General features: G+C 46.3%; 1 protein-coding gene across 1 annotated transcript; it reads left to right on the forward strand.

The window, feature by feature from the left end:
- Positions 1-7,822: 7,822 nt before the first annotated feature.
- LOC134350028 (zinc-binding protein A33-like) lies at positions 7,823-47,881 on the forward strand. The gene is made up of 6 exons (XM_063054934.1): positions 7,823-8,236; positions 26,158-26,253; positions 31,844-32,077; positions 37,715-37,737; positions 39,744-39,859; positions 47,320-47,881. Exons 1-6 carry the CDS (start codon positions 7,823-7,825, stop codon positions 47,865-47,867), a joined length of 1,431 nt encoding a protein of 476 aa, XP_062911004.1. The 3' UTR covers positions 47,868-47,881.
- The last annotated feature ends 24,208 nt before the right edge of the window (positions 47,882-72,089 follow it).

Raw genomic sequence — 72,089 nt, forward strand, 5'->3', positions numbered from 1 at the left:
CTCTTGAATGTCAGCACATCATTTCTTAAATAAGGGGCCCAAAACTGCTCACAATATTCCAGGTGAGGCCTCACCAATGCTTTATAAAGCTTCAGCATCACATCTTTGCTTTTATATTCTAGTCCTCTTGAAATGAATGCTAGCATTGAGTTTACCTTCCTCACCATCAACGCAACCTGCAAATTAACCTTTAGGAGATCCTGTACAAGGGCTCCTAATTCCCTTTGCACCTCGGATTTTTAAATTTTCTGCCCACTTAGAAAATAGTCTATGCTTGCTCCTTCTAACAAAGTGCATGACCATACACTTCCCAACACTGCATTCCATCTTGAATGGCAGCAATGCTTCACTACCAGATGAACTAAACACCTTCTATGCCTGCTTTGAAAGGGAAAACACAACTACAGCTGTGAAGATCCCTGCTGCACCTGATGACCCTGTGACCTCTGTCTCAGAGACTGATGTTAGGCTGTCTTTAAAGAGAGTGAACCCTCGCAAGGCAGAAGGTCCCCATGGAGTACCTGGTAAGGCTCCGAAAACCTGTGCCAGTCGACTAGCGGGAGTATTGAAGGACATTTTCAACCTCTCACTGCTAAGGGTGGAAGCTTCCACTTGCTTCAAAAAGGCAACAATTATACCAGTGCCTCAGAAGAATAATGTGGGCTGCCTTAATGACTATCGCCCAGTAGCATTCACATTGACAGTGATGAAATGCTTTGAGATCTTATTGAATGGCGGGCAGACTTGATAGGCCGGATGGCCTAGTCCTGCTCCTATTTCTTATGTTCTTATGTTGAGAGGTTGGTCATGACTAGACTGAACTCCTGCCTCAGCAAGGACCCATTGCAATTTGCCTATTGCCACAATAGGTCAATGGCAGAGGCAATCTCATTGGCTCTCCACACTGCTTTAGACCACCTGGACAACACAAACACCTACGTCAGGATGCTGCTCATTGACTATAGCTCAGCATTTAATACCATCATTCCCACAATCCTGATTAATAAGTTGCAGAACCTGGCCCTTTGTACCTCCCTCTGCAATTGGATCCTCGACTTCATAACCGGGAGACCGCAATCTATGCAGATTGGTGATAACATATCCTCCTCGCTGACGATCAACACTGGCGCACCTCAGGGGTGTGTGCTTAGTCCACTGCTCTACTCTCTATATACCCATGACTGTGTGGCTAGGCACAGCTCAAATACCATCTATAAATTTGCAGACAATACAACCATTATTGGTAGAATGTCAGGTGGTGATGAGAGGCCGTACAGGAGTGAGATATGCCAACTAGTGGAGTGGTGCTGCAGCAACAACCCGACACCCAACGTCAGTAAGATGAAAGAGCTGAGTGTGAACTTCAGGAAGGGTAAGACAAAGGAACACATACGAATCCTCATAGAGGGATCAGAAGTGGAGAGAGTGAGCAGTTTCAAGTTTCTGGGTGTCAAGATCTCTGAAGATCTAACCTGGCCCCAACATATCGATGTAGTTATAAAGAAGGCATGGCAATAGCTATCCTTCATTAGGAGTTTGAAGAGATTTGGCATGTCAACAAATACACTCAAAAACTTCTATAGTTGTACCATGGAGAACATTCTGACAGGCTGCATCACTGTCTGGTATGGAGGAGTAGGGGAGCTACCGTACGGGACCAAAAGAAGCTGCAGAGGGTTGTAAATCCAGTCAGCTCCATCTTGGGTACTAGCCTACAGAGTACCCAGGACATCTTCAGGGAGCGGTGTCTCACAAAGGAAGCGTCCATTATTAAGGACCTCCAACACCCAGGGCATGCCCTTTTCTCACTGTTACCATCAGGCAGGAGGTACAGAAGCCTGAAGGCACACACTCAGTGATTCAGGAACAGCTCCTTCGCTTCTGCTATCTGTTTCCCAATTGGACATTGAACCATTGGACACTACATCACTTTTTTTAATACACAGTATTTCTGTTTTTTTGCATGTTTTTTTAAAAATCTATTCAATATACATATACTGTAATTGATTTGTTTATTATTATTTTTTTCTCTTCTATATTATGTATTGCATCCAACTGCTGCCGCTAAGTTAACAAATTTCATGTCACATGCTGGTGATAATAAACCTGATTCTGATTCTTTATTGGCATTCTCCTAATCTGCCTGAACCCTTCTGCAACCTATCTGCTTCCTCAGCACTACCTGCTCCTCCTGCTCTGGACTAGTTCCTAAGGATTGGAGGGTGGCTAATGTAACCCCACTTTTTAAAAAAGAAGGGAGAGAGAAACCGGGGAATTATAGACCGGTTAGCCTAATGTCGGTGGTGGGGAAACTGCTGGAGTCAGTTATCAAAGATGTGATAGAGGATGTAACTAGTAGAGTGGATAGGGGAGAACCAGTGGATGTGGTATATTTGGATTTTCAAAAGGCTTTTGACAAGGTCTCACACAGGAGATTAGTGTGCAAACTTAAAGCACACGGTATTGGGGGTAAGTTATTGGTGTGGATGGAGAATTGGTTAGCAGACAGGAAGCAAAGAGTGGGAATAAACGGGACCTTTTCAGAATGGCAGGCGGTGACTAGTGGGGTACCGCAAGGCTCAGTGCTGGGACCCCAGTTGTTTACAATATATATTAATGACTTGGTTGAGGGAATTAAATGCAGCATCTCCAAGTTTGCGGATGACACGAAGCTGGGTGGCAGTGTTAGCTGTGAGGAGGATGCTAAGAGGATGCAGGGTGACTTGGATAGGTTGGGTGAGTGGGCAAATTCATGGCAGATACAATTTAATGTGGATAAATGTGAAGTTATCCACTTTGGTGGCAAAAATAGGAAAACAGATTATTATCTGAATGGTGGCCGATTAGGAAAAGGGGAGGTGCAACGAGACCTGGGTGTCATTATACACCAGTCATTGAAAGTGGGCATGCAGGTACAGCAGGCGGTGAAAAAGGCGAATGGTATGCTGGCATTTATAGCGAGAGGATTCGAGTACAGGAGCAGGGAGGTACTACTGCAGTTGTACAAGGCCTTGGTGAGACCACACCTGGAGTATTGTGTGCAGTTTTGGTCCCCTAATCTGAGGAAAGACATCCTTGCCATAGAGGGAGTACAAAGAAGGTTCACCAGATTGATTCCTGGGATGGCAGGACTTTCATATGAAGAAAGACTGGATGAACTGGGCTTGTACTCGTTGGAATTTAGAAGATTGAGGGGGGATCTGATTGAAACGTATAAGATCCTAAAGGGATTGGACAGGCTAGATGCAGGAAGATTGTTCCCGATGTTGGGGAAGTCCAGAATGAGGGGCCACAGTTTGAGGATAGAGGGGAAGCCTTTTAGGACCGAGATTAGGAAAAACTTCTTCACACAGAGAGTGGTGAATCTGTGGAATTCTCTGCCACAGGAAACAGTTGAGGCCAGTTCATTGGCTATATTTAAGAAGGAGTTAGATATGGCCCTTGTGGCTACGGGGGTCAGGGGGTATGGAGGGAAGGCTGGGGCGGGGTTCTGAGTTGGATGATCAGCCATGATCATAATAAATGGCGGTGCAGGCTCGAAGGGCTGAATGGCCTACTCCTGCACCTATTTTCTATGTTTCTATGTTTCTATATCATCGTATCATTTGCAAATTTGGCCAAAAATCCATCAATTCTGTCTTCCAAATCATTAACATACAACATAAAAAAAAGCAATCACAAAACCGACTCCTGCGGCCAATTAGAAATGGCTCCCTTTATTCCCACTCTTTGCCTCCTGTCAATCAGCCAATACTCCATCCATGCTAGTATCTTTCCTTTTATCTTGTTAAGCACCCTCATGTGAGGCATTTGGTCAAAGACCTCCTGAAAATCTAAGTACACAACATCCACTGGTTTTCATTTGTCTATCCTTCTTGTTATTTCCTCAAAGAATTCCAATTGATTAGTCAGTCAAGATTTCCCCTTAGAGAACTATGGACTATTTTATCATGTGCTTCCAAGTACCCCGAAACCATTTCCTTAACAATTGACTCCAACATCATCCCAACCACTGAGATCAGACTAACTGGTGTATAATTTCCTTTCTTCTGCCTCTCTCCCTTTTTAAAGAGTGGAGTGACATTTCCAATTTTCCATTCCTCCGGAATTATACCAGAATCTAATGATTCTTGAAAGATCATTACTAATGCCTCCACAATCTCTTCAGCCACCTCTTTCAGAACCCTGGGGTGTACACTGTCTGGTCCAGGTGACTTATCAACCTTCAGACCTTTTAGTTTCCCAAGGATCTTCTCCCTTGTAATGGTAACTTCACACACTTCTGACCCCTGACATTCGTGAACTCCCAGCATACTGCTAGTGTCTTCCACAGTGAGGACTTATGCAAAATACTTATTCATTTCGATTGCCATTTCCATGTCCCCCCACCCATTACTGCGTCTCCAGCATCACTTTCCAATGGTCTGATATCCACTGTCGCCTCTTTTTTACTCTTTATATATCTGAAAAAAATCTTCTGTTATCCTCCTTGACATCATTGGCTAGCTTACCTTCATATTTAATCTTAACAAATGCCGGTGATATTAAATCTGATTCTGATCATCTTTTCCCCCTATGGCTTTTTCTAGTTGTCTTCTGTTGGTTTTTAAAGGTTTTCCAATCGTCTTACTTCCCACTAATTTTTGCTCTATGATATGCCCTCTATTTTGCTTTTATGTTAGCTTTGACTTCCCTTATCAGCCACAGTTGCATCATCCTGCCTTCAGAGTACTTCTTTGTTATGTATCTATCCTGCGCCTTTTGAATTGCTTCCAGAAACTCCAGGCATTGCAGCTCTGCTGTCATCACTGTTAGTGTCCCCTTTCACTGAACTTTGGCCAGCTCCTCTTTCATGCCTCTGTAATTCCCTTTGCCCCAATGTAATACTGATACATTTGACTTTGGCTTCTGTCTCTCAAATTGCAGGGTGAACTCTAACATATTATGACCACTGCCTCCTAAGGGTTCCTTTACCTTAAACTTCTTAATTTAATCCAGTTTATGACACAACACCCAATCCAGAATAGTTGATTCCCTTAATGGGTTTGACCACAAGCTGCTCTAAAAAGCTATCTTTCAGTCATTCTATCATCCAGCACCAGCCTGATTTTCTTAACTCTGCCCACAAGGATTCTATATCTTTCTATCCTATGTCACCTCTTTCTGAGGATTCATTTCATTTTTTATCAACTGAGCAATGCTTGCCTGCCTGTTCTTTTGATACTATGTGTATCCTTGGATGTTAAACACTCAACTATAATCTTTCAGCCATGGCCCAGTTATGCCAAATGTTTAACTGCACTACAAGATGATCTACCTTATTCCATATTCCTCATGCATTCAAATATAACACCTTCAGTCCTGTGTCCATCACCCTTTTCATCCCCCCCCCCGTTACACCACTTCTTATCCCACTGACTGCAATTTTTCCTTTTTCATCTACCTGTCCTTTCTCACAGTCTCATTACACATGCCTCTGCTTGCAAACTGACAGTCCTATCCTCAACCCTATCACTCTGGTTCCCATCACCCTGCCAATTAGTTTAAACCATCCCCAACAGTTCTAGCAAACCTGCCTGCAAGGATATTGGTCCTCCTCAGGTGTAACCCATCCCTTCTCTACAGGTCATACCTTCCCCTGAAAGCATCCCAATGATCCAGATATCTGAACGCCTACCCCTGCACCAGTTCCTCAGCCACATATTCATCTGCAAAACCATCCTATTCTTACCCTCACTGGCACGTGGCACAGACAGCAATCCAGAGATTTCTATCGTGGCAGTCCTGCTTTTCAGCTTTCTACCGAACTCTCTAAAATCTCTCTTCAGTGACTCCTCACCTTTCCTCCTTATATCATTGTTGCCAATGTGTACCAAGACCTCTGGCTGTTCACCTTCTCAGTTTAGAATTTTGGGAACCTGATCCAAGATGTCCCTGATCCTGGCACCTGGGAGGCACCTAGATGTCTCCATCGCACCCACAGAATCTTGTGTCTACTCCTGTATCTATGGAATCCTCTATCACTGCTGCAGTCCTCTTCTCCCCATTTCCCTACTGAGCCACAGCACCAGACCCACTGCCAGAGATCCGGTCACTGCAGCTTCATCCCCTCCCCCCACCTGTATGTCGTTGCACTCAGCGGTATGAAAACTGTTACACTTATTATTGAGGGAATGGCCACAGGGGTGCCCAGCTCCCTTCCCTCTCCTGATAGTCACTCAGTAACATAGGGGTGACTACCTCCCTGTAGCTCACATCTATAACCTCCTGATTTTTCCATATGAGCCGAAGGTGATCGAACAGCGGCTCCAGTTCCTTAGCACGTTCTCTGACAAGCTGGAGCTCGATGCGCCTGGCGCAGATGTGGTTATCCCCGAGGTTGAAGGTCTCCCAGCACTCCAATATCTCACACAAAGATCACAACACAGCCCCTGCACTAACTATACACTTACAGATGAGAAAAGAAGAAACTTTCCTTGCCCAAACACATGGATCAAAGCACTGCCCTGCTGAAAAAAAGACCAAATCCTGTGAAAGCTCCTTTTCAAATCTCTGGCTCTTGGACCTGCACGATGCCTGCTGCGCCGTTTGACTATAACAGCACTGCCAAAAATGCTCCTTGAGCTTTTTTTATTTTTAAATTATTTTATTTAGAAATACAGCTTGGAACAGGCTGGTCCTTCCATCCCACCGAGCCACGCCACCCAGCAACCTACGTATTTAACTCTAGCCTAATCACAGGTCAATTTACAATGACAGATTAACCTAGCAGCCAGCGCGTCTTTGGACTGTGAGAGGAAAGCAAACTCCTGTCATCGTGGGGCAGGTTTGAAGGACTCTCGGGTTCCCATGAAACATGAGGGGAACGTAGCAGCACACTGCAGTCATTAAGGTTACAATCATCACTACAGTAACTGAATCCATTTCCTCCACTCTCCGTAAGGAGTTTGTACGTTTTCCTTGTGACTGCGTGGGTTTCCTCCCACATTCCAAAGATGCACAAGTTAGAGGCGCACACAGAGTGCATGACAATACACTTCCCAACACCATGCTCTATCTGTAAATAAAATGGAATCAGACACCAGCCAACACCCCTGGAGGTGTTGAAGCTCTTCGTCCAACTTCCAACTGAAGAAAACTGCATCGTAACTGTACTGTGGTGGAGAGGAAGGCTCTACAATGGGCAGTCAAAACTGCCAGTACACCACTGGCACCAGCCTACCTGCCATTAAGGGCATCTACACAGAAAGCTGGCGGAAAAGGGTCAGTGACATCAGGAAGGATCCCACCCTGCTCATGGACTGTTTGTCCCACTCCCATCCACACCAGGACCACCAGACTCAAAAACGATAACTTCTTCCCAGCAGTAAGGCTGATCAACACCTCCACCCACTCCTCGCACCACTCCAGTCACCCCATGTACAGACAGTCCTGTGCCTAGTGTCACTTCATGGACACACAATCAATCTATGTATATAAACTATCTTATATTGTGTTTTAAATTAGTATTGTGTTCTTTACCTTATTGTGATTTTTTGTGCTGCATAGATATGGAGTAAAACTTATTTCACTCTCCTTTACACGGGTGTACTGGAAGTGACATTAAACAATCTTCAGTCTTGAATAATATGAAGTCACAGAGGGAGTCCTTGCAGTTGTGGAAGAGGATAGGGGGCATTGTAGTACAGTACTGTACAGAATTGTCTGAACCTCCTGGAGGCGGTGCCAAGAAGACTGAGAAGTGAAACTGTGCTCAGATGTTTCTCTCTGTGCCGAGTCCTGTAAACAGGAAGCAGGGTCGTTCAGAGGAGCTTGGGGCAAAATGGAACAGGGACAACAGATATCTTGGCTGGAGGACGAACTTTCCTGTCCTATCTGTCAGGATATCTTCAAGAACCCCGTGTTTCCACCCTGTCAGCACAACTTCTGCGGCGCCTGCCTCATGGGCTACTGGAAACAGAAGGGAGGCGGCGAGTGCCCCATCTGCAGGGAGAACTACTCCAGCAGCGACTTGAAATGGAACCGGACGCTGGCCAACATCGTCGACTCTTTCCTGAAGGAGGTGAGCAAGGCCCGGGCGCAGAGCGAGTCCGGGCCGGTGTGTGAACAGCACCGGGAGCTGTTGAAGCTCTTCTGCCAGGAGGACGCCGAGGTGCTCTGCGTCGTGTGCCTGCACTCCAAGAAGCACCAGAACCACAAGTGCCTGCCTCTGGATGAGGCGGCGAAAGAGGGCAAGGTGAGGGTGACGGCCCTGGGGAGGGGAAGCAGGTGGCGGGGGCTGGGAGGGAGGCGAGGATGCCGTTCACTGTCTGTCTGTCTCTCACGCCCCCGCCCCGTCTATCGCGATCTGAGGGCTCCCCTCCCCCCACCGCGTGACCCCTCCCCCTCCCCCGCGCGCCCCTCCCCTTCCCTGCGCTCCCCTCCCCCTCCCCTGCGCTCCCCTCCCCCGCGCCCCCCTCCCCTGCGCTCCCCTCCCCCTCCCCCGTGCTCCCCTCCCCCTCCCCTGCGCTCCCCTCCCCGCGCGCCCCTCCACCTCCCCCGCGCGCCCCTCCCCCTCCCCTGCGTTCCCCTCCCCCTCCCCTGCGCTCCCCTCCCCCCTCCCCCGCGCGATTCTTCCTCCCCCCCACGATCCTCCCCTCCCCTCCGAATGTGGGGTTACTTTGCTTTGGCCTTACGGTCAGCACAGGCACGATGAGCCGACGGGCCTGTGGCTGTTCTGTGACTTCAGTAAAGGTTAAAAACCCATTGAGTTTGAGCAGCAGACTGGACGGGAAAGGGTGCTGGTTTTGCCATGGTGACAGCCCAGAGGAGGCTGTTCAGCCTGACCCATGGGAGGTGTTCATATCCTGGCAGACCAGATCGGCCTGGCTTTGCCTAGTCCATCAACATCCACCTGACAACTCCCTGAAATGAAACTTCAGCAACTATCGCCTTCCAGGTGAGGCCGCACTTCACCTGCGAATCTGTTGGAGTTGTCTATTGTATCTGGTTCTTGCAATGCACTCTCCTCTATATTAGACCATAAGACAGAAGAGCAGAATTAGGCTGCTTGGCCCATCGAGTCTGCTCTGCCATTCAATCATGGCTGATCCTTTTTTCCCCTCCTCAGCTGAGTCCTGACATAGATTGGGCGACCAATTTGTTGAGCACCTCCACTCCATCTGCCAAAAACAGATGGCCAAGCCTTTTAATTCTGATTCCCAATCCCATCCTGACATGTCAATCCATGGCCTCCTCTTCTGCCATGGTGAGGCCACACTCAGGTTGGAGGAGCAACACCTCATATTCTGACTGGATTGATTGCAACCTGATAGCAGGAACATTGATTTCTCCAACTTGCAGTAATTTTCCCTCCCTTCCCTATTCCTCAATTCCCCACTCTGGCCTCTTACTTCTTCCCCTCACCTGCCTCCTTCTTCTCTATCTCCCATGGTCCACTCTCCTCTCCTATCAGATTCCTTCTTCTTCAGCCCTTTACCTTTTTCACCTATCACTTCCCAGCTTCTTACTCCATCCTCCCCACCCACCTACTTTCTCCTATCACCTTGTAGCTTGATCTCATTCCCCTCCTCCGATCTTCTTATTCTGGCATCTGCCCCCCTTCGTTTACAGTCCTGATGAAGGGTCTTGGCCCAAAACATCAAATATTTATTTCCCTCCATAGATGTTGCCTGACCTGCTGAGTTCCTCCAGCATTTTGTGTGTGTTTTACTCCGGAATTGATTCGTAGTGTTAAGACACTCAGTAGGAGTGAAGTGGCTGACTTCCTAACTGGCTATGGGCCAGTGGCCAGCGGCAAGACTCATAAGCTCATTCAGCAGGGATAAAGGCTCTTTGGCCCAAATCCTCCATGCTGACTGTAGTGCCTAACTCAACCCATTTTGCCAAGTTTGGGCCATATCCCTCTAAACGTGTCTAGTGACATAACTTTCCAAATATCTATTAAACGTTGTCATTATACCCACTTCTACCACTTCTTCTGGCAGCTCATTCCACCATCTTCTGTGTAGAAAAATTTGCACCTCAGGTCTCCTTAAAACTGTCTCGGGGACAGCCAGCGTAATCAAAGATCCCACCCACCCCAGGCATTCACTCTTCTCCCCTCTCCCGTCGGGCAGAAGATACAAAAGCCTGAAAGCACGTTCCAGCAAGCTCAAGGTCAGCTTCTGCCTGTCTGTCGTGACAATTGAATGGTTCTATAATGGACTCTTGACCTTCTGATCTGCACCTTACTGCTTATCTGCACTCTCTCTGTAGCTGTTACACTTCATTCTGCTTTCTGGTATTGATTTCCCTGGTACTAACTCACTCTGTCTTGCCACTGGATCCAGATGGGAATTGGGAAGAGAGAGTGAGGCTGACGCTGCGCAACTCTCCCTCACTTAAATCCAAATCACGCGCTAGTCTGGACACCATCATAATGGTGTCTAGGTCCTCATCGACGAACAACTACCTCACTATAATGATTTGATGTGTGTGAGCAGTTTACAAGACAAGCTTTACACTGGATCTTGGTGGCTCGTAAGCCATTTCTAAAACACATGGACACCTGTGGGCCTCAGAAGTGACAGGGTGTCTGGGAGTCTGTGAACCTTTGAGCACCGAACAGTACAGCACAGAAACAGGCCCTTCAGCCCACAGTGTTGTGCCAAACCAATTACATTACCAATCAAATGGCTAACTAAACTAATCCCTCTACCTACACAATGTACAGCTCCTTCCATTTTCCCCACAATCATGTCCCTGTCTGAACGTCTGTTGAAAATCCCCTGTCTCTATCCCCACCCCAGGCAGTACACTCCAGGCACCCACCACTCTGTGTGTAAAAAAAAATGTCGCCCCTCACATCTCTTTTGAAATGACCTCCTCTCACCTTAAATGCATGGCCTCTGATATTAGACATTTCAACCATGCAAAATAGTGTCTATCTACTCTTAAACTCTTATAAACCCCTGTCAGATCTCTCCTCAGCCTCGGCCACGCCAGAGAAAACAACTCAAGTTTCTTCAACCTCTCAAGCCCTCTAATCCAGGCAGCATCCCGGTGAACCTCTTCTGCACCCTCTCCAAAGCCTTGACATCCTTTCTATAGGGTGGGCAACCAGAACTGTATGATATACTCCAGATCCAAAGATTCATAATACATTTCTTAAAGTATATGTAGTATTCAGCCCTGAGATTCGTCTTGTTTCATGGCTGCTGGAACAAAGAAACACTGTGGAACCCATTCAAAGGAAACATCAAACACCCAATGCGCAAGAGAAAGAACAAATAATGCAAGCATCAAAAAAACGAGTGAAAAACAGAATATAAAGTTATTGAAACAGTCCGGGGTTGTTCAGTTTAGTTCAGTTCAGTTTCATTTAGTGTGGTGTCATCCGTTGGCTGCAGATGTGGCCTAACTAGAGTCTTATAAAGTTGTGCCTGAACTGCCTGCCACAGGGCACCGCCCTGTGCCTCAGTGTAGCCCTGGAAAAACATGCATCATTTGGAGAATTCTCCAACACACTCTCTCTCCTCTCGATCAGGTCTGTGCTGGACATGGGTGGTCTCAGCCTTGTCCCTGACGCTACAGCCACCAACCAAGCCCATCTTAGAAAGAAAGAAAGATTCGCTTTGCTTGTCACTTTGAAACATTGAAACACACAGTGAATTGTGTTGTTTGCATCAACAACCAACACAGTCCGAGGATTGTGCTGAGGTCACCCCACAGGTATCGTCACGCTCCCAGCACCAACACAGCCCACAAGTTACGACTATAAATAATAGGTGCCAGGGTCATGTGGCAGTTAGTGTAATGTTACTGCAGTGCCAGTGAGCATGGTTCATGTCCTGCAGCTGTCCTTTAAGTAATTTGTACGTTCCCCCTGTGACTGCGTGGGTCTCCTCCAGGTGCTCTGGATTCCTCCCAAACTCCAAAGACATTGGTCACCTGTGTAATTGCGTGCCGCAGGTTTATTGGTCACGTGTGTAATTGCGTGCCACAGGTTTATTGGTCACATGTGTAATTGCGTGCCGCAGGTTTATTGGTCACGTGTGTAATTGCGTGCCACAGGTTTATTGGTCACATGTGTAATTGCGTGCCGCAGGTTTATTGGTCACGTGTGTAATTGCGTGCCACAGGTTTACTGGGCTGGAAGGGCCTGTTACCGTGCTGTATATCTTAAAAAAAATAATGCTGACTGGTGCATCTTGAGAACATGGGAGGAAACCAGAGCACCCAGAGAAAATCCACTGGTAACAGGGAGAATGTACAAACTCTTTGCAGATAGAGGTTGGAATTGAACCGCAGTCGCCAGCGCTGAAATCGTGACCCACTGGCCACTTTGCTAGTGTGCCGTGTTATCTTCTTCATGCTGGAAACACATGTCAGGTCAGACAGCATCCAAAATACAAAGTAAACTTATTATCAAGGTACATGTATGTCACCAGATACAACCCTGAGGTTTATTTTTTTGCGGGCATTTTCAGTAAACACAAAGAAACACAATCGAATCAGTGAGAAAACACATACAAGATGGACAAAGCCCCAATGTGCAAATTTAACAAAGGAAAACGAATAAGCAATAGATATCAAGAACATGAGGTGAAGAGTCCTTAAGAGTGAACCCATAGGTTATGGAAACAGTTTAGTGTTGGGGTGAGTGCAGTTGAGTGAAGTTATAAGATATCAGAGCAGAATCGAACCATTGGCCCTTCAAGTCTGCTCTGAAGTCATCACCTCTGGTGATAACACATCCAATTAGGGAAAAGCATAATGATTTGGGTTCAGGACGCATCAGAACTGCTGTCCTCAGTATTTTCTGATTCCTGGTTGCATTCGCAGCATCAGCAGGCTTTTTCTGGTTTGTATTACTTTCTGTTCCTGTCTGTGACTGGAGAAATGGGCCCAAAGCTCATTCAGTGTCCAAAATCATGTGTCTCTGGTCTATCATCTGACCTTCTATTTATCTCACCGTACTGAGTACCAACTGTCATTCAAACAGTTCCTCCCATCTCTGTCTGTGGAAGACTACAAGCAAGCAATGTCCTTGGAGAAAGTATAAACAACATGTGAGCAGTCTTCGTCTCTCTCTCTCTCTCTTTTAAACAAGGTGTTTGCGTTAAATAACTCTCTCGCTCTCTCTCAAAAACACATGTCGATGTTAAATAACTCTCTCTCTTTTCAAAAGCACAGTTCATAGGGGTAATTCAGGACCCCGTCACACTCAGGTTGGAGGAGCAACACCTTATATTCTGTCTCCAACCTGATGGTATGAACATTGATATCTCAAACTTCTGATAATGCCCCCTCTTCACCATTCCCCATTCCCCTTTCTCATTTCCCTCTCTCACCATATCTCCTTACCTGCCCATCACCGTCCTCTGGTGCCCTGCCCCATTTTCTTTCTTCCACGGCCTTCTGTCCTCTCTTGTCGGATTCCCACTTCTCCAGCCCTGTATCTCTTTCAACAATCAACATCCCAGCTCTTTATTTCACCCCTCCCTCCTCTCCTGGTTTCACTCATCACCTTGTGTTTCTTCCTCCTGTCCCTCCACCTTCTAACTTTGACTTCTCATCTTTTTTTTCTCCGGTCCTGTTGAAGGGTCTCAGCCTGAAGCATTGACTGTGCTACTTTCCACAGATGCTTCCTGGCCTGCTGAGTTCCTCCAGCATTTTGTGCGTGTTGCTCAGATGTCCAGCTTCTGCATTTGTTCTCTTGTTTTCTATATCCTTCCATTGTCAATCATGAACCAAAAACCAGAGGGCATGGTTTAAGGTGAGAGGAAAGAGATTTAATAGATACCTGAAGGGCAGGTAATAGATAACTGAAGGGCAACTTCCTCACCTGGAAGGTGCTCCATCTATACAGCAAGCTGCCAGAGGAAGTGGTTGAAGCAGGTATGTTAATATTTCAAAGGCACTTGGACAGATGCATTGATAGGAAAGGTTTGATGGATATGGACAAATGGGACTAAATTGAGTGGAAGATGTTGGTCAGCATGGACCAATTGGGCTGGTTCCCATGGATTTTTATGTATTTTCTTTAGAAATACAACCTGATAACTGGCTCTTTTGACCTAACAAGCCCATGCTGTCAAATTTCACCCACACGACCAACTAACCTAACTCTTCAAGCACATCTACAAGGAGTTCTGCCGCAAAAAAGTAGCATCCATCATCAAGGACCCCCACCAGCTAGGCCATGCTCTCTTCTTGTTGCTGCACACCACCAGGTACAGGAACCGTTACTACCCCTCAATCATCAGGTTCCTGAACCAAATCAATATTTATTTATTATTTTGTATGTGCACAAATTGTTTTCTTTTGCACAATGTTTACTTATCTGTCTTTACGTGTGTGTATTTTTTCATTGATTCTGATGTATTTGTTTGTTCTACTGTGAATGCCTGAAAGAAAATGAATCTCAGGGTAGTATATGGTAGCATACATAATTTGATAATAAATTTACTTTCAACTTGGAATGTGGGAGGAGAGAGGTGCACCCGGAGAAAACGCAACCAGTCACAGGGTCACAAAGTACAAACTCCTTACACAGTGGAATTGACCCCGAGCTGCTGGCATTGTAATGATGCTAGGCTGACCACTTCACGACTACGCCCTGACTTTAGGACCCCAGGACTCCTTTTCCGCACATTTTTAATTACTCTGTGTGCTGTCTGTTGTCCCTTTCTCATTCGACATCTTCGTTCGTTCTTTTGAAAAAGACAGGTCCTTCCCCTTAGAGATAAATAACTGCTTCTATCAGAGTCAGAGTCATCCAGTGCAGAAACAGGCCATTCTGCCCACCTAATCCATGCTGTCCATGATGCTCATCTACTCCAGTCCCTCTTGCCTATGTCTGGCCCACATTTTATTTTAGTTAGAGATATAGCATGGAATAGACCCCTAGGGCTTCAATGCCACCAGAAACCCACCTGACACTGGACAATTTACAATGACCAATTAGCCAACTAACTGATAAGTCTTCAGACTGTGGGAGGAAACCAGAGCACCCAGAGGAAATCCACGCATTTCATGTACAAACCCCTTACAGAGGACATCGGAATGGAACTCTGAAATGTGGAGCACCAAAGTTGTAATAGCCACCACACTACCATAGTGCCATAGAACATTTCTAACCATGGACCTGTCTTAATGTCATCGAAACGTTGTAACTGTAGTCATCTCCACTACTTGAAAAGAGGATGCTGTCTAAGTTGCATGCCATTTTGGTCAATGTCTCCCATCCACTACATAATGTACTGGGTGGGCACAGGAGTACATTCAGCCAGAGACTCATTCCACCGAGATGCAGCACAGAGCGTCATAGGAAGTCATTCCTGCCTGTGGCCATCAAACTTTACAACTCTTCCCTTGGAGGGTCAGACACCCTGAGCCAATAGGCTGGTCCTGGACTTATTTCATAATTTACTGGCATAATTTACATATTACTATTTAACTATTTATGGTTCTATTACTATTTATTATTTATGGAGCAACTGTAACGAAAACCAATTTCCCCCCAGGATTAATAAAGTATGACTATGACTATATAGCTGTGACTACTTCATCTGGCAGCCCATGATAAATTATTTTCTTAATTTCCCTCAGTAATCTCCTGTTGAAAACCTTTCCAGCTGTGAGCCAGTGCTGGGCACTTGATTGGCTCATTGGCCCAGTTCCCAGTCTGTCGGAGAAGGGTCAAAGTCCCTTGGTAGCCCTCCCTTCCCTTTTCATCAACCTCTGCTGGTGGCAACACCTCCCTCTCAAAGTCAATGTCAAAGTAAAATTTATTATCAAAGTGCATATATGTCACCATAAACTATCTTGAAATTCATTTTCTTGCAAGTATTTTGCTGGAGAATAAAGAAATCCAATAGAATTAGAACATAACATAGAACATAGAATAGCACAGCACAGTACAGGCCCTTCGGCCCACAATGTTGTGCCGACCCTCAAACCCTGCCTCCCATATAAGCCTCCACCTTAAATTCCTCCATATACCTGTCTAGTAGTCTCTTAAACTTCACTAGTGTGTCTGCCTCCACCACTGACTCAGGCAGTGCATTCCACGTACCAAACACTCTCTGAGTAAAAAGCCTTCCTCTAATATCCCCCTTGAACTTCCCACCCCTTACCTTAAAGCCATGTCCTCTTGTATTGAGCAGTGGTGCCCTGGGGAAGAGGCGCTGGCTATCCACTCTATCTGTTCCTCTTATTATCTTGTACACCTCTATCATGTCTCCTCTCATCCTCCTTCTCTCCAAAGAGTAAAGCCCTAGCTCCCTGGAATTTATGAAAAGTTATGCATAAGCAAGAATTAACAAACAATCATGTGCAAAAGAAGACAAATTGTGCAAATAAGAAGGGAAAAATACTGAGAACATGAGTTGTAAAGAGTCCTTGAAAGTGAGTCTGTGGGTCGTAGTGTCATTTTAGCGTAGTTATCCATGCTCGATTCAGTGTAGGGGTGTCTCCACTTCCTCAGGAAACTGAGGTGAGTTAGGCTTCCCCCCCCGCCCCCATTCTTACGGGAGCACCATTGACAGTGCCCTGACAGCTGCATCGCCATCTCATACAGGGATTGCAAAGCATCTGACTGCAAGGTCTGCTGAGAGGATCATTGGTGTCTCTCTTCCACTCATTAGACCTGTTTATCAGGAGAGCTGCATACGCAGGGCCCTCTGCATTGTTAGTGATCCCTCCTATCTGTCCAGCAATCTCTTTTCCCCCCCCCCACCATCAAGCAGGAGATGCCATAGCATTAGGACAAGGACTGTTCGGATGGGAAACAGCTTCTTCCCCCAGGCCGTGAGACTACTGAACTCCCTGCCACCACCCAGGTCTCATCACGAACGAAGTATCAGTAGCATTATACTGTTTGCATTTTAACTTATGTTGTAAATGTACCTTATCGTCTGTTAATTTATTTGTGGTTAAGTTGCTTTGTGTTATGTGTGTGGGTGTCAGGTACATGTACTGTGTTGTGCTCCTTGATCCAGAGGAACATTGTTTTATTTCGTGATGTACATGTGTACGGTTGAATGACAGTAACCTGAAGTTGAACTTGAACTTGAGTAACATTTCCTGAACCTGATGATATGGGTCCTGAGCTTCCTGTACCTCTCCCATTGGCTAGAAGATACAAAAGCCCATTAAGAACATATGCAGATTATTTTGTGTTTCAGGTGATAGGTGAAACTGGAAGGAGGGAGGGGTGAAATAAAGAGCTGGGAAGTCGATTGGTGAAAGAGATAAAGGACTGGAAAAGTGGGAATCTGATAGGATGGGACAAAGGCCATGGAAGAAAGAAAAGTGGGTAGGAGTGTCAGAGGTGGGTGATGGGCAGGGAAGGAGATAAAGTGAGAGAGGGAAATGGGAATGAGGAATGGTGAAAGGGGGGCATTACCAGAAGTTCGAGAAATTGATATTCATCCCATCAGGTTGGAGGAGCAACACCTTATATTCCATTTAATAGCATGAACATCGATTTCTTGGACTTCCAGTAATCCCCCTCCCTTCACCTCAGCAGGTCAGGCAAGTTAGATAGCAAGGAAGGTTCAGGCACAAAAGGGAGACACTGCCTGGCGGATCCGTCATCGACGGAGTGATCTGAGGCAGAGTGGTAGGGCTTCGGTGAGGTAAATGGGTGAGTGGACTTTTTTTTTCCTTTTTTTTAGAGGAATAAAGCACATGTCTGTAGGGTTAGTACTTTGCTCTGGGTGTCAGATGTGGGAATCCTGGGACTCTTCCAGTCTCCCAGATGGCCACATCTGTCCCAGGTGCACCGAGATGCAGCTCCTGAGAGACCGTGTAGGGATCTGGAGCTGTGGCTTGATGACCTACAGCTTATTAGGGAAAGTGAGCAGGAGACAGATAGGGGCAACAGGGAGTTAGTCACCCCGAGGCTGCAGGAGTTAGATAAGTGGGTGACAGTCAGGGAAGGGAAGGCCACCCCTGTGGCCATCCCCCTCAGTAATCGTTATCTCGTTTTGGATGCTGTTGAGGGGGGTGACCTGACAGAGGACGACCACAGCGATTAGGTCTCTGCACTGAGCCTCGTTCTGTGGTGCAGAAGGGAAAGAGGAAGATGAGGAATGTGGTAGTCATAGGGGATTCTATAGTGAGGGGAACTGTCAGCCTGATAGAGATACCCGCATGGTGTGTTCCCTCCCAGGTGCCAGAGTACAGGATGTCTCAGATCGGGTGCAGAGTATTCTGAAGGGAGAGGGTGAACAGCCAGAAGTCTCGGTACACGTTGGTACCAATGACATAGAAAGAAAAAGGGAGGAGGTCCTGAAGAAAGAATTCAGAGGCTTGGGTAGGAAGCTGAAAAGCAGGACCTCCAGGATAGTAATCTCGGGATTGCTGCTTGTACCACGTGCTAACAAGTGCAAGAATAGCACGATCAGGCATATTAATGTGTGGCTGAGAGACTGGTGTAGGGGACGGGGCTTCAGATTCCTGGATCATTGGGGCCTCTTCTGGGGGAGGTATGACCTGTACAAAAAGGACGGGTTACCCCTGAACCCAAAGATTTTCAAAATCCCAGCAGGCAGGTTTAATAGAACTGTTTGGGAGGGTTTAAACTAATTTGGCAAGAGGATGGGGACCGGAGTGATAGGGCTGAGAAAGGGGAAAACAAAAATAAATTAAAGATAGAGTGCAACAGAGATTATAGAAAGAACAGGCAGGAAATGAGGCATAATCACAGCCAGTGGCATGAGTTACAGGGCAATAGAGGTGTGGTGCAGTTAAAACAGAAAGCAACAAATACTGGACTGAAAATGTTACATTTGAATGCACACAGTATATGAAATAAAATGGACGATCTTGAAATTCAGCTACAGATTGCCAAATATGACGTTGTGGCCATCTCTGAAACTTGGCTAAAGGAAGGCTGCCATTGGGAGTTGAATGTCCAAGGATATTCGGTGTATCGGAAGGAAAGGTTAGTAGGCAGAAGGGGTGGTGTGGCCTTGTGGATTAGAAATAATATTAAATCATTAGAAAGGGATGACAGAGGATCGGAAGGTGTAGAGTCTATATGGGTTGACTGAAGAAATGTCAAGGGTAAAAGGACCCTAATGGCAGTTGTATACAGGCCTCCAATCAGCAGCCAGGATGTGGATTACAAATTACAGCAGGAGATAGAAAAGGCACATCAGAAGGGCAATGTCATGATAATCGTTGGGGATCCTAACATGAAAGTGGATTGGGAAAACCAGTTCAGTACTGAACCTCAGGAGAGAGAATTTGTAGAATGTCTAAGGGATGGCTATTTAATTGTTGACCCCACTAGTGGATCGGCTGTGCTGGATTGGGTGTTGTGCAATGATCCCGAGGTGATAAGAGAGCTTGAGGTTAAAGAACACTTAGGGAGCCATGATCACAATAAGATCGAGTTCACATTGACATTTGAGACAGAAACTAAATTCCAATGTGTTGCTATTTCAGTGGAATAAAGGAAATCACAGCGGCATGAGAGAGGAACTGGCCAAGGTTGACTGGAAAGGGACACTAGCAGGAAGGACAGCAGAGCCGCAATGGCTGGAGTTTCTGTGAAAAATGAGGGAAGTGTAAGACAGATATATTCCAAATAAGAAGAAATTTTCGAATGGAGGAAGGACACTACCATGGCTGACAAGTGAAGTCAGAGCCAAAGTAAAAGCAAAATAAAGGGCATTCAAAGAAGCCAAAGCTAGTGGGAAGATAGAGGATTGGGAAGCTTTTAAAAACTTGCAGAAGGAATCTAAGAAGGTCATTAGGAAGGAAAAGATGAATTATGAAAGAAAGCTGGCGACTAATATCAAAGAAGATAGTAAAGGCTTTTTTAAGTATATAAATGGTAAAAGAGAGTTGAGGGTAGATATAGGACCAATAGAAAATGACACTGGAGATAGTGTAATAAGAGGCACAGAGATAGCAGAGGAACTGAAAGCATATTTTGCATCAGTCTTCACAGTGGAAGACGTCTGCAGTAGACCGGACATTCAAGAGTGTCAGGGAAGTGAAGTATGTGCAGTGAAAATTACAACTGAGAAGGTGCTCAGGAAGCTTAATGGTCTGAGGGTGGATAAATCTCCTGGACCTGATGGAATGCACCCTCGGGTTCTGAAGGAAGTAGTTGGAGAGATTGCGGAGGCATTAACAATGATCTTTCAAGAATTGATAGATTCTGGCATTGTACCAGATGACCGGAAAATTGCAAATGTTATTCCGCTATTTACGAAGAGCAGGAGGCAGCAGAAAGGAAACTATAGACCTGTTAGCCTGACATCAGTGGTTGGGAAGTTGCTGGAATCGATTGTTAGGGATGAGATTACGGAGTACCTGGAGGCACATGACAAGATAGGCCAAAGCCAGCATGGTTTCCTGAAAGGAGAATCCTGCCTGGCTAACCTTCTGCAATTCTTTGAGGAAATTACAAGCAGGGTAGACAAAGGAGATGCAGTAGACGTGGTGTATTTGGATTTTCAGAAGGCCTTTGACAAGGTGCCGCACATGAGGCTACTTAGCAAGATAAGAGCCCATGGAATTACAGGGAGGTTACTAGCATGGGTGGAGCATTGGCTGGTCGGCAGAAAACAGAGAGTGGGAATAAAGGGATCCTATTCTGGCTGGCTGCCGGTTACCACTGGAGTTCCACAGGGGTCGGTGTTGGGACCGCTGCTTTTTATGATGTATGTCAATGATTTGGACTATGGGGTTAATGGGTTTGTGGCTAAATTTGCTGATGATACAAAGATAGATGGAGGAGCAGTTAGTGTTGAGGAAACAGAGAGCTTGCAGAGAGACTTAGATAGTTTCGAGGAATGGGCAAAGAAGTGGCAAATAAAATACAATGTTGGAAAGTGTATGGTCATGCACTTTGGTGGAAGAAATAAATGGGCAGACTATTATTTAGATGTGGAGAGAATTCAAATTGCAGAGATGAAAAGGGACTTGGGAGTCCTTGTGCGGATACCCTAAAGGTTAACCTCCAGGTTGAGTTGGTGGTGAAGAAGGCAAATGCAGACGTTGGCATTTATTTCTAGAGGTATAGAATATAAGAGCAGGGATGTGAAGTTGAATCTCTATAAGACACTTGTGAGACCACACTTGGAGTATTGTGTGCAGTTTTGGGCACCTTATTTTAGAAAGGATATACTGACATTGGAGAGGGTTCAGAGAAGGTTCACGAGAATGATTCCAGGAATGAAAGGGTTACCGTATGAGGAACGTCTGGCAGCTCTTGGGCTGTATTCCCGAGTTCAGGAGAATGAGGGAGGAATCTCAGAGAGACATTCCGAATTGTTAAAATGCCTGAACAAATTAGATATGGCAAAGTTATTTTCCATGGTAGGGGAGTCTAGGACAAGAGGGCACAACTTCAGAATTGAAGGACATCTATTTAGAACAGAGATGCAGTGAAATAATTTCAGTCACAGGGTGGTAAATCTATGGAATTTGATGCCATGAGCAGCTGTGGAGACCAAGTCACTGGGTGCATTTAAGGCAGAGGTAGATAGGGTCTTGATTAGCTGGGGCATCAAATGGTATGGGGTAAAGGCAGGGAAGTGGAGATTACTGGAAGAATTGAATCGGCCCATGATTGAATGGCAGAGCAGACTCGATGGGCCGAATGGCCTAATTCTGCTCCTCTATCTCATGCTGTTATGGTCTTATAAGAGTGTTAAGTGCTTGCACCACACTGCCAGGGGGTGGTGGTAGAGGAGGATACATTAGGGGCATTTAAGAAACTCTTAGTTAAGCACATGGATGATAGGAAAATGGAAGGCTGTGTGGGTGGGAAGGGTTAGATTAATCTCAGAGTAGGTTAAAAGGTCATACACTCAAAACTTCTATAGTTGTACCGTGGAGAGCATTCTGACAGGCTGCATCACTATCTGGTATGGAGGGGCTACTGCACAGGACCGAAAGACGTTAGATAGATAGATAGATAGACAGTTACACTTTATTGTTCCTGAGGGAAATTGGGTTTCGTTACAGCCGCACCAACTAAGAATAGAGCATAAATATAGCAATACAAAAACCACAAACAATCAAACAACAAAATGCAAACTATGCCAGATGAAAATAAGTCCAGGACCAGCCCATTGGCTCAGGGTGTCTGACCCTCCACGGGAGGAGCTGCAAAGTTCAATGGCCACAGGCTGGAACAACCTCCCGTGCTGCCCAGTGTTGTATCTCGGTGGAATATGGCCGGAGTCCAACAGCAACAAGTTCAATATCTGGTCTACAAACACGTTCCTCGATCGTAATATGACCCGGATTGCACCATCTGTTGTTAACCAGAACAGTAAGCTCCCAACTCCTTTACGCCTACCACTCTCAGTGCACTTCCGGTCAGCCCAAACGGTCTGGAAGCCGTCCATGGAGAAGTTTTGATCGGGTATGTCCTCGTGCAGTCCCGTTCCAGTGAAACACACAACACTGCACTCCCGAAATGTTCTCTGACACCTGGCTAGCGCCGTGAATGCGTCCATTTTATTACCCATCGAGCTCCTCTTCTCCATAAGTCTCTGTTGTCTCGACCCGGTCCTCTTTCCTCGACTTAGTGATCCTCCCCTGCGTCCGCGGTGTGTTTTCCTCCAGATTTCAGCAGGGGTGTCCGCTGCTCTGCTCGCTAAACCGGCCGGCATAAGCTCAATCAGCTGGTCCCTGGAATACACAATGCGACCATGCTTCTGCCCCGCTAATGAGACATGTCGGAATGTAACTATTTCCAGCGCTAAAAACCCAAATAAAACTCTCTCTACCAGAATGTTAGAGAGGGTGCAGCTTCGACGTGATACTGTGAAAAAAAATACAAAAATAACGTAAGTTAATAAAGTAAGAATACTCGTCGGAACGGCTGTAACAGGCTGCATGCACGACCGGCGCAATCACACATCGCAGAGGTTTGTAAATTTAGTTGGTTCCATCTTGGGTACTAGCCTACAAAGTACCCAGGACATCTTTAGGGAGCAGTGTCTCAGAAAGGCAGTGTCCATTATTAAGGACGTCCAGCACCCAGGGCATGCCCTTTTCTCACTGTTACCATCAGGTAGGAGGTACAGAAGCCTGAAGGCACAGACTCAGTGATTCAGGAACGGCTTCTTCCCCTCTGCCATCCAATTCCTAAATGGACTTTGAAGCTTTGGACACTACCTCACTTTTTAAAAAAAAATATGGTATTTCTGTTTTTGCACATTTTGTAAATCTATTCAATATATGTAATTGATTTACTTGTTTATTTATTATTATTATTTTTATTTATTATTGTTTTTTCTCTCTGCCAATTATATATTGCATTGAACTGCTGCTGCTAAGTTAACAAATTTCACATCACATGCTGATGATAATAAACCTGATTCTGATTCTGTACTGTGCTGCTGTGTTCAGTGTATCTCAATACACTGCAAAATGATTTGGTCGGTATAAAAAGTACTAAAGTCAAGCTTTTCATTTCATTTCAGTACATGTGACAAAAATAAACAAATTTCCCAATTATCAACATTCAGGCAGAGCCAGAGTGAGTTTATATTTCATGAAATGCTCTTCTTGGATGGTGGTAACGCTGTTCTTTTGAAAAAGTTTGTGCATTTTGAAATCACACACACCCCAACATAGAGTCACAGACAAGTACAGTAAGAAACAGGCCCTTTGGCCCATTTAGTCCATGCTGAACTATTAATCTGGCCATTCACAGCTACTTGCACACGAACCATAGCCCTCCATACTCCTCCCATCCATATACTTTTCCAAATTTCTCTTAAATGTCTTTTGCATTTTTTATTCTCCATAAGCACCTCATTTGTTCTTACCTAGCTATACCTGCTCTGCACCTCCTTCTCCTTCTTAACCAGAGCTTCAAGGTCTCTCAAAATTCAAAGTTCTCTAAACCTGTTATCCTTGTCTTTTATTCTGACAGGTGCATACAAGCTCTGTACGCTAAAAATGGCACTTGTGAAGGCCTCCCACTTACCAAGTACACCTTTGCCAGAAAACAGCCTGTCCCAATCCACACTTGCCAGATCCTTTCTGTATCCATCAAAATCGGCCTTTATCCAATTTAGAATCTCAACCTGTGGACCAGGCCAATCCTTCTCCACAATTATCTTCAAACTAATGGCATTCTGAACATATTAAGAGAACTGTTGTAGGTATTTGCAGAGATCAGGACAGAGTGTGGCATAGCAGCAGTGCTGTTCCAGAGATCCTGGTTCGATCCTGACCTCCAGCGCTGTCTGTATGGAGGTGCGTTTCCCCGAGTGCTCCTAGGGCACCAGCCGCTCTAAACCATCCCCTTCTGTGTCAGTGAGTCTGCAGGGAGACTCATAGTCCAAGGGTACGCTGGGGGAAGCCCACAAGGCTTACCACATAGTCCGGTGCCAGCGTAACATGCCAACGATGTTCAATAGAACATTCCAATAACAAAATCAACAATTTCAAAACAAAATCAAAAATAAAGCCCTTTTCTACTCTCCCCTCCCACCCACCTACTCACAAGCACTGACAGGCATCCAACTTCTAAACTCGCCAACTTCAGTCTGTGAGCTTTGACTTTCAGTATCAACTTCAGGGATGATACTGAATACCAGTCTCACTAATCCCATCTGCCTGCACATGGCATAAGTCTTTTAAATAACACTGCCCTGTAACTTCATCAAAGATTTCAAGTACAGTTATTATCAAAGTATGTATACAAAATTCAACTCAAAATACCATGGAAACAGTAAGAAAACATCAAACACCCAACGTGCAAAAAAAGAACAATTTGTTCAAATGGCTAAAAGCAAGCGAACAACACAGAATATAAAACATCAAACTAGGAGTCCAGTAGTAATCAGTTTAGTTCAGTTCAAAGCGATATGGCCCTGGCATTCACCCGATCCACCTGGAAGCACCCAGCACTCACAACTCCCATCTCCCCTAACCTTTCCGCGCTCTCACCTCAATCCTACATCCTCTAGTACAATATTTGACACTTTTGGAAAAGGAATCTTAACATCTGCTCCATCTGTGCCCCTTGAAATCTTATAAGGCGCAGTGAAATGCATCGATTGCATCAATGACCCATGCAGTCTGAAGATGTGCTGGGGGCTGCCTGCGAGTGTTGCCATGCTTCTCGTGCCAATGTAGCACGTCCACAACTCACCAACCCAAAGTACTCACTAACAAAGTATTGGAGCAACTCAGCAAACTCACTGACCCGAAGTACTCACTAATAAAGTACTGGAACAACTCACTGACCCGAAGTACTCACTAATAAAGTATTGGAACAACTCACCAACCCGAAGTACTCACTAACAAAGTATTGGAACAACTCACTAACAAAGTACTGGAACAACTCAGCAAACTCACTGACCCGAAGTACTCACTAATAAAGTACTGGAACAACTCACTGACCCGAAGTACTCACTAATAAAGTACTGGAACAACTCAGCAAACTCACTAACTCGAAGTACTCACTAACAAAGTACTGAAACTACTCACTAATAAAGTACTGGAACAACTCACTAACAAAGTACTGGAACAACTCAGCAAACTCACTGACCCGAAGTACTCACTAATAAAGTACTGAAACGACTTACTAACAAAGTACTGAAACTACTCACTAACAAAGTACTGAAACGATTCACTAACAAAGTACTGAATCGACTCACTAACAAAGTACTGAAACGACTCACTAACCAAGTACTGAAACGACTCACTAATAAAGTACTGAAACGACTCACTAACAAAGTACTGAAACGACTCACTAACGAAGTACTGAAACGACTCACTAACAAAGTACTGAAACGACTCAGCAGCTTGGGCAGCATCTATGCACAAGAGTAAACATGTCAGAATGGGAAGGGGAATCGGGATTGAAATGTTTGGCCACCGCTTGTCCTGCTTCTGGCGGATGGTGTGGATGTGCTGAGCGAAGTGGTTCTCCCAGTTTACGATAGGTTTCACCAATGTAGAGGACATTGGGAACACCAGACTCTAACCCAAACCTGTACTTCTCCTGAATGTGGGACAAAACCGAAGGACCCAGAGGAAACCCAGGCAGTTACAGGGAGAATGTACAAACTCCTTGCAGACAACAGCAGAAAGTGAATCCCGGTGCTGTAAAACATTGTGCTAACTACTACGCTACCCATTTATTTTTCAACTAATTTCTTCAAACTAATATTCTTTTAGGATGTACTGGGGATATCAATTGAAACTCTAAAAGCCAAGAAAGAGAAGTTCCTTGGGATCAAGAAAGAATATGACCTGACTTTAAACCACATTAAGGTGAGCTATTCAACATGGTCTCTGAAAGACTGAATGCACCACCAGGCTTTCTTTCTATAAAGCTGAAATCTGCTCTGCTTCATTTCGGTTCACACAACAGGGGAGGTCGAGTTCCGAACTCACAATAAAAATGCAATTCGTGTCACAGAGACACAGTACACTGCAGCATAGAATGAGGGTCTTCAGCCCATCTAGTCAATGCCAACCTGTTTTTCTGCCTAGTCCCTGTTAACTGCACCCTGACCATATCCCTCCATACCCCTCCCATCCATGTACACATCATGAACTCTCTGAGTACAGGGTCCAGAGAAACTGATGTTGCCGTCTCTAGTCACAGACTCTCTGAGTACAGGGTCCTTCTTGGTAAGTCGGGGTTACTGTTGGAGTGGGTTCAGTGCTCAGCAGGAAATAGAGGTTGTCCAGAGTGATCCTGGGGATGGAAAGGTATGAGGTGTGTTTGATGGCTCTCTGAGCCTGTACTTGCTGGAATTTTGAAGGATGAGGGGGGGATCTCATTGAAACCTATCAAATATTGAAAGACCTAGACAGAGTGGATGTGGAGAGGATGTTTCCAACTGTAGGGGAAGTCCAGGACCAGAAGGCATGGTCTCAGAATAGAAGGACACCCCTTTAGAACAGAGATGAGGAGAAATTTCTTTAGCCAGAGGGTGGTGAATCTGGGGTATTCATAGCCAGATGGCTGTAGAGGCCAAGAATTGAGTATATTTAAAGCAAGGGTTAATAGATTTTTGATTAATTGGCATCAAAGTTTATGGGTTGAAGACAGAAGAATGGGGTTGTGAGGTGTAACTAATCAGCCGTGATGTTGTGTAATAATTGTATTAGGGAGCTTAATGTAAAGGAACCCTTAGGAGGCAGTGATTATAATATGATTGAATTCATTCAGCAATTTGAGAGAGGGAAGCGTAAGTCAGATGTATGAGTCTTGCAATGGAATAAAGGGAATTACAGAGGCATGTGAGGAAAGCTTGACCAGGTGGATTGGAGGAGGATACTGGCGGGGATGACAGCAGAGCAGAGATGGCTAAAGTTTCTGGGAACCATTCACAAGGCAGAGGATAGATCTGTCCCACAGAGGAAGAAGTTCTCAGATGGCAGGGGTAAGCAACTGTGGCTGACGAGAAGTTAAGGACTGCATAAAAGCTAAGAAAAGGGTAGCAAAAGTGAGTGGGAAGTTTTATGACTAGGAAGCTTTTTAAAATCCAACAAAAAACAACTAAAAAAAGCTACAAGAAGGGAAAAGATAAAATCTGAGGGCAAACTAGCCAATAATAGAGAGCAGGATACCAAAAGTATTTTCAGTTTTATAAAGAGTAAAAGGGAGGTGAAAGTTGACATTGGACCATTGGAAAATGATGCTGGTGAGGTAGTAATGGAGGACAAAGAAATGTGTACTTTACATCAGTCTTCACTGTGGAAGACACTAGCTGCCAGAGGTCCGTGAGTGTCAGGGAGCAGGAGTGAGTGCCATTGCTATCACAAGGCAAAAAGTGCTAGTGCTAGGCATTCTCCGTAACCTTTGACACCCCGACTAATCAAGTAAATTATAAATCGTCTCTGTACTCTCTATGTAAAAAGCAGAGAGGGCTAGTCTGATACAGACACACATCTTGGGCACTGTGTACCAGGTACAGAGTGATCAACTGTAAAAGCATAAATAGATATTTGGATAATTGAGGACCAATTGGGTAAAGTGATAATGGATCAGAGATCTGAGCCTCTCACTGTGACAGTTTTGTGTAATTGTGCATTCAATCATATGTTGCTTGGTTCAAAGTTCAAATATACAGCCCCGAGATTCATTTTCTTGTGGGTATTCACAGTAAGTACAAAGAATCAATGAAAAGATGCACACAACAAGATGGACAAACAACCAATGTGCAAAGGACAACAAATGTGCAAAGACAAAGGGGGAAAAAAAGAACCAAATAATAACAAGAATAAATAAGCGATAAATATCTTCGCTGTGCGAGACACTAGCAGTGTACCAGATGTGGTAGAGTGTGAGGGAAGAGAAGTGGGTGCAGTTACTATTACAAGGGAGAAGGTGCTCAAAAAGCTGAAAGACCTAAAGGTACATAAGTCACCCAGACCAGATAAACTGCACCGTTGGGTTCTGAAAGAGGTAGCGGTTGAGAATGTGAAGGCTGCAGAAGGATTTAGACAGATTAGGAGAATGGGCAAGAAAATGGCAAATGAAATACGTTGTTGGAAAATGCATGGTCATGCACTTCAGTAGAAGAAATAAATGTGCAGACTATTTTCTAAGTGGGGAGAAAATGCAAAGGGACTTGAGAGTCCTTGTGCAGAAAACCCTAAAGTCTAACTTGCAGGCTGAGTCAATGGTGAGGAAAGCCAATGCAATGTTAGTATTCATTTCAAAAGGTCTAGAATACAAGACCAGGAATGTGATGCTGAGGCTTTATAAGGCACTGGTGAGGCCTCACCTTGAGCATTGTGATCAGTTTTGGGCTCCTCATCTTAGAAAAGATGTCCTGGCATTGGAGAGGGTCCAGAAGAGGTTCACAGTTTAAGAATAAGGGGTAGGCCATTTAGAACGGAGTTGAGGAAAAACTTTTTCACCCAGAGAGTGGTGGATATATGGAATGCTCTGCCCCAGAAGGCTGTGGAGGCCAAGTCTCTGGATGCTTTCAAGAAAGAGATGGATAGAGCTCTTGAAGATAGCGGAATCAAAGGTTATGGGGATAAGGCAGGAACTGGATACTGATTGTGGATGATTAGCCATGATCACAGTGAATGGCGGTGCTGGCTCGAAGGGCCGAATGGCCTGCTCCTGCACCTATTGTCTTTGTCTATTGTCACAACGTTGATTCTGGGAATGAAAGGGTTATCATCTGAGAAACATTTGATGGTTCTGGTCCTGAACTCACTGGAATTTAGAAGTTTGAAGGGGGATCTCATGAAACCTTTTGAATGTTGAAAGGCCTAGACAAAGTAGATGTGGAAAGGATGTTTCCCATGGTGGGGGAGTCGAGGACAAGAGGGCACAACCTCAGGGTAGAGGGGCATCTTTTTAAAATAGAGATGTGGAGTAATTTCTTTAGCCAGAGGGTGGTGAATTTGTAGAATTTATTACCACAGATAGCTGTGGAGGCCAGGTCATTGGGTGTATTTAAGACGGAGCCTGATAGGCTCCTGATTGGGCACGGTATCAAAACTGACAGGGGTAAGGCCTGGGAGTGGGCTGAAGAGGGGGAGAGCCATGAGTGAATGGCAGAACAAACTCGATGCACCAAATGGGCTAATTCTACTCCTATGTCTTATGGTCTAAGTGTCGAGAACATGAGACGAAGAGTCCTTGAAAGTGAATCCATAGGCTGTGAGAACAGTTCAGCGATGGAGTGAGTGAAGTCATTTCCTCTGGTTCAGGAGCCTGATGGTGAGGGGTAATAACTGTTCCTGAACCTGGTGGTGTGGGTCCTGAGGCTCCTGTACCTTCTTCCTGATGGCAGCAGTGAGAAGAGAGCATGTCCTGGTGGGTGGCAGTCTTTGATATTGATAATGTGGCAGTGGTTCATGTAGATGTACTCAATGGTGGGGAGTGTTTCACCCATAATGGACACTATCTTCTGTTGAAGGACACTGGTGTTTTCGCCCCAGGCTGAAGGTGCTGGGCTCTGTTAGGACTTTATTCCCTATCTGAATGCAGTGAGATTTAATGGAGCAACAATAGACAATAGGTGCAGGAGTAGGCCATTCAGCTCTTCGAGCCAGCACCGCCATTCACTGTGATCATGGCTGATCATCCACAATCAGTATCCAGTTCCTGCCTTATCCCCATAACCTTTGATTTCACTTTCTTTAAGAGCTCTATCCATCTCTTTCTTGAAAGCATCCAGAGACTTGGCCTCCACAGCCTTCTGGGGCAGAGCATTCCATAGATCCACCACTCTCTGGATGAAAAAGTTTTTCCTCAACTGCGTTCTAAATGGCCTACCCCTTATTCTTAAACTGTGGCCTCTGGTTCTGGACTCAGCCATCAGTGGGAACATGCTTCCTGCCTCCAGCGTGTCCAATCCCTTAATAATCTTATATGTTTCAATAAGATCCCCTCTCAGCCTTCTAAATTCCAGAGTATACAAGCGCAGTCGCTCCAACCTTTCGACATCTGACAGTCGATATACTCACTACTGTAACGCTGTGCAGCTGTAGAAGTCTGTGAACGTTTTAGATGGCATGCTGAATCAGCGCAAACTTCCAAGAAAGTAGAGGTGCTGCTGTTCCTTCTTTGTGAGGTCATTTACGTGCTGGGCCTAGGACGGATCGTCTGATATGGTGAAGCAAACTCACTAACCAACCCTGTACTTCCTCATCTAAGTCATTTCTGAAATTCTCAAGGAATCCCAGAAATGTCAATAATACAATTATCTAAGGGAGAATCTCTGACCTGAAATTTTTTCTCCATTTCTCTCCCAACAGATGCTACCTGACCCACTGAGTATTCGCAACAATTTGTGGTTTTGTTTCAGATTTCCAGCATCTACTGGATTTTTTTGATTTCCCGTCACAGTTAGCATAATGCTATTACAGCGCCAACTGTAAGATTGGGTTCAATTCCCACTGCTGTCTGTCAGGAGTTTATGTGTTCTTCTGACCACATGAATATCTTCCAGCTGCTCCAGTTTCCTCTCACATGTGGAAGACGTTAGGATTAGTGAGTTGTGGGAATGCTACGTTGACACTGGACGGGAAGCATGGGGACATTTGTGGGCTGCCCGGAGCAATTTTTCCTGCATTTGATTTGACGCATACAACATGTAGCACTGTATATTTTGATGTGCATGCATCACAAAAGGTTGGTGTGCAGGTGCAGCAGGCTATCAAGAAGGCAAATGGAGTGTTGGCCTTCATTTCTAGAGAGATTGAATTTAAGAACAGGGAGGTCATGCTGCAACTGTACAGGGCACAGGTGAGACTGCACCTGGAGTACTGTGTGGTGTTCTGGTCTTACTTGAGGAAGGATATATTGGCTTTGGAGGCAATGCAGAGGAGGTTCACCAGGTTGATTCCAGAGATCAGGGGATTAGACTATGAGGAGAAATTGAGTCGCCTGGGGCTGCACTTGCTGGAATTCAGAAGGATGAGAGGAGATCTTACAGAAATATAAAATTATGAAAGGGATAGACAAGATGGAGGCAGGAAAGTTGTTTCCACTGGTAGGTGAGACTAGAACCAGGGGACATAGCCTGAAGATTCAGGGGAGTAGATTTAGGATGGAGATGAGGAGGAACTGCTTTTCCCAGAGGGTGGTGAATCTGTGGAATTCTCTGCCCAATGAAGCAGTAGAAGCCAGCTCAGTAAATATATTTAAGACAAGGTTGGATAGATTTTTGAATAGTAAGAGAATTAAGGGTAATGGAGAAAAGACAGGTAGATGGAGCTGAGTTTACGGACAGATCAGCCATGATCTTATTGAATGGCAGGGCAGGCTCGACGGGCTGGATGGCCGACTCCTGCTCCTATTTCTTATGTTCTGATGTACATGTGACAAATAAAACTAATTCTTAAATCTTTAATCTTTAGACTCTGTTAACTACTGTTGTTCCAGAGCCAGGCCTCAAGAACGGAACGACAAATCAGACAGGAATTCCAGAAACTTCACTCTTTTCTCCACACGGAAGAAGCAATGCTGCTGGACAGCCTTCGGAATGAGGTGAAGAACCAGGTTCGATCAGTGCAGGAGAAGGTGAAGAGAATCGCTGAGGAGATTTCCATGCTGAAGGCTAATATCAAAACCATTGAGTGCCAACTCAGCCAGCGAGACTCTGCCCTCTTCTTGCAGGTGAGTGGGAGAAGCCCCAACAAACAAAGTTCAACTCTAGGAACAAGTACCAAAACGTCCAAAGTAAATTGTATAAGACATTGATGGGGCTTAATTTGGAGCAGTGTGTACAGTTTTGGTCAGAAAGATGTAAATGGGGTTGAAAGAATACAGAGAAAATTTACAACGATTTTGCCAGGTCTGGAGAACCTAATTTATACAGAAAGATTAAATATGTTAGGACTTTATTCCTTGGAACATAGAAGATTGAGAGGATATTTGATAGAAGAGTACGGAATTGTGAGGTGTATAGACAGGGTAAATGCGAGCGAGCTTTTTCCACCAAAGTTGGGTGGGACGACAACCAGAGTGTGAAATGAACTGCAAGCGCAAGTGGTGCATGTGAGCGTGATTTCAAGTTTTAGGAGAAGTTTGAGTAGGTACATGGATGGTAGGTATGTGGAGGGCTATGGTCCTGGTACAGGTCAATAGGAACAGGCAATTTAAATGTCTCGGCACAAACTAGATGGGCCAAAGAGCCTATTTCTGTGCCATACTTCTCTATGGTCATGACTCTAAATTTTGTTACAAAGTACATATTTCACCATATACAGCCCTGAGATTAATTTTCTTGTGGGCATTCACAGTAAATACAATGGAATACAATAGAATCAATCAAAAACCGCACACAAGTTGGGCAAAGAAACAATGTATAAAAGATAACAAGCTGTGCAAATATAAAAATAATAATAATAAATAAATAAATAAGGAATGAATATCGAGAACATGAGATGAGGAGTCCTTGCAAATGAGTCTATAGGTTGTGGGAACATTTCAGTGATGGGGTGAGTGAAGTTATCCCCTCTGGTTCAGGAGCCTGATAGCTGAGGGGTAATAACTGTTCCTTAACCTGGTGGTGTGAGTCCTGAGGCTCCTGTGCCTGCTTCCTGATGGCAGCATCAAGAAGAGAGCACGGCCCGGATGGTGGGGTTGCTTGATGATGGCTGCTGCTTTTCTGTGACACTGCTAGATGTTGATGAGAGGCCTTTACCTGTGATGGACTGAGCCATATTCACTACTTTTTGTACGAAAAGGCCAAAAGCTCATTGATTCCATTGGGTCCGAGGAACCTCCTGCCTGGGGGCATTCAGCCCCCTCCTGTGCTAGCTCATTCCCACATTCTGCTCCACATCTTCCACACTCATCCACTCCCATGATTAGCCAGACCTGGGGTTGAGACCCAATGGTCAAATTGCCCTGAGCAGTGAGCCCTGGGGTCAAAGACAAAGGTCAAAGCCACATGATTGGCCAGTCCTGGGGTCGAGACCTGAACGTCAAATTGCCCTGGTCAGTGAGTCCCAGTGATAAGGATTGATCATCAATGTCACCTGATCAGTCCTGGGGTAGTCCGAGCACTAAAGTGTGTGAGTCTGGGTCAGGGACTGGAGGCTCAGAGACGGCCTGTCCTGGGGCTGTCTCCGTGTGTGGGTGGGTGGGTGGGAAAGGGGCTTGTTGTGCTGCTGTTGTTTTGTTGTTATGTTGTTGTTCATGCTTGTGTTGTTCTGCTGACCATTGTGGTATGCTACGTCCATGCCAGGATGTATGGCGACACTTGTGGGCTGCCCCCAGCATATCCTTTGGTTGTGTTGGTTGTTAACACAAACAATGCATTTCACTGTATGTTTTGATATCCATGTGAAAAACAAATCTAAATCTAATCTAATCTTATCCCCACTGACATCCATAAACCAGTTCCCACTACTTTCTCGGGGATTGATTTCTGGATCCCAGAAAACTGCCATCTCCCTGCTATTCTCTGCCCCCAACTTTGGCCTTTATTTATGGACCTCTGGCCTCTGGCTATTAGTCCTCTCCAAAGAGAGCTCTTCCACTCGTCTAACCCAATATTTCAAAGTATTTTAAGTCTTCCTGAAGTCATCCATCAGCTTCTCTATTGGAAGGAGACCATTCTAACTTTCTAGTGACATGCTGAAATACTCTGGACCATGCTAAGCCATTCCATCTCGCTGGTGACATGCCAGACTATGCTGGACCATTTTGGACTATTCCGACTCTCTGGTGACATGCTAGACTATTCTGGACCGTACTAGACCATTCTAACTCTGTGCTGACATGCTAGACCATTCTGTACCTTGCTGGTCCACAGCAGATGCCATCTCATTGGCTCATTACTCAACCCTGGACTATCTGGACAACAAAGAAGCATACATCAGGATTTTCTTTATTGATTACAGCTCAGAATTCAATACTCTAGCATCTACTCGAAACTAATCAGTAAGCTTCTAGACCTTGGTCTCAATACCTCATGACGAAGGGTTCCAGCCCGAAACGTCGACCGATCTTTTCCACGGATGCTGCCCAACCTGCTGAATACCTCCTTGTGCTCAATTTGCTTACTTACAGACCCCAGTCAGTTCGGACTGGCAAGAACATTTCCTCCACAATCTCCGTCAGCACAGGTACACCCCAAGGTTGTATGCTTAGCCCCCTGTCTACTTGCTTTACCCTTATGACTGTGCAGCTAAACTCTGCTCCAATGCCATATTCAAGTACTTCGATAATAAGATCATTATCCACTGCAATGTACCATCAGACATTGGAGTGGAATTGGGCCATTGAACCATTTACTGCTGTACCAGTCTATCATGGCTGACCTGTTATCCCTCTGAATGCCATTCTCCACAGATGCATAACCCTCTGGCTTAAGAATTTCCTCCTCATCTGTGTTCTTCCTTCTATTCTGATCCCACGCCCTCTGGTCCTGGACTCCCCCATTATTGGAAGCATCCTTTCCACATCCACTCTGTATAGACCTTTAAATATTCAATAGGTTTCAATGTGATTCCCTCGCATTCTTCTAAACTCCAGCGAGTACAGGCCCAAAGCCTTCAATTGCTGCTTGTATATGAACCCTTTTGTTCCTGGAATCATTCTTGTGAAGCTCCACTGCATCCATACCAATGCCAGCTCATCCTTTCTTAAATAAGGGGCTCAAACTGTTCACAGTACTCCAAGTGCAGTCTGACCAATGCCTTAAAAAGCCTCAGCATCGTATCAAGCAACACACATAAAAGTTGCTGGTGAACGCAGCAGGCCAGGCAGCATCTCTAGGAAGAGGTACAGTCGACGTTTCAGGCCGAGACCCTACATCAGGACTAACTGAAAGAAGAGTTAGTAGGAGATTTGACGAAGGGTCTCGGCCCGAAACGTCAACTGTACCTCTTCCTGGAGATGCTGCCTGGCCTGCTGCATTCACCAGCAACTTTGATGTATGTTGCTTGGAATTCCAGCATCTGCAGAATTCCTCGTGTTCAGCATTATATCTTTGCTTTTATGCTCTAGTTCTCTTGAAATGAATCCTGACATTGTATTTGCTTTCCTTTCCACTGACTCGACCTGTCCACGGTCCCTCTGAGCATCAAGGGTTGTGAACAATGAATTACTCTTAGGGTCTGAGTGGAGAGTCAGTGAGTGGGTTGTAAAATTGTACCATCGTCACCTCGGATTATAAATCTGTTATCCACATGCCTCCTGCATCACCAGGAGATGGGACTACATCATTCAGCTTTTGACTTCAGAACATCTCATGAGCATAGAACCTAACGTCGGTGGTGGGGAAACTGCTGGAGTCAGTTATCAAGGATGTGATAACAGCACATTTGGAAAGCGGTGAAATGATCGGACAAAGTCAGCATGGATTTGTGAAAGGAAAATCATGTCTGACGAATCTCATAGAATTTTTTGAGGATGTAACTAGTAGGGTGGATAGGGGAGAACCAGTGGATGTGGTATATTTGGATTTTCAAAAGGCTTTTGACAAGGTCCCACACAGGAGATTAGTGTGGAAACTTAAAGCACACGGTATTGGGGGTAAGGTATTGGTGTGGGTGGAGAATTGGTTAGCAGACAGGAAGCAAAGAGTGGGAATAAACAGGACCTTTTCAGAATGGCAGGCGGTGACTAGTGGGGTACCGCAAGGCTCAGTGCTGGGACCCCAGTTGTTTACAATATATATTAATGACTTGGATGAGGGAATTAAATGCAGCATCTCCAAGTTTGCGGATGACACGAAGCTGGGTGGCAGTGTTAGCAGTGAGGAAGATGCTAAGAGGATGCAGGGTGACTTGGATAGGTTGGGTGAGTGGGCAAACTCATGGCAGATGCAATTTAATGTGGATAAATGTGAAGTTATCCACTTTGGTGGCAAAAATAGGAAAACAGATTATTATCTGAATGGTGGCCGATTAGGAAAAGGGGAGGTGCAACGAGACCTGGGTGTCATTATACACCAGTCATTGAAAGTGGGCATGCAGGTACAGCAGGCGGTGAAAAAGGCGAATGGTATGCTGGCATTTATAGCGAGAGGATTCGAGTACAGGAGCAGGGAGGTACTACTGCAGTTGTACAAGGCCTTGGTGAGACCACACCTGGAGTATTGTGTGCAGTTTTGGTCCCCTAATCTGAGGAAAGACATCTTTGCCATAGAGGGAGTACAAAGAAGGTTCACCAGATTGATTCCTGGGATGGCAGGACTTTCATATGAAGAAAGACTGGATGAACTGGGCTTGTACTCGTTGGAATTTAGAAGATTGAGGGGGGATCTGATTGAAACGTATAAGATCCTAAAGGGATTGGACAGGCTAGATGCAGGAAGATTGTTCCCGATGTTGGGGAAGTCCAGAATGAGGGGTCACAGTTTGAGGATAGAGGGGAAGCCTTTTAGGACCAAGATTAGGAAAAACTTCTTCACACAGAGAGTGGTGAATCTGTGGAATTCTCTGCCACAGGAAACTGTTGAGGCCAGTTCATTGGCTATGTTTAAGAGGGAGTTAGATATGGCCCTTGTGGCTACAGGGGTCAGGGGGTATGGAGGGAAGGCTGGGGCGGGGTTCTGAGTTGGATGATCAGCCATGATCATAATAAATGGCGGTGCAGGCTCGAAGGGCCGAATGGCCTACTCCACCTATTTTCTATGTTTCTATATTACAACACAGGCCCTTTGGCCCACAATGTTGTGCAACCTTTTAATCCACTCCAAGATCAATCTAACCCTTCCCTCCCACATAGCCCTCCGCTTTTCTATCATCCATGTGCGTAGTCTCTTAATTGTTCATAATGTATCTGCCTCTACCACCACCCCTGGCAGGGCGTTCCACTCTCTGTGTAAAGAAATCACCTCTGATATCCACCCTATACTCTCTTCAACCTCCTTAAAATTATGGCCTCTCGTAATATCCATTTCCGCCCTGGGAAAAAGTCTCTGGCTGCCTACTCAATGTATGCCTCTTGTCATCTTGTACACCCCTATCTAATTACCTCTCACCCTCCTTCACTCCAAAGAGAAAAGCCCTGGCTCGCTCAACCTTTCCTCATGAGACATGCTCTCTGATCCAAGCAGCTTCCTGGTAAATTTCCTCTGCACTTACATGCTTTTATAGTGTTAGGCTACATTTTTAACCTATAAAATATGCTGCATTTCTTAATGTTCAGAGACAGCTCATCTTATTTGCCCAAGCCTGGGTCAACTGCCAGTACCTCGGTAGCGGGTTTGCCCGAAACATGCGCGGTGTATTTAATGAACTTTGGATCCACACTATTCGTATAACTCAATTAAATCCTCTCTTCCTTTTCTTCTAGAATCTTCCAGCAACCAAGAAAAGGTACGAACAACATGTGTACATTTTGTGATTTTTGGTCTTGCTTTCAAATTCAAGTTCAAGTTGAAGATTATTGTTATCTGACTGTACATATATGGTTGGTATCCGACTGTCTTGAAGGACAATAGGTGGTGATGATGATCATCACAAGCCTGGATGGAAGGTATGGAGATCCTAGAGATGCCCAGTTGTCAAGACCCCTCTCAGCCTCACCAGTGTAGTCCAGAGGAAAGCTTATGAAACAATACGCTTGGCACCTTCTGGCTGCAGGAGCTGCTGGAAGGATGTTCAATGACGTCCCACTGCCTTAGGGTCCACTCCGAATTTGCTGTCTGGGTTTAATCCTGTAGCTTTTGTATCTCCTGAGGCTGCCCACAAGGCAGTGGGACTATTTACCCACAGCTGGGGATCTGGTTCACAAGCACCAGGGCCTGCGTGCTATGTGTGCAGGGGCCAGACCTATTCCCCGTCCCCTGGAGTTCAGCCTGAATCTGAAAGAAGTTCAGTTTCCATGTGTCACCAGCGAGGAGGCACTACACGAGGCTTGCTGTTGGAGAGGCAAGGAGAGAAACTGGCAGGGAGAGACCTACACATCCAGCTCTCCTTTTTGCAAGACTGCTAGCCAGCGGTGGAATCTGAAAGTGAGAGTGAAAAGCACAACCTGCTACACTACCACACTAGATACATCACAACAACCATTTTGACACCATGTACACAACCAAACGAAACAATAGTCCTCTGGACCATGGTGCATCCACAGAACATAAGTTAAATATAATTCAAAAATGTCGGTAGTGTACAACGCAGGTAAACAGTAAACCCCTCACTGTCCTGGTGATGAGACCTCAGTATTGACAGGGTATTCATTAGTCTCACAGCCTGAGGGAAGAAGCTGTTACCCAGTCTGACAGTCCCAGTCCTGATGCTCCTGTCCCTCCTTCCTGACTGTAGTGGGTCAAAGAGATTGTGGGATGGGTTGCGGGGATCCTCAACAGAGCTTCAAGCTCCTCGTCTGCGACATGCCCGGTAAATGTCACAAATAGGGGAGGAGGGAGACCCCAGTGATCCTCTTGACAGTTTTTATTATCCTCTGTAGGGTCTTGCGGTCCGATGCCTTGCAGCTTCTGTACCACACAATGATGCAGTCAGACAGGAGACTGTTGGTAGTGCTCCTGTAGAAAGTTGTTAGGATGGGGATGGGAAGTCTTGCTTGCCTCAGTCTCCTCAGAAAGTGTAGATGCTGCTGTGTCTTCTTTACTGCTGAGGAGGTGGTGTGAGTCCAGCTTTGCCTTCCCCACTCACTGTCCATTGAGAGTTAAAAGGGAATTGAGGTACAGGAGGCTTGGGAAGGTAGAGGCTGGTTTACTGAAAGGCTGCCAGCATGCAGAGGATCTGAAAGACTTCATGTGGTGACAGTGGGCACGGAGGAAAGCCGACGGTTCTTTGGCCTTTGTTGGAAGATAGTTCGTATTCATGTGTAAAAATACCCTGCTATTATTGTTCAGAATTAGAATTAGGTTTCTTATAAGACCATAACACATAGGAGCAGAATTAGGCCACTCAGCCCATCATGTCTGCTGCGCCATTTCATCATGACTGATTTATTATCCCTCTCAACCCCATTCTCCTGCCTTCTCCCTATAACCTTTGATGCCCTGATCAAGAATCTATCAACCTCTGCTTTAAATGCACCCAATGACTTGGCCTCCACAGCTGTCTATGGCAATGAATTCCGCAGATTCGCTACCCTCTGTTGTAAGGTGATGCCTCTCTGTTCTGAGGCTGTGGCCTCTGGTCCTAGACTCCCCCACTATAGGAAACACCCTCTCTACTTCCTCACTCTCTGGGCCTTTCAGTATTGAACAGAATACTACAGCAAGTACGGTGCCTTCGGCCTACGATGTTGTGCTGAACCATATAAACTTACTCCACCATCAATCTAATACTTCACTGATTCCAGATGGAAATTCCTCCTCGTTCACCCTCTCTGATATCTTCTCTCTTTCCAGGGCTCAGTGTGCTCTGGAGGACCCGGAGCCACTCTCCGCGATGATCAACGTGGGATATTACGTGGGTTCACTGCAGTACCGAGTCTGGAGGAAAATGCTGACAATCATCAATGCAGGTTTGTGCCCCTCACCACTGACCCGAGACCGGAGTGCTCCCTCCGTCAGTGCCTTAAACCTGGAACATGAGGACACAAATTCCCATTTCTGTCCGCTGAAAGCATTTGAGGAATTTTATTCTTTCTGGAGGGTGATGACCAGTGGTGTGAAGTGATTAACTTTGGAAGATCAAATTTTATGGCGGAATACAGGGTTAATGGCAGGATTCTTAACAGTGTGGAGGAACAGAGGGATCTGGGGTTGTCCATAAATCCCTCAAAGTTATCACTGCTGGGTAAGAAGTCATGTGGTGTGTTGGCCTTTGTTAGTCAGGGGATTTTTGCATCTCCCCCTCACCCTCCAGCTTTCAAATCCCTTACTCACTCTTCCTTCAGTTAGTCCTGACGAAGGGTCTTGGCCTGAAACGTCGACTGCGCCTCTTCCTATAGATGCTGCCTGGCCTGCTGCGTTCACCAGCAACTTTGATGTGTGTTGATTGAGTTTAAGAGCCGTGCGGTAATGTTGCAGCTCTATGAAACTCTGGTTAGACCAACTTGGAACATTGTGCCTCAGTTCTGATCCCTTCATTACAGGAAGGACATGGAAGCTTTAGAGAGGGTGCAGAAGAGATTTACCAGGATGCTGCCTGGGTTAGAGAGCATGGATTATGAGGGTAGGGTAAGCAAGCTAGGGATTTTCTCTCTGGAGTGAAGGAGGATCAGAGGTGTACAAGATAATAATAAGTGGCAAAGATCTAGTTGGCAACCAGAGATATTTTCCAAGGCTAATGCTCAGCTCACATGAAGGGCATCATTTGAAGGTGACTGGAGGAAAGCACAGGGGGATGTCAGAGGTGGGGTTTTACAGAGAGTGGTGGATGTACGGAACTCACACCCACGGCTGGTGGTAGAGGCAGATACATTAGGGACATTTAAGAGATTCTAGATAGGCATATGGATGATCGAGGAGTGAAGGTCTACATGGGAGGGAAGGATTAGTTTTATTTTATTTTATGTATTTATTTAGAGCTCAAGCGCAGAACCAACCCTTCCAGACGCCCAGCAATCCACCTACTTAACCCGTTCCTAATTTACAATGACCCATTAGCCTACTAACCGGAACGTCTTCAGACTGTGGGAAGAAACTAGAGCACCCAGAGGGAACCCATGAAGTTACAGAGAGGGCATACTGACTTTCTTACAGAGAATTCCGGAATTGAACTCCAAACTCCAATGTCCCAAGCTGTAATGACATCACGCTAACCACCATGATGCTGATCTTGGAGTTGGTTAAAGCGTGTCAGCATCGTGGGCCCACGGGCCTGTACAGTGCGGTAATGTTCCAACTGGGTTAGGATGAGGGCAATGCTGTTGGAAGAGGCACCGTGGTGAGAAGGGGGTTTAGCGAATGAGGAAGGGCAGTTCCCGTCAGGCATGGCCCCTTTGGAACTCGGAGGTGTTGGCCTCAGCTCCTACTGAGACACAGCCTGGAGATTCCCAGACACTGCGCACTGGGCGGTGACAGAACAGATGGAGGCGGGGAGTACTGGGCCGACCGTATGCTCCTCTGAGTTCCTCCAGCTCAACTACGAATGTTGCATCCCAGCTCTCTACACTGTTTACGCAAGCCAGTACAGGACGATATGGAGAGCAAGCTGTGGCCCGTACAGCAGGCTCTCCCTCCCCACACAGCTGATACAGTTTGGCACCAGCGGTGTCGCAGGAGCTGCCAGTCAGCATTGAACTCAACATAGGACTGCGTTAGGGAGTCCAACCCCGGATTTTTCTTCAGGGTTTACTCCCAAAGCCTTCCCCCTGTGTGGGGATAGCCGCAAGGCAGCAGAGGTTTGAGATCAAAGCTTTCCTTCTTCTGGATGAACTGCCAATGATGGGTGATGAAACATAGAAATATAGAAAATAGGTGCAGGAGTAAGCCATTTGGCCCTTCAAGCCTGCACTGCCATTCAGTACGATCATGGCTGATCATCCAACTCAGAACCCTTGCACCAGCCTTCCCTCCATACCCCCGATCCCTTTAGCCACAAGGGCCATATCTAACTCCCTCTTAAATATAGCCAATGAACTGGCCTCAACTGTTTCCTGTGGCAGAGAATTCCACAGATTCACCACTCTCTGTGTGAAGTTCCACCTCGTCCACGTCAATAAACAATAGGTTGATGCCTGAGGCTTTATGCAGTATTGGTTAGACCGCACTCAGAATACTGTGAGCAGCTTTGGGCCCCTTATCGAAGGAAAGATGTGCTGACAATGGAGAGGGTCCAGAGGAGGTTTACGAGAGTGATCGCAGGAATGAATCAGAATCAGGTTTATTATCACCGGCATGTCTCGGGAAATTTGATAACTTAGCAGCAGCAGATCAATGCAATATAGAAGGAGGGAGGGGGGGGGAAGGTTAAAAATAAATAAATAAAACCAATTTCCCTATATGTATATTGAATTCATCAAAAATCATGCAAAAAACAGAAATATATTAAAGAAGTGAGGTAGTGTTCAAGGGTTCAATGTCCATTTAGGAATCGGATGGCAGAGGGGAAGAAGCTGTTCCTGAATCGCTGAGTCTGTGCCTTCAGGCTTCTGTATCTCCTGCGTCATGGTAACAGTGAGAAAAGGGCATGCCCTGGGTGCTGGAGGCCCTTAATAATGGACACTGCCTTTCCAAGACACCGCTCCCTAAAGATGTCCTGGTTACTTTGTAGGCTAGTACCCAAGATGGAGCTGACTAGATTTACAACCTTCTGCAGTTTCTTTCAGTCCTGTGCAATAGCCCCCCCATACCAGACAGTGATGCAGCCTGTCAGAATGCTCTCCATGGTACAACTATAGAAGTTTTTGAGTGTATTTGTTGACATACCAAATCTCTTCAAATTCCTAATGAAGTATAGCTGCCTTCTTGTCTTCTTTATAACTGCATCTATATGTTGGGGCCAGGTTAGATCATCAGATACCTTGACACCCAGGAACTTGAAACTGCTCACTCTCTCCACTTCTGATCCCTGATGAGGATTGGTATGTGTCCTTCGTCTTACCCTTCCTGAAGTCCACAATCAGCTTTTTCGTCTTACTGACATTGAGTACAAGATTGTTGCTGTGACACCACTCCACTAGTTGGCATATCTCTCTCCTGTACGCCCTCTTGTATCCATCTGAGGTTCTACCAACAATGGTTGTATCATCATGAAAGGATTAATGTATGAGGAACATTTAATGGTTCTGGGCATGTACTCCAAAAGATATAGGAGCAGAATTAGGCCATTTGGCTCATCAAGTCTGCTGCGCCATTTCACCATGGAAGATCCTTATTTACTCTCAACCCCAATCTCCTATCTTTCCTCTGTATCCCTTCATGCCCTGAACAATCAAGAGTCTGTCAACCTCTGCCTTAAATGTACATAAAGATGTGAGGTCCACAGCTGCCAGCGAATTCCACGGATTCACCACCCTCTGGCTAAAGAAATTCCTCCTCATCTCTGTTCTAAAAGGATGCCCCTCTATTCTGAGGCTGTGTCCTCTGGTCTTACATTCCACCATAATAAGAAACATCCTCTCCACCTAGACTTTTCAATATTCGATAGGCTTCTATTAAGGCCGTTTACCAGTTGATGGGTTTCAATTAGGTCACATTTCAGTCTTCTGAATTCCAGTGAATACAGGACCAGAGCCATCAAACGCGCTTCATATGACAAGTCATTCAATCCTGAAATCATTTTCACGAGCCTCCTTTAAACGCTGTCCGGTTTCAGCACATCCTTTCTAAGACAGCTATATCGGACCCTGGTCAGACCCCACTTGGAGTACTGTGCTCAGTTCTGGTCGCCTCACTACAGGAAGGATGTGGAAACCATAGAAAGGGTGCAGAGGAGATTTACAAGGATGTTGTCTGGATTGGGGAGCATGTCTTATGAGAATAGGTTGAGTGAACTCGGCCTTTTCTCCTTGGAGCGACGGAGGATGAGAGGTAATCGGATAGAGGTGTAAAAGATGATGAGAGGTATTGATCGTGTGGATAGTCAGAGGCTTGTTCCCAGGGCTGAAATGGCTGCCACTAGAGGACACAGGTTTAAGGTGCTGGGGAGAAGGTACAGAGAAGATGTCAGGGGAGTGTTTTTAACGCAGAGACTGGTGAGTGTGTGGAATGGGCTGCTGGCAATGGTGGTGGAGGCAGATGCGATAGAGTCTCCTGGATAGGTACATGGAGCTTAGAAAAATAGAGGGCTATGGGTAAGCCTAGTAATTTCTAAGGTAGGGACATGTTCGGCACAACTTTGTGGGCTGAAGGGCCTGTATTGTGCTGTAGGTTTTCTGTTTCTATGCCAAGGGCCACAAAACTGCTCACAATACTCCAAATGAGGCCTCACCAGTGCTTTATAACGTCTCAACATTACATCCTTGCTTTTATATTCTAGTCCTCTGGAAATAAATGCCAATATTGCAATCGCCTTTTTTAAGAACATAGGGAATAGGAGCAGGAGTCGGCCATCTGGCCCATTGAGCCTTCTCCACTATTCAATAAGATCATGGCTGATCATCTCCACCTACCTGCCTTTTCCTCATAACCCTTAATTACCTTAACTATTCAAAAATGTATCCAACCTTGTCTTAAATATATCCTCCTCATCTCCATCCTAAATCTACTCTCGTGAAGCTATGCCCCCTAGTTCTAGTCTCACATACAGTGGAAACAACTTTCCTGCCACTATCTTATCTTATCTATCCCTTTCATAATTTTATATGTTTCTGTAAGACCTCCTGTCATTCTTCTGAATTCCGGAGAGTACAATCCCAGGCGACTCTATCTCTCCTCATAGTCTAACCCTTCAGCTCTGGAATCAGCCTGGTGAACCTCCTCTGCATGCAGTGCTCCAGGTGCAGCCTCACCAGTACTCTGTACAGTTGCAGCATAACCTCCCTGCTCTTAAATTCAATCGCTCTAGCAAAGAAGGCCAACATTCCATTTGCCTTCTTGATAGCCGGCTGCATCTGACAGACTCACTCTGTAAACTAACTTTCTGGGAGTCGTGCACGAGGACTCCTAAGTCCCTCTGCACCTCTGTTTGAACGCTCTCCCCATTTAGATAATAGTTTACACTGTTGTGCCTTTGACCAAAATACATTTCTCAACACTCTATTCCTTCTGCCACTTTTTTGCCCGTTCGTCCAATTTGTCTGTCCAGGTGACTCATCTACCCTCAGACCTTTCAGTTTCACAAGAACTTTCTCTCTATTAATGGTAACTTCCCACACTTCTTGACCTCTGCCACATGGAGCTTCCAACTTGCTGCTCGTGTCTTCCACAGTGAAGACTGATGCAAAATACTCACGCTTTTTGTCCACCATTTCCTTGTCCCCCCACCCCATTATTCCAGCATTGTTTTCCAGTGGTCTGATATCCATTCTCACCCCTCTTTTACACTTTATGTATCCGAAGAAACTTTTGGCGTCTTCTTTCATATTATTGGCTAGCTCACTTTTGAGTTCCATCTTTTCCTTCTTACTGACTTTTTTATTTGTCTTCTGTTGGTATTTAAAAGCTTCCCAATCCTCATATTCCTGCTAATCTTTGCTCTATTATCTGCCCTCTCTTTGGCTTTTATGTTGGTTTTGACTCCTCTTGTTAGCCATGGTTGTGTCATCTTGTCTTTAGAATATTTCTTTCTCTTTGGGATGTATATATCCTGTGCCTTCCAAATTGCTTCCAGAAATTCCAGCCATTGCTGCTCTGCCTTCATCCCTGCCAGTGTTCTTTTCCGATCAGTTCTGGCCAATACCTCTGTCATGCCTCTGTAATTTCCTTTACTCCACTGTTATACTGATACATCTGACTTCAGCTTCTCTTCGCAAATTTCAGGGTGAATTCGGTCATGTTTCCCATTAAGGTTCTTTTACCTTAAGCTCTCTAATCTGGGGTTCTATCATTTAACTGTTGTTCATTCTTTCGCACACTCCTCTGTTTTTGTGGATGGTTGTGAAGAAAAAGCATTTCAGGATGTATATTGTATACATTTCTCTAACATTAAATTGTACCTTTGAACCTTTCAAAGTCCGGTTCATTGCACAGCACCCAATCCAGAATAGCTGATTCTCTAGTGGGCTCAACCATGAGCTGCTCTAAAAAGCCAACTCGTAGGCACTCTAGAAATTCCTCCTCTTGTAATCCAGCACCAACCTAATTTTCCCAATCTACCTGCGTATTGAAATCCCCTATGACCATTGTAACATTGCACATTTGGCATGCATTTTCTATCTCCCGTTGTAACTTGTAGCCCACATCTTTACTACTGTTTGGGGTTCTGTATACATCTCCCATCAGGGTCTTTTTACCCTGGCGGTTCCTTAGCTCTATCCACAACAATTCAACACCTTTCGACCCCATGTCACCTCTTTGAATGATTTAATTTCATCTTTACCAACAGAGAGCACACGCCACTTCCCTTTCTGCCTTCCTGCCCGTCCTTTCGATACAATGTGTGTTCTTGGACATTAAGCTCCCAGCTATAATCTTTCAGCCATGATTCAGTGATGCCTACAGCATCATACCTGCCAATCTGCAACTGTGCTGCAAGTTCATCGACCTTATTCCACATACTGTGGGCATTCAAATATAACACCTTCAGTCCTGAGTTAACCCTTTTCAATTTTGTCTGCCTTTTACGTCTCCTGCAACCTAGGAGTAACTATCTCCCTGTAGCTCCTGTCCATCAGCTCCTCATTCTCCCGTGTGAGTCGAAGGTCATCGAGTTGCAGCTCCAGTTCCTTAATGCATTCTGTCAGGATCTGCAACTCGATACACCTGGTGCAGATGTGTTTATCCAGTCTCTAGACTCCCTACATCCCACACAGAGTACAAAACACTGCCCTTGGAGCCATTCTCACTAAACTAGGCACTGATAGATGAGGAGTGAACAAATAAGAACAGAGAGAGAGTAACTTACAAGTCAGTTGACCTGGAGTTGAGAAGAATGAGGGTGGATTGCATTGAAACCTATTGAATATTGAAAGGCCAGATAGAGTGACTGTGAAGAGGATGATTCCTGTAGATGATTCAGAATAGAGACGTCCAGTGAGAGTAGAGATGAAGAAGATTTTTTTATTCACGGGGTGGTGAATGTGTGGAATTCATTACCACAGGTGGCTGTGGAGGCCAAGTCATTGGTGTATTTAAAGTGAAGGCTGATAGGTTTTTGATTAATATGGGGGTCAAAGGTTACAGGGAGAAGGCAGAAGAATGGGGTTGAGAGGGATAATAAATTAGCCGTGATGGAATGGAGCAGAAGACTCGATGGGCCAAATGGCCTAATTCTGTTGCTATGTTTCATGGTGTTATGGTCTGGGAGGCTGGAGTTGACGTGTGCCATGGCCTGCCTCTTAAAACACTTCTTGCAGATAGATATTGATAGACTGGGAGGTAGTCATGAGAGAACATAATTGTGTTACCTTGTTTTTCTGGTTTCCCTGGGTGGCAGTGCCAGTCACACTGGACCCGAATACAGCCGCTCCCTGGCTCCAGCTCTCCGAGGACCTGACCATGATGGGCTACTTCCCGTCCAAGCAGCGGCTGCCGGACAACCCCGAGCGGTTTGACTCCTGCGTCTCGGTACTGGGTTCGGAGGGATTCACCATGGGCAGGCACCACTGGGACGTGGACGTGAAGGGACAGAGCGGATGGTGCCTAGGAGTGGCCAAGGAATCCGTCCGGAGGAAAGATGTTCTTCAGGTTGACACGGAGAACGGGTTTTGGGCCATTGGCATGATGGATGGAGGGGAATATTATGCCTGTACGTCGCCCTGGCGCACTGAGTTGTCTATTAAGCCCCAGATCATCCGTGTCTATCTGGACATCAAGGGAGGAAAGGTGTCGTTTTATAACGCTGAGAACATGAGCCTTCTCTTCAGCTTTACAGACACCTTTACTGAGAAGCTGTACCCTTACTTCTGTCTGTGCTTGGAACCAGACACCACCAAGCTCGCCACAATGAAAATCTGCCCACTCAAGGTGACTTTACCGAATTAGAGTCCACTGTTTCCTGCTGGAACAGGGTACGGCTCTGACACCATCCTGCCATTGAACAGTAAACACAAAACAGTCTGCAGATACTGGAAATCCAGAACTGAGGCCCTCTACTCCTCAGGGTCAACTATATGTGCTGTGTCCTATCTGTCGCCTATCGCCTATTGTTGCTGTGTCCTATCTGTCTGTCAGTCATGGGTGCTGTGTCCTATCAGTCTGTCACCTATGGGTGCTGTGTCCTATCTGTCTGTCAGTCATGGGTGCTGTGTCCTATCGGTCTGTCACTTATGGGTGCTGTGTCCTATCAGTCTGTCACCTGTGGATGCTGTGTCCTATCAGTCTGTCAGTCATGGGTGCTGTGTCATATCAGTGTGTCACCTGTGGGTGCTGTGTCCTATCAGCCTGTCAGTCATGGGTGCTGTGTCATATCAGTGTGTCACCTATGGGTGCTGTGTCCTATCAGTCTGTCAGTCATGGGTGCTGTGTCCTATCGGTCTGTCAGCTATGGGTGCTGTGTCCTATCGGTCTGTCACCTATGGGTGCTGTGTCCTATCAGTCATGGGTGCTGTGTTCTATCAGTCTGTCACCTATGGGTGCTGTGTCCTATCTGTCTGTTAGCTATGGGTACTGTGTCCTAGCGGTCTGTCAGCTATGGGTGCTGTGTTCTATCACCTATGGGTGCTGTGTCCTATCAGTCTGTCACCTATGGGTGCTGTGTCCTATCAGTCTGTCAGTCATGGGTGCTGTGTCCTATCGGTCTGTCAGCTATGGGTGCTGTGTCCTATCAGTCTGTCACCTATGGGTGCTGTGTCCTATCAGTCTGTCAGTCATGGGTGCTGTGTCCTATCGGTCTGTCACCTATGGGTGCTGTGTCCTATCAGTCATGGGTGCTGTGTTCTATCAGTCTATCACCTATGGGTGCTGTGTCCTATCAGTCTGTCACCTATGGGTGCTGTGTCCTATCTATCACCTATGGGTGCTGTGTCCTATCAGTCTGTCACCTATGGGTGCTGTGTCCTATCTGTCTATCACCTATGGGTGCTGTTTCCTATCAGTCTGTCACCTATGGGTGCTGTGTCCTGTCTATGACCTATCGGTGCTGTGTCCTATCAGTCTGTCACCTATGGGTGCTGTGTTCTATCAGTCTGTCACCTATGGGTGCTGTTTCCTATCAGTCTGTCACCTATGGGTGCTGTGTCCTGTCTATCACCTATCGGTACTGTGTCCTATCAGTCTGTCACCTATGGGTGCTGTGTTCTATCAGTCTGTCACCTATGGGTGCTGTTTCCTATCAGTCTGTCACCTATGGGTGCTGTGTCCTGTCTATCACCTATCGGTACTGTGTCCTATCAATCTGTCACCTATGGGTGCTGTGTCCTATCAATCTGTCACCTATGGGTGCTGTGTTCTATCAGCTATGAATGTTGTATCCTAGCTGTCTACACAAAACACAAGCCAGGGCAGTACGATATGGGGAGCAGCCTGCTGCCCGTGCTGCAGACTCCCCTCTCCACTCGGCTGATGAATGCAAACGAGCAGCCGAGACTGACGCAGTTACACAGTTCAGCATCAGTAGCATCACAGGAGATGCCAGTCAGAGTTGATCAAAAACATAGGACCGCCTTAGGGATTTCATCCCCGGATCTTTCCTCGGGTTTACTCCTGTAGCCTTCCCCGTGAGTGACTTGTTTAAGGCACCATTAACCTGCTCCTGTCAGAACTGGTTCCTCTAAGCCACACATTAAGACCAGGAGCTGGACTGGTTGTCAGAGGCTATTTGACATGCACGCCATTGTGGAGCATTTAATAGGTCATGGGATCTTATCCCCATGTGCATTCGGGCATACTTAGCAAATCTATAGAACAATAACTGAAAACAGTATCTGTAAACTGTAAACAAACTGTGGAAATGCAGATAATAAATAAATAAATAGCAATAAATAACAAGCATGAAATAACAATATAAGAGTCCTTAAATGAGTGTAGTTATCCCCTTTTGTTCAAGAGCCTGGTGGCTGAAGGCAGTAACTGATCCTGAACCTGGTGGTGCGAGTCCTGGGGCTCTTGTACCTTCCACCGGGATGGCAGCAGTGAGAAAAGAGCAAAGTCTGGGTGCTGAGGATCTCCAATGATGGATGCTGTTTTTCTATGTCAACTTTTCATGTACATGTGCTCAATGTTTGGGAGGGTTTTACCCATGATGTACTCGCCCAAATCCACTACCTTCTGTAGGGGTTTCCATTCAAAGGCATTGGTATTCCCATACCAGGCCATATCCAACCAGCCAGCACACTTTCCACCACACATTGAGAGAAGTTTGCCAAGGTTTTCGATGACATGCCGAACCTCCGCAGACTCCTGAGGAAGTAGAGGTGCTGTTGTGCTTTCTTCACAATAATATTCAAATGATGGGTCTCGGACAGGTCCTCTGAGATAGTGACACCCAGAAATTTAGAGTTACTGAATCTCTGCACCTCTGATCCATCACCGAGTTCCCCATCACAGATCAGTGGAGGACCAACAGTTGGTGAAATGAATGACATGCTACAGTCAGGATAGTGGCTTGGTTGGTAGATTGTTGGGCCCCGGGCACCATCCAGAGGTCACAGCAAAGCCGCAGAGACACCAAGTTCCAATCCCAAGAAGGCAGCCGGGCATCCAATTTATTAACTGTAAGCTTAATGTCAGACATACCCACCCAGGGTATAAATGCCACCAAATTTAGCTTCTCGTAGCAGTAAATATTTAAAGAGCAAGACACATAAAATACTGGAGGAACTCAGCAGGTCAGACAGCATTGATGGAGAGGAATAAGTCCATAAGACACGGGAGCAGAATTAGGCCATTCAGCCCATTGAGTCTGATCTGCTATTCCATCATAGCTGATTATTAATCCTCTCAACCCCATTCTCCTGCCTACTCCCCATAACCCTTGATGCCTTTACTAATCAAGAACCTATCAATCTCCACTTAAAATATACCCAACGATTTGGCTACATTCGTTTGTGGCAATGAATTCCATAGATTTCACCACCCTCTAGCTAAAGAAATTCCTCTGCATCTGTTTTCTAACTGGATCTCCTTGTGTTCTGAGGCTGTGCCCTCTGGTCCTAGACTCCCACACTGCCGGAACACCCTTGCATCCTCTCCACATCCACTCTATCTGGAATAAACAGTCAATGATCCATTCTCTTTGCCTATTAGACTCCTCTTCTTCAGCCCCTTACCTTTTCCACCTGTCCCCTCTCAGCTTCTCAGTTCACTCACCTACCTTTCCTCCTCACTTGGACTTGCCTGTCACCTGTCAGCTTGAACTCCTGCCCCTCCCTCCACCTTCACCCTTAATTTCCAGAATTGATGACGCGTCTCAGCCTGAAACATTGACTTTTTATTCCTCTCAATCGGTGATGCCTGACCTGCTGAGCTCCCCCAGCACTTTGTATGTGTTGTTCTGCATTTCCAGCATCTACAGAATCTCTTGTGTTAAAGATTATAGATTAGCATCTTTTGTCAGGTGTACATCGAAACATACAGTGAAATGCACCATTTGTATTAACGACCAACACACTCCGAGGATGTGCTGGGGGCAGCTGGCATTGGTCACCGTGATTCCAGTGCCAACATAGCATACCCACAACTAACTAACCCTAACCCATACATCTTCGAAATGTGGTATGAAAACGGAGCACTGGGAGAAAGCCACATGGTCACAGTGAGAATGTACAGTCTGCTTACAGACAGCAACAGGAATGAAATCCTGATTGTTGGCACTGCAAAGCATTATGTTAGCCACTACACTACTGTGCCAACTGGAATACAATACAGTCGGACTTTTCAGGCGTGTTCAAAAGCCTGATGGCAGTGGGGAAGAAGCTGTTGTTGAACCTCAAGGTGTGGGTCTTCAGGTAGTGGTACCTCCTGCCTGAAGGCAGAATTGAGCAGACGGCACGGCCCGGATGGTGGGGTCTCTGAAGATTGATGTTGCCTTCCTGAGACATCAGCTCTTGTAGATGTTCTCAATGGTGGGAAGAGTTGTACTCATGATGGAACTGGTTGAGTCCTCCACTCTCTGTAGCCTCTTGTGTTCCTGTACACTGGAGATCACACACCAGAACATGGTACAACTAGATGTGATCACACTATCCCCTTGTGTTCCTATACACTGGAGATCACACACCAGAACATGGTACAACTAGATGTGATCACACTATCCCCATGTGTTCCTGTACACTGGAGATCACACACCAGAACGTGGTACAACTAGATGTGATCACACTATCCCTTTTTGTTCCTGTACACTGGAAATCACACACCAGAACGTGGTACAACTAGATGTGATCACACTATCCCTTTGTGTTCCTGTACACTGGAAATCACACAGCAGAACGTGGTACAACTAGGTGTGATCTCACTGATCCCCTTGTGTTCCTGTGTACTGGAAATCACACAGCAGAACGTGGTACAACTAGGTGTGATCTCACTGATCCCCTTGTGTTCCTGTGTACTGGAGATCACACACCAGAACGTGGTACAACTAGATGTGATCACACTATCCCCTTGTGTTCCTATACACTGGAGATCACACACCAGAACGTGGTACAACTAGGTGTGATCACACTATCCCCTTGTGTTCCTGTACACTGGAAATCACACACCAGAACGTGGTACAACTAGGTGTGATCACACTATCCCCATGTGTTCCTGTACACTGGAGATCCCACACCAGGCAGTGATATGACCAGACAGAATTCTGTCCACTGTACATTTATGAGGCTTGTTGGAGCATTAAATGAATGTAGTCAAAGCCTCTTCAACCAAAACCTCAGAATGCAAATCAGGTTTAACATCACTGGCAAACTGTCTGTCATGTAGGTTGTTGCATTGTGGCAGCAGAACAGTGCAATGCATTATAATAAGTATGTTTTTAAAAAATGAATTAATCAAGTAATGCAACAAGAGAACAGAAAGTAAAACAGTGAGATAATGTTCATGGGTTTACAGACCATTCAGAAATCTGATGGCAAAGGGGAAGAAGTGGGGTCTTCAGTCTCCTGCACCTTCCCCCTGATGGTAGCAATGAGAAGAGGGCATGTCGTTGCTCCCATTTCAAATGCCTGTTTTTTTAAAATTCTTCCTGCCAAACATCATAAATAAATAAATAATTCACCCATTTCTTTATCCTCCGTGGAGCCTGGTCTGTGCCATTGCTCGCTCTGTCTCCTGTGCTGTTAGATTCAGACTGAGATCAGAGTTTCCTGTGCTGTTAAATTCAGACTGAGATCTGTCGAATTCAGAGTCTCCTGTGCTGTTAGATTCAGACTGAGATCAGAGTCTCCTGTGCTGTTAGATTCAGACTGAGATCAGAGTCTCCTGTGCTGTTAGATTCAGACTGAATTCAGAGTCTCCTGTGCTGTTAGATTCAGACTGAGATCAGAGTCTCCTGCGCTGTTAGATTCAGACTGAGATCAGAGTCTCCCGTGCTGTTAGATTCAGACTGAATTCAGAGTCTCCTGTGCTGTTAGATTCAGACTGAGATCAGAGTCTCCTGTGCTGTTAGATTCAGACTGAATTCAGAGTCTCCTGTGCTGTTAGATTCAGACTGAGATCAGAGTCTCCTGTGCTGTTAGATTCAGACTGAATTCAGAGTCTCTTGTGCTGTTAGATTCAGACTGAATTCAGAGTCTCCTGTGCTGTTAGATTCAGACTGAGATCAGTCGGATTCAGAGTTTCCTGTGCTGTTAGATTCAGACTGAGATCAGAGTCTCCTGTGCTGTTAGATTCAGAATGAGATCAGAGTCTCCTGTGCTGTTAGTTTCAGACTGAGATCACAGTCTCCTGTGCTGTTAGATTCAGACTGAGATCACAGTCTCCTGTGCTGTTAGATTCAGACTGAGATCACAGTCTCCTGTGCTGTTAGATTCAGACTGAGATCAGAGTCTCCTGTGCTGTTAGATTCAGACTGAGATCAGAGTCTCCTGTGCTGTTAGATTCAGACTGAGATCAGAGTTTCCTGAGCTGTTAAATTCAGACTGAGATCAGAGTCGGATTCACAGTCTCCTGTGCTGTTAGATTCAGACTGAGATCAGAGTCTCCTGTGCTGTTAGATTCAGACTGAGATCAGAGTCAGATTCATTTATTTGTCACATGCACGTTGAAGCCAATAATTAAATGTATCATCTGCATCACCGACCAACACAACTGAAAGATGTGCTGAGGGATAGCCTGCCACACATTCTGGCGTCACCACAACAAGCCACCTATTCTCGGCAGAATAACACAAGAAGCACCAATAACAGCATCAGAGAAACAGCCCTTCGGCCCATCTTGTTATTCTCTCACGTCCCATCGACTCACATTCAGATCATAGCCACCCACACTCTTCCCATCCGTGTACCAATCAAATTTCTGTTGAACTTGCACCCACATCCACGACTTCCACTGGCAACATGTTCCACACTCTCACCACCCTCTGGGTGAAGAAGTTTCCCCTCATGCTCCCTTAAACATTACACCTTTCACCCTTAACCCACGACCTCCAATTCTCGTCTCACCCAACCTCAGTGGAAAGAGACAGCTTGCATTTACCCTATCTATACCTGCACATTATTTTGTATACCTCTATTAAATCTGCCCTCATCTTCCTATGCTCCAGGGCTAAAGTGCCAACCTATTCTATCTTTCCCTATCCCTTAAGTCCATAATTCCCAGCCACATCCTTGTAAATTTTCAAAGCTCAAGATAAATATATTATTAAAGGAGATATATAGAGTCATAGAAAATACAGCATAGAAACAGGCCCTTCAGTCCACCTAGCCCATGCCAAAAGCATTTAAACTGCCTGCTCCCATCAACCTTCACTGCAACCATTGCCCTCCATATTCCTACTATCCATTTACCTCTCCAAACTTCTCTTAACTCTTGAAATTGAGCTCTCATCCGTGGCTCGTGCTGGCAGCTCATTCCACACTCTCTTGACTCTCCCATCTCCTCTATTCAGAACTTTCTTTTATGAAGACCAATGTGCCGAACGCTTTCTTTCCAAACCTGTCTGCCAGTGACACCACTTCCGATGAATTATGGACCTGAATTCCCAGATTCCTTTGTTCTACCGCATTCCTCAGTGCCCTACCGCTCACTGTGTAGGAGCTACCCTGGTTGGTTCAACAGAAGTGCAATTCCTCGCATTTGTCTGCATTAAATTCCATCTGCCATATTTCAGCACACAAACATGAGGAAATCTACAGATGCTGGAATTTCAAGCAACACACATAAAAATTGCTGGTGAACGCAGCAGGCCAGGCAACATTTCTAGGAAGAGGTACAGTCGACGTTTCAGGCCGAGACCCTTCGTCAGGACTAACTGAAGGAAGAGTTAGTAAGAGATTTGAAAGTTGGAGGGGGAGGGGGAGATCCAAAATGATAGGAGAAGACAGGAGGGGGAGGGATGGAGCCAAGAGCTGGACAGGTGATCTGCAAAAGGGGATACGAGAGGATCATGGGACAGGAGGGGCCCAGGGAGAAAGAAAAGGGGGAGGGGGAAAGCCCAGAGGATGGACAACGGGTATAGTCAGAGGGACAGAGGGAGAAAAAGACAAAATATATATATATATATAAAATAATATTAAATAAATAACGGATGGGGTACGAAGGGGAGGTGGGGCATTAACGGAAGTTAGAGAAGTCAATGTTCGTGCCGTCAGTTTGGAGGCTACCCAGACAGAATATAAGGTGTTGTTCCTCCAACCTGAGTGTGGCTTCATCTTTACAGTAGAGGAGGCCGTGGATAGACATATCAGAACGGGAATGCGATGTGGAATTCAAATGTGCGGCCACTGGGAGATCCTGCTTTCTCTGGCGGACAAAGCATAGGTGTTCAGTGAAATGGTCTCCCAGCCTGCGTCGGGTCTTGCCAATATATAGAAGGCCACATCGGGAGCACCGGACGCAGTATATCACCCCAGCTGACTCACAGGTGAAGTGTCGCCTCACCTGGAAGGACTGTCTGGGGCCCTGAATGGTGGTGAGGGAGGAAGTGTAAGGGCATGTGTAGCACTTGTTCTGCTTACAAGGATAAATGCCAGGAGGGAGATCGGTGGGGAGGGATGGGGGGGACGAATGGACAAGGGAGTTGCGTAGGGAGCGATCCCTGCGGAAAGCAGAGAGGTGGGGGAGGGAAAGATGTGCTTAGTGGTGGGATCCCGTTGGAGGTGGCGGAAGTTATGGGGAATAATATGTTGGACCCGGAGGCTGGAAGGGTGGTAGGTGAGGACCAGGGGAACCCTATTCCTACTGGGGTGGTTGGAGAATGGGGTGATAGCAGATGTGCGTGAAATGGGAGAGATGCGTTGAGAGCAGAGTTGATGGTGGAGGAAGGGAAGCCCCCTCCTTTAAAAAAGGAGGACATCTCCTTCGTCCTAGAATGAAAAGCCTCATCCTGAGAGCAGATGTGGCGGAGACGGAGGAATTGCGAGAAGGGGATGGCATTTTTACAAGAGACAGGGTGAGAAGTGGAATAGGCCAGGTATCTGTGAGAGTCCGTAAGCTTATAGTAGGCATCAGTAGATAAGCTGTCTCCAGAGATAGAGACAGAAAGATCCAGAAAGGGAAGGGAGGTGTCGGAAATGGACCAGGTAAATTTGGGGGCAGGGTGAAAGTTGGAGGCAAAGTTAAGGAAGTCAACGAGCTCAGCATGCATGCAGGAAACAGCACCAATGCAGTCGTCGATGTAGTGAAGGAAAAGTGGGGGACGGATACCAGTATAGGCTTGGAACATCGATTGTTCCACAAAGCCAACAAAAAGGCAGGCATACTTCTACTTTTTTAAGCCTTCTTTGAGTGATCCAATTTTTTTACTTTGGAAAAATAAAGGTATTAATTCTTTTTTGGATTTATTTAAAGAAGGTAGACTGATGTCCTTTGAACAATTAGTTGATAAATATTCTCTTTCATACTCACACATTTTACAATATCTCCAACTTAGACATTTCTTACAAAAATATTTAAGTAATTTTCCTCACATATTGGATGCTGACCTGTTAGATGCTATTATGAGTATGAACCCTTCGATGAAGGGTTCCATTGGAAGAATTTATAATTTACTATTGCAATGGGATAAGTGTCCTTTATTTAAGATTAAACAAGATTGGGAAAAGGAATTCATTTGACTTTTACGATGAAAGATTGGACGCGGATTCTGAACTGGTTAACTCTTCTTTGATCTGTGCTAGTCATTCACTGATTCAATTTAAAATTGTACATCGTTACCATTTGATGAAGGAGACATTGTCTACAATATTCCCTGATGTTGATAGTTATTGTGATAGATGTAAAACTGAGACAGCTACACTGACACATATGTTTTGGTCCTGTTCTATACTGGAACAGTTCTGGAAGTCAGTTTTTTTTTGACAATTTCTAAAGCACTTAAAATTAATTTACAACCTAACAAATTAACTGTGCTTTTTGGAGTAATTTCTCAAAATATCCATGGTATCTGTGTCTGACCAACACGTTATTGCATTTGTTACATTGACAGCTAGAGGAGCCATTTTGTTGAAGTGGAAGAATACATCAGCTCCCACTTTATCACAATGGTTCTCTCAAGTGATGCTATGTCTTAGCTTGGAGAAAATTAGAAGTTGAACCTTTGAACCTATGTTTGATTTTGAGAAAAGATGGAGCTCATTTGCTCGTTATTATCATTTGAGTTAATTGATGGATTCTCCACGATCTAATTGTAAATTTTTTTGGTACTTTTTTTTTGCTGGCAGTTTGATGTTTATCTTTAGAAGCTTTATGTATGATGCATGGCTCTGGGGTTGAACACCTAATGGGATTTTTCTTTTTTCCCCACTTTTCTTGCTTAGTAGGAGTTTTTTTTCATCACAAATTTTTTTCAATCTTTATATAATTTTTTTTTCTTGAGACATTGTAAGTGTTGGTTACTTCGATGTACTCATGTTTATTTTGAAAAAAAATAATAAAAAGATTTGAAAAGAAAGAAAAAGGCAGGCATAGCTAGGACCCATACGGGTGCCCATGGCTACACCTTTAGTTTGGAGGAAGTGGGAGGAGCCAAAGGAGAAATTATTAAGAGTAAAGACTAATTCTGCTAGACGGAGGCGAGTGGTGGTAGAGGGGAACTGGTTAGGTCTGGAATCCAAAAAGAAGTGGAAAGCTTTGAGACCTTCCTGGTGAGGGATAGAGGTATAGAAGGACTGGACATCCATGGTGAAAATAAGGCGGTGGGGGCCAGGGAACTTAAAATCATTGAAGAAATTCAAAGCATGAGAAATGTCATGAACATAGGTGGGAAGGGATTGAACAATGGGGGATAAAACATTGTTGAGGTATGCAGAAATGAGTTCAGTGGGGCAGGAGCAAGCTGAGACAATGGGTCTACCTGGACAGGCAGGTTTGTGGATCTTGGGTAGGAGGTAGAAACGGAAAGTACGGGGTGTGGGAACTATAAGGTTGGTGGCAGTGGATGGGAGATCCCCTGAGCTGATTAGGTTGGTGATTTTTATTTATTTATTTAGAAATATAGTGCAGAATCAGTCCTTCCCATCCTTTGAGCTGCTCTACCCAGCAAACCTTAACAATCCCGATTTAATAATATTAACAGATAATAAAAGATATTCTGTTGACTTAAAGTGCATATACGACATAGTTAAACATGGAACAATGTAATGCTTCTTCCTGCTACATCGTTCTAGCAGGATGTTCAGAGGCTTCACAGCTTTGGGGCAGAAGCTGTTACCCAGTTTAACAACCTTGTTCTTATGCTGCAGTACCTTCTGCCTGATGGCATGAGGTCAAAGAGATTACTGGATAGATGGGAGGGGTCATTGACAATGCTGAGGGCTCTGCAACTGTTCTGGACAGGGGGAGGGGGAGAGACCCTGACAAATTTTTTGGTGGGCTGCAATCAGCAGTATGTTGGTGACACAGAACAATGTTTGTAAAGAGCTCAGGACCTTTCCAATGGGCTGCAATCAGCGCAGGGCCAATAAAAAGAAAGGAGGTGTAGGCGGAGTGACCATTGTGGGAGTGGGGCAGTGTTAGAGTGGTCTGGCTTCAGTACAACAGGCTCTGCAAGCACAGGTGGAGGTTGTAAGTAAATTTCCAGTAAGTTCTTTATTTTGTCAGTACATAGTGCACTGAGACTGGATTGGAAGGTAGTGGTATGTTCTTTGTGTAAGATGAGGGATCTCCAGAACACCTCTTATCTCCCTGGTAACTACATCACGTGAGGTGCATTGAGCTACTGTTCCTTAGACCCTGTGTTAACGAACTGGAGCTGCAGATCAATGGCCGTCGGCTCATACCAGAGAATGAGGAGGTTATTGATCAGAGATATAGGGAGGTAGTTACCCCTAGATTGCAGGAGGCAGGTACCTGGGTGACTGTTGGGACAGGGAAAGGGGATAGGTAGCCAGTGCAGAGTACCCCTGTAGCTATATCCCTCAATAATAAGTGTACCACTTCAGATACTGTTGGGGCAGACAACCCATGGGGGGGGGGGGTGCATCTACAGCAACCGGCTCTCTGACACTGAGTCTACCTCTGTGGCTCAGAAGGGAAGTGGGGAGAAGAGAAGTGCAGTAATGATAAGGGATCCTATAAATAGAGGAGCAGAAAACTGATTCTGTGGACATGAAACTGATACCAGGATGGGACTGTATGTTGCCTCCCAGGTGCCAAGGTCAGGGATGTCTCGGATCTGGTCCATGGTGTTCCAAAGGGGGGAGGATGAACAGCCGGAAGTTGTGGTACATATTGGTACCAACGACATAGGTAGGAAAGTAGAGGGGGTCCTACAGAGAGAATATAGGCAGTTAGGCAGAAATCTGAAAAGCAGGACCCTAAGGTAGCAATCTCAGGATTGCTTCCTGTGCCACACGCCAGTGAGGGAAAAATAGGATGATTTGGCAGATAAATGCGTGGCTGAGGAACTGGTGCAGGGGGCAGGGTTTCAGATTTCTGGATTATTGGAATTGATTCTGTGAAAAGTGAGGTGGGGCCTCTGTTGGTCAGAGTTGGCCATGGATATTATGTCCTAGCTGTCTAAATATGCAAGCCTGGGCAGTATGATTTGGAAATCAAATTGTTGCCCATGTGGCAAGCTCCCCCTCTCCATGCAACTAATGAACCCAAAGGAACAGCAGAGACCAATACAGTTTGGCACCACCATTGCAGGGGTCGCCAGTCAGCATTGAACTCAATGTAAGACTGCCTTAGGGACTCCAGCTCTGGATTTTTCCCTCGGGGTTTACTGCCGAAGCCTTCCCCATGAATCGGTATAGCTGCAAGGCAGCGGAGGTTTGAGATCAGAGTTTTTCTTCTCCGAGATGAGCTGCCAACCACGGCTGACAAACCCCATCTGCCTGAATCGACTGGTTTTAAGGTGCTTGTAACTCGCCTTTGCCCCTTCTGTCAGTAGAAACGGTTCCACCAGACTTAGTAGCTAAGTTACACATGAAGGACAGGAGCTGGACTTGGTTATCAGAGGCTATTTGAGGCACACGCCACTGGGAGCATTTAATAGGTAGTGAGAGCTTGCCCCCATTACCACCTCCGGCTATAACAACCTTAAGGAGCCTGTGAAAGCTACAACCTGTACCAAAACAGTGGGCTACACCTGATCTCAAGGGGGCCAATATCCTAGTGGGCAGGTTTGCTGGATCTCTAAGGTGGGGTTTATACTAATTTGGCAGGGGGGTGGGAAACAGTGATGGGGATGAGGATGAGGCAGCTGCTATACAAGTAGATGCAGTGTGTAGTGAGACTGTCAGGAAGGACAGGCAGATGATAGGGTAAAATTCCAGTCAGTGGGATGAGGTGCAGTGTAACAGGGAGACAAAATCAAAAAGGGTGACGAATACAGGACTGAAAGTGTTATATTTGAATGAATACAGTATACGGATTAAGGTAGATGATCCTTCAGCACAGTTACAGATTGGCAGGTATGACATTGTAGCTGAAAGAAGATCATAGTTAGGATCTTAACATCCAAGGACACACAGTGTGTCAAGAAGACAAGCAGATAGACAGAGGGTATGGGATGGCTCTTTGCTGTTAAAATATGAAATAAAATCTTTGGAAAGAAGTAACATAGGATTGGAATGTATAGAACCCTTGTGGGCAGAGTTATAAAATTGTAAGGGTAAAAAGACCATGATGGAAGTTATGTACAGGCCTCCAAACAGTAGCCAGAATGTTGACTGCGAGTTACAATGGGAGATAGAAAATGCATGCCAAAAGGACAACATTTTGATAGTCATGGGGATTTCAAAATGCAGGTAGATTGGAAAAAATAAGTTGGTGCTGGATCCCAAGGGAGGAATTTGTAGAATGCCTGCAAAATGGCTTTTCTAAGCAGTTTATGGTTAAGCCCACAAGGTGAATGGTAATTCTGGATTAGGTGCTACGTAATGACTCAGATTTGATTGGGGAATTTAAGGTAAAGGAGCCCTGAGGAGACAGTGACCATAATATGATATAATTCAGCCTGCAATTTGGGAAGGAAAAGATAAAATCTGATGTATTAGATTAGATTCAACTGTATTGTCATTGTGCCGAGTACAGATACAAAGCCAATGAAATGCATTTAGCATCTGACCAGAAATGCAAAGAATAGTGTTATTTACAAAATAACTGCAAATAGAAAAAGTGCTACAGCACACAAATATAAAAGTACTGAGACAGTACAATATGGGTGTAATACTGCTTAGCGCTGTGATGTGAGGTTCAGCAGGGTCACAGCCTCAGGGAAGAAGCTCTTCCTGTGCCTGCTGGTGCAGGAGCGGAGGCTCCTGTAGTGCCTACCGGATGGGAGGAGAGTAAAAAGGCCATGGTTAGGGTGAGATGCATCCTTGATAATGCTTTTCACCCTGCCCAGGCAGCATTTATGGTAGATGTTCTCAATAGTGGGCAGTTGGGTGCCGATAATCCACTGGGCAGTTTTCACCACACACTGGAGTGCTTTGCGGTCCGATACGGGACAATTGCCATACCACAGTGAGATGCAGTTGGTGAGTATGCTCTCAATGGTACAGCGGTAAAAGTCCATCAGTATCCTGGGATAGAGGTGAGCTTTCTTCATGCTCTGCAGGAAATAATGGTGCTGTTGCGTCTTTCTGATCTGGGTGGGAGTTCAGGGACCAGGTGAGATCCTCGGAAATGTGGACATCAAGGAATTTGAAGTTTGGTACACGCTCCACTACAGTTCCGTTGATGTAGATGGGGACGTGAGTGTGACTTCTGGCATTATTACAGATAATATTATCTATATTACAGTGGAGTAAAGGGAATTACAGAGACATAAGAAAAGAGCAGGTCAGATCTGATTGGAAAGGAACACTAGCAGGGATGATGGCAAAACAGCAATACCTGGTGTTCCTGGGAGAAATTCAGAAGGCACAGGACAGCTCCATCCCCCAGATAAAGAAGCATTCTAAAGAGAGGATGTGGCAACTCTGGCTGACAGGGAAATCAAAGACAGCATAAAAACTAAAGAGAGGGCATATAATGTAACAAAAAATAGTCGGAAGGTGGAGGATTGGGAAGCTTTTAAAACCAACTGAAAACAAGTAAAAAAAGGCTACAAAGACAGAAAAGATGAAATATGAAGGTAAACTAGCCAATAGTATAAAAGAGGATACGAAAAGTTATTTTCAAATATATAAAGAGTAAAAGAGAAATGAGAGTGGATATCAGACCTCTGGAAAATGATGCTGGAGAGATAGTAATGGGGAACAAAGAAATGGCAGACAAACTGGTTAAGTATTTTGCATCAGCCTTCACTATGGAAGGCACGAGCAGAATGCCAAAAATTCAAGTGTTGGGGGGCAGAAGTGAATTTAGCTGCTATTACTAAGGAGAAGGTGCTTGGGAAACTGAAAGGTCTGAAGGTAGATAAGTCACCTGGACCAGATGATGTCCATTCCGGGGTTCTGAAAGAGATGGCTGAAGAGACTGTGGAGGCATTAGTAATGATCTTTCAAAAATCACTAGATTCTGGAATGGCTCAAAAGGACTGGATAATTGCAAATGTCACTCCACTCTCTAAGAAGGGAGGTAGACAGAAGGAAAGAAATTCTAGGCCAGTTAGTCAGTGGTTGGGAAGATGTTGGAGACTATTATTAAGGTTGAAGTTTCGGGGCACTTTGAGGCACATGATAAAATTGGCCAAAGTCAGCATGGTTTCCAACAGGGGAAATCTTCTCTGACAAACCTGTTGGAATTCTTTGAGGAAATAGCAGGCAGGATAGACAAAGGAGAGTCAATAGATTTTGTATATTTGGATTTCAGAAGGCCTTTGACAAGATGCCACACATGAAGCTGCTTAACATGGTAAGAGCCCATGGTGTTATAGGGAAGGTACTGGCGTGTCAGAGATTGGCTGTTAGAAGATACTCATCCTGATGAAGGGCCTTGGCACAAATCGTTGACTTTTTTCCATAGATGCTGCCTGATCTGCTGAGTTCCTCCAGCATTTTGTGTGTGTTAGTTGGATTTCCAGCATCTGCAGATTTTCTCTTGTTTGAAATTAATTTCAGGTTAAGTCGGTGTTAAAGAAGGGAAATGGAATGTTAGATTTCATTTCGAGAGGATTAGAATACAAAAGCAATCATGTAATGCTGAGGCTTTAGAAGGCATTCATCAGACTGCACTTGAGAATTATGAGCAGTTTTTTGGGTTGCATTGGAGAGGGACCTGAGGAAGTTCACAAGAATGATCCCAGAAATGAAAGGGTTAACATATAAAACCATAAGACACGGGAGCAGAATTAATCCAGTCAGCCCATCAAGTCTGCTCCGCCATTCCACCATGGCGCATCCTAAATCCCACTCAACACCATACACCTGCCTTCTCGCCATATTCTTTGATACCCTGACCGATCAGGAAACGATCAAATTCCACCTTAAATATACCCACGAACTTGGCCTACACTGCAGTCTGTGGCAGAGTGTTCCACAGATTTACTACTCTCTGGAAATTCCTCCTTACCTGCGTTCTAAAAGATCACCCCTCAATTTTGAGTCTGTGCCCTCTAGTTCTTGATACCTTCGCCGTAGGAAACATCCTCTCCACATCCACCTTATCTAGTCCTTTCAACATTCAGTAGGTTTCAATGAGACAACCACATTCTTCTAAATTCCAGTGAGTACTGTCCCAAAGCTACCAAAAGCTCCTCATATTTTAACTCTTTCATTCCTGGAATCATCCTCGTGAACCTCCTCTGGACTCTCTCCAATGACAACACATCCTTTCTGAGATATTGGGCCCAAACCTGTTGACAATACTCCAAGTGCAGCCTGACTAATGTCTTATAAAGCCTCAGCATTATCTCCTTGCTTTTATGTTCTATTCCTCTTGAAATAAATGCTAACATTGCATTTGCCTTCTTTACCACAGACTCAACCTGTAAATTAACCTTCTGGGAGTCTTGCACGAGGACTCCTAAGTCCCTCTGCACCTCTGATGTTTGAATTTTCTTCCCATTTAGATAATAGTCTGCACTATCGTTCCTTTTACCAAAATGCATTATCATACATTTCCCAACACTGTATTCCATCTGTCACTTTTTTGCCCATTCTTCTTTTGCCCATTCTTTTTTGCTCATTTGTCTAGGTCCTGCTGCAATCACATAGCTTCCTCAGCACTACCTTCCCCTCCACCTATCTTCGTATCATCCACAAACTTTGCCACAAAGACATCAATTCCATTATCTAAATCATTGACAAGCAATGTAAAAATCAGCAGTCTCAATACTGACCCCTGAGGAACACTAATCCTCAGAATCCCTCAGTTCTCTCACTGAGCTATGAAACAGGAGTTAACATCACTCACTGGGTCTGACAGGCAATAATAATCATAATAAATGAATAAGCAATAAATATCAAGAACATGAGTCCTGAAAATGAGTCCATAGGTTGTGGGAACAGTTCAGTGATGGGGTGAGTGAAGTTGAGTGAAGTTATCCCTTCTGGTTCGGGAGCCTGATGGTTGAGGGGTTATAACTGTTCCTGAATCTGGTAGTGTGAGTCCTGAGGCTCCTGTACCTCCCTCCCAATGGCAGCAGTGGAAAGAGAGCATAGCCCTGCAAGAAAGCTCCATGTAAATGTACTCAATAGTGAGAAGGGCTTTACCCGTGATGGACTGGGCTGTATCCTCTACTTTTTGAAGGATCTTTCAATCAAGGATGTTGGTGTTTCTGTACCAGGCTGTCAATATTGAGGATATTGAAATGCTGCTCATCCAATAAATGTTCTTTTATATGCCACCCCTTCCTCCCCTCCCCACCCCACTGCTGTCTGTAAGGTGTTTGTATGGGTTAGTAGGTTCATTGGTCACATGGGTGGAGCTGAGCATGCAGACACTTTCAGCTGAAAGGGTCTGTATCCCTACATAATCAAAATGGAGATTTGGGCTGGTGCTTCTGGATCGAGGTTTTGTCTGTGAGGTGACTTCGGAGAACCTCATCATCCAACAGACATTTCATTGTGAAGATTCGAGAATGCGTCACGAAAGAGTTTATCATTGTCAGAGCAGACTTCGAACATGGAGCAGGATATTCAGTTCATAATGTCATGCTGAACTAATAATTAACTAATAAATAGGTAATCAATTGCTGACTAAACTAATCCCTTCTGCCTACATAAAGACCATATTCTTTTATTTTCCTCACATTCATGTGCCCATTCTTAAACACCTGTAATATACCTGCCTCTTCCACCCTGTGGGCAGCGCATTCCAGACAAATTGAACTCAGGTCACACACATCAAAGTTGCTGGTGAACGCAGCAGGCCAGGCAGCATCTCCAGGAAGAGGTACAGTCGACGTTTCGGGCTGAGACCCTTCGTCAGGACTGGTTGACCTCAGGTCACTGGTTCTGTAATAGTGTTACACTAATGGCTATGCTACTGTGGAGAACCCATTTTACTTACTCCATTGTCTTCCCTGGAGTAAAAGATTGAGATCAAGCCTCGGTTGTGATATGTTGAACTTTTGCCTCTCTGCTTTTGTTTTCTGTTGCCGTGCTAATAAATCCCTGAGGGGAGCCCGCGTACTGGCACGTCCCTAGTTCAGTGGACTGCTTACTAACGTTTAGACAGGCCCCGCCGATATGAATTCCTGTATCACAGCTCAGCACAAGGATAAATCTGCCCTCTGAGCCAACGACACTTCTCAGTTTAATCAGCATGTTCAGCTTCCTCCTGGTTGTTTGAATATTACCTCTTCATGAACCCCTGCCTGCCCAAGGACTTGCACCCACTGCAATTCGCCTACCTCCACAACAGGTTGGCAACAGATGCAAGCTCACTGGCTTGCCACTTGGCTTTGGGACACCTCGACAAGCACAAAACAACATCTGGCTGTTTTGTGCCCCTCATCTTAGAAAAGATGTGCTGGCATTGGAGAGGGTCCAGAGTAAGTTCACAAGGATGATTCCAGGAATGAAAGCATTACCATATGAGGAATGTTTGATGGCTCTGGGTCTGTACTCGCTGGAATTCAGAAGATGAGGGCAGATCTCGTTGAAACCTTTCAAATGTTGGAAGGGCTAGACAGAGTAGATGTGGAAAGGATGATTCCCATGGTGGGAGAGTCTAGGACAAGAGGGCACAGCCTCAGGATAGAGGGGTGCCCTTTCAAAATAGCGATACAGAGAAATTTCTTTAGCCAAAGGGTGGTGAATTTGTGGAATTTGCTGTCACAGGCAGCTGTGGAGGCCAGGTCATTGGGTGTATTTAAGGCAGAGACTGATAGGTTCTTGATTGGACATGGCATCAAAGGTCATGGGGAGAAGGCTGGGAAATGGGTTTGAGGAGGAGGGAAAAAAAGGATCAGCCATGATTGAATGGCGGAGCAGACTCGATGGGCCAGATGGCCTAATTCTGCTCCTATGCCTTATGGTCTATGGTTTTACGGGATAAGCTGCCCCTACCTATTTCTTGTTGCCATTGGAGTGCGACCCAAATAGCCTCAGACAACCAAGTCCAACTCCTGGCCTTCACGTGTGGCTTAGCTACTAAACCTGGTGGAACCATCTCTACCGGCAGCTGTGTACATACATCTACTGACGCTTCTGGACACATCTTCAGTGATGTTCCTGGAATCATCGGGTGTTTCGGGTCTTTCAACATCAACAACCTCCTCCAGGTGACCCAGCCGGGGCTGATCAGACCCCAGCTTGTGTCCAGATGGCTAGCTACTTATGACTCCATGGCTCCTCTTTTGAGCCACAGCCATCTTGAGGCCCTCTCTGCCGCATCGGTGGTACTGCGGATGGCTCTCCTCTTCCTCTCTCCCTCGATGCCCAAAATGCTGAAGGCTCTAACTAAGGAACGGGCTACGAATCCCCTACAACCAACGTCCACTGGGAGATACCTCGCTCTCCATCCAGCCTGCTGACAGTTGCTGACCAGTCCTGCGTACTTGGAGAGCTTCCTTAAATGGCAAAAATGGATTACTAGCACCTTAAAACTAGTCCTGGTTGACAGCTCAAAGAGAAGAAAATCTCTGATCTCAGACGCTTGTGACTATACCCACTCAGAAGGAAGGCTTCATAAGTAAATCCCTAGAAAAAATCCGGAGCTGGAATCTCTCAGGCAGTCCTATGTTGAGTTCGACACCGACAGGCAACTTCTGGGATGCCGCTGGTACCAAACTGTATCGGTCTCTGCCGTTCCTTTGGATTCATCAGCTGCATGGAGAGGGGGAGCCTGCAGTCTGGGCAACAGCTTCCTCTCCATATCGTACTGCCCTGTCTCGCTCTCCACATCGTACTGCCCTGTCTCGCTCTCCACATCGTACTGCCCTGACTCGCTCTCCACATCGTACTGCCCTGTCTCGCTCTCCACATCGTACTGCCCTGTCTCGCTCTCCACATCGTACTGCCCTGTCTCGCTCTCCACATCGTACTGCCCTGTCTCGCTCTCCACATCGTACTGCCCTGACTCGCTCTCCACATCGTACTGCCCTGTCTCGCTCTCCACATCGTACTGCCCTGACTCGCTCTCCACATCGTACTGCCCTGTCTCGCTCTCCACATCGTACTGCCCTGACTCGCTCTCCACATCGTACTGCCCTGTCTCGCTCTCCACATCGTACTGCCCTGTCTCGCTCTCCACATCGTACTGCCCTGACTCGCTCTCCACATCGTACTGCCCTGTCTCGCTCTCCACATCGTACTGCCCTGACTCGCTCTCCACATCGTACTGCCCTGACTCGCTCTCCACATCGTACTGCCCTGACTCGCTCTCCACATCGTACTGCCCTGTCTCGCTCTCCACATCGTACTGCCCTGTCTCGCTCTCCACATCGTACTGCCCTGTCTCGCTCTCCACATCGTACTGCCCTGTCTCGCTCTCCACATCGTACTGCCCTGACTCGCTCTCCACATCGTACTGCCCTGTCTCGCTCTCCACATCGTACTGCCCTGTCTCGCTCTCCACATCGTACTGCCCTGTCTCGCTCTCCACATCGTACTGCCTTGACTCGCTCTCCACATCGTACTGCCCTGTATCTCGCTCTCCACATCGTACTGCCCTGACTCGCTCTCCACATCGTACTGCCCTGTCTCGCTCTCCACATCGTACTGCCCTGTCTCGCTCTCCACATCGTACTGCCCTGACTCGCTCTCCACATCGTACTGCCCTGTCTCGCTCTCCACATCGTACTGCCCTGTCTCGCTCTCCACATCGTACTGCCCTGTCTCGCTCTCCACATCGTACTGCCCTGTCTCGCTCTCCACATCGTACTGCCCTGTCTCGCTCTCCACATCGTACTGCCCTGTCTCGCTCTCCACATCGTACTGCCCTGTCTCGCTCTCCACATCGTACTGCCCTGTCTCGCTCTCCACATCGTACTGCCCTGTCTCGCTCTCCACATCGTACTGCCCTGTCTCGCTCTCCACATCGTACTGCCCTGACTCGCTCTCCACATCGTACTGCCCTGTCTCGCTCTCCACATCGTACTGCCCTGTCTCGCTCTCCACATCGTACTGCCCTGACTCGCTCTCCACATCGTACTGCCCTGTCTCGCTCTCCACATCGTACTGCCCTGACTCGCTCTCCACATCGTACTGCCCTGTCTCGCTCTCCACATCGTACTGCCCTGACTCGCTCTCCACATCGTACTGCCCTGTCTCGCTCTCCACATCGTACTGCCCTGTCTCGCTCTCCACATCGTACTGCCCTGACTCGCTCTCCACATCGTACTGCCCTGTCTCGCTCTCCACATCGTACTGCCCTGTCTCGCTCTCCACATCGTACTGCCCTGTCTCGCTCTCCACATCGTACTGCCCTGTCTCGCTCTCCACATCGTACTGCCCTGACTCGCTCTCCACATCGTACTGCCCTGTCTCGCTCTCCACATCGTACTGCCCTGTCTCGCTCTCCACATCGTACTGCCCTGACTCGCTCTCCACATCGTACTGCCCTGTCTCGCTCTCCACATCGTACTGCCCTGTCTCGCTCTCCACATCGTACTGCCCTGTCTCGCTCTCCACATCGTACTGCCCTGTCTCGCTCTCCACATCGTACTGCCCTGTCTCGCTCTCCACATCGTACTGCCCTGTCTCGCTCTCCACATCGTACTGCCCTGTCTCGCTCTCCACATCGTACTGCCCTGACTCGCTCTCCACATCGTACTGCCCTGTCTCGCTCTCCACATCGTACTGCCCTGTCTCGCTCTCCACATCGTACTGCCCTGACTCGCTCTCCACATCGTACTGCCCTGTCTCGCTCTCCACATCGTACTGCCCTGTCTCGCTCTCCACATCGTACTGCCCTGTCTCGCTCTCCACATCGTACTGCCCTGTCTCGCTCTCCACATCGTACTGCCCTGTCTCGCTCTCCACATCGTACTGCCCTGTCTCGCTCTCCACATCGTACTGCCTCTGTCTCGCTCTCCACATCGTACTGCCCTGTCTCGCTCTCCACATCGTACTGCCCTCTCCACATCGTACTGCCCTGTCTCGCTCTCCACATCGTACTGCCCTGTCTCGCTCTCCACATCGTACTGCCCTGTCTCGCTCTCCACATCGTACTGCCTGCTCGCTCTCCACATCGTACTGCCCTGTCTCGCTCTCCACATCGTACTGCCCTGTCTCGCTCTCCACATCGTACTGCCCTGCTCGCTCTCCACATCGTACTGCCCTGTCTCGCTCTCCACATCGTACTGCCCTGTCTCGCTCTCCACATCGTACTGCCCTGTCTCGCTCTCCACATCGTACTGCCCTGTCTCGCTCTCCACATCGTACTGCCCTGACTCGCTCTCCACATCGTACTGCCCTGTCTCGCTCTCCACATCGTACTGCCCTGTCTCGCTCTCCACATCGTACTGCCCTGTCTCGCTCTCCACATCGTACTGCCCTGTCTCGCTCTCCACATCGTACTGCCCTGTCTCGCTCTCCACATCGTACTGCCCTGTCTCGCTCTCCACATCGTACTGCCCTGTCTCGCTCTCCACATCGTACTGCCCTGTCTCGCTCTCCACATCGTACTGCCCTGTCTCGCTCTCCACATCGTACTGCCCTGTCTCGCTCTCCACATCGTACTGCCCTGTCTCGCTCTCCACATCGTACTGCCCTGACTCGCTCTCCACATCGTACTGCCCTGTCTCGCTCTCCACATCGTACTGCCCTGTCTCGCTCTCCACATCGTACTGCCCTGTCTCGCTCTCCACATCGTACTGCCCTGTCTCGCTCTCCACATCGTACTGCCCTGTCTCGCTCTCCACATCGTACTGCCCTGTCTCGCTCTCCACATCGTACTGCCCTGACTCGCTCTCCACATCGTACTGCCCTGTCTCGCTCTCCACATCGTACTGCCCTGTCTCGCTCTCCACATCGTACTGCCCTGTCTCGCTCTCCACATCGTACTGCCCTGTCTCGCTCTCCACATCGTACTGCCCTGTCTCGCTCTCCACATCGTACTGCCCTGTCTCGCTCTCCACATCGTACTGCCCTGTCTCGCTCTCCACATCGTACTGCCCTGTCTCGCTCTCCACATCGTACTGCCCTGTCTCGCTCTCCACATCGTACTGCCCTGTCTCGCTCTCCACATCGTACTGCCCTGTCTCGCTCTCCACATCGTACTGCCCTGTCTCGCTCTCCACATCGTACTGCCCTGTCTCGCTCTCCACATCGTACTGCCCTGTCTCGCTCTCCACATCGTACTGCCCTGTCTCGCTCTCCACATCGTACTGCCCTGACTCGCTCTCCACATCGTACTGCCCTGTCTCGCTCTCCACATCGTACTGCCCTGTCTCGCTCTCCACATCGTACTGCCCTGTCTCGCTCTCCACATCGTACTGCCCTGTCTCGCTCTCCACATCGTACTGCCCTGTCTCGCTCTCCACATCGTACTGCCCTGTCTCGCTCTCCACATCGTACTGCCCTGACTCGCTCTCCACATCGTACTGCCCTGTCTCGCTCTCCACATCGTACTGCCCTGTCTCGCTCTCCACATCGTACTGCCCTGTCTCGCTCTCCACATCGTACTGCCTGACTCGCTCTCCACATCGTACTGCCCTGTCTCGCTCTCCACATCGTACTGCCCTGTCTCGCTCTCCACATCGTACTGCCCTGTCTCGCTCTCCACATCGTACTGCCCTGTCTCGCTCTCCACATCGTACTGCCCTGTCTCGCTCTCCACATCGTACTGCCCTGTCTCGCTCTCCACATCGTACTGCCCTGACTCGCTCTCCACATCGTACTGCCCTGTCTCGCTCTCCACATCGTACTGCCCTGTCTCGCTCTCCACATCGTACTGCCCTGTCTCGCTCTCCACATCGTACTGCCCTGTCTCGCTCTCCACATCGTACTGCCCTGTCTCGCTCTCCACATCGTACTGCCCTGTCTCGCTCTCCACATCGTACTGCCCTGTCTCGCTCTCCACATCGTACTGCCCTGTCTCGCTCTCCACATCGTACTGCCCTGCTCGCTCTCCACATCGTACTGCCCTGTCTCGCTCTCCACATCGTACTGCCCTGTCTCGCTCTCCACATCGTACTGCCCTGTCTCGCTCTCCACATCGTACTCGCCCTGACTCGCTCTCCACATCGTACTGCCCTGTCTCGCTCTCCACATCGTACTGCCCTGTCTCGCTCTCCACATCGTACTGCCCTGTCTCGCTCTCCACATCGTACTGCCCTGTCTCGCTCTCCACATCGTACTGCCCTGTCTCGCTCTCCACATCGTACTGCCCTGACTC

This window comes from Mobula hypostoma, chromosome 8 (genome assembly GCF_963921235.1).
Source record: "Mobula hypostoma chromosome 8, sMobHyp1.1, whole genome shotgun sequence".
NCBI lineage: Eukaryota > Metazoa > Chordata > Chondrichthyes > Myliobatiformes > Myliobatidae > Mobula > Mobula hypostoma.

Excerpts from the sequence above, each read along its gene's own strand:
- LOC134350028 (XM_063054934.1), top strand. The coding sequence starts at position 7,823 with ATGGAACAGGGACAACAGATATCTTGGCTGGAGGACGAACTTTCCTGT. Across the intron at positions 26,254-31,843 it reads TGACTTTAAACCACATTAAG|AGCCAGGCCTCAAGAACGGA; the intron begins GTGAGCTATTCA and ends CTGTTGTTCCAG. Across the intron at positions 39,860-47,319 it reads GCTGACAATCATCAATGCAG|TGCCAGTCACACTGGACCCG; the intron begins GTTTGTGCCCCT and ends CCTGGGTGGCAG.